This window comes from Argopecten irradians, chromosome 2 (genome assembly GCF_041381155.1).
Source record: "Argopecten irradians isolate NY chromosome 2, Ai_NY, whole genome shotgun sequence".
In the NCBI taxonomy this organism is placed as follows: Eukaryota; Metazoa; Mollusca; class Bivalvia; order Pectinida; family Pectinidae; genus Argopecten; species Argopecten irradians.
The window spans coordinates 72,323,147-72,395,235 of NC_091135.1; the positions used below are offsets into that span (position 1 = coordinate 72,323,147).

The 72,089-nt window shown below is 33.6% G+C and overlaps 1 protein-coding gene and 1 long non-coding RNA gene across 4 annotated transcripts; one reads left to right on the forward strand and one right to left on the reverse strand.

Moving 5' to 3' along the window:
* Positions 1 to 1,661: 1,661 nt before the first annotated feature.
* Positions 1,662 to 27,752, forward strand: LOC138316384 (transport and Golgi organization protein 6 homolog). 3 transcript variants are annotated; one of them, XM_069258084.1, is made up of 8 exons: positions 1,662 to 1,781; positions 2,496 to 2,711; positions 15,849 to 15,974; positions 17,170 to 17,364; positions 17,429 to 17,996; positions 21,533 to 21,684; positions 26,234 to 26,347; positions 27,382 to 27,752. In XM_069258084.1, exons 1-8 carry the CDS (start codon positions 1,668 to 1,670, stop codon positions 27,562 to 27,564), a joined length of 1,668 nt encoding a protein of 555 aa, XP_069114185.1. In that variant the 5' UTR covers positions 1,662 to 1,667; the 3' UTR covers positions 27,565 to 27,752. The 3 variants fall into 3 exon arrangements, with proteins under 3 accessions (XP_069114185.1, XP_069114186.1, XP_069114187.1); XM_069258085.1 differs by having other exon boundaries at positions 17,447 to 17,996; XM_069258086.1 differs by lacking the exons at positions 1,662 to 1,781; positions 2,496 to 2,711 and adding an exon at positions 11,846 to 12,412.
* An 8,824-nt stretch (positions 27,753 to 36,576) lies between these two features.
* LOC138316386 (uncharacterized) lies at positions 36,577 to 40,811 on the reverse strand. Its single transcript, XR_011207652.1, has 2 exons — positions 38,876 to 40,811; positions 36,577 to 38,628 (listed from the first exon to the last, which is right to left on the reverse strand). It is a non-coding gene; the product is annotated as an uncharacterized lncRNA (long non-coding RNA).
* Positions 40,812 to 72,089: the final 31,278 nt, after the last annotated feature.

Here is a 72,089-nt window from a genome sequence, read left to right on the forward strand (position 1 = left end):
ATCAATTGGTACCATAAACGTATATCAATTAGTACCATAAACGTATATCAATTGGTACCATAAACGTATATCAATTGGTACCATAAACGTATATCAATTAGTACCATAAACGTATATCAATTAGTACCATAAACGTATATCAATTAGTACCATAAACGTATATCAATTAGTACCATAAACGTATATCAATTAGTACCATAAACGTATATCAATTAGTACCATAAACGTATATCAATTAGTACCATAAACGTATATCAATTGGTACCATAAACGTATATCAATTAGTATCATAATTGGTACCAATTGGTACCATAAACGTATATCAATTAGTACCATAAACGTATATCAATTAGTACCATAAACGTATATCAATTAGTACCATAAACGTATATCAATTAGTACCCATAAACGTATATCAATTAGTACCATAAACGTATATCAATTAGTACCATAAACGTATATCAATTAGTACCATAAACGTATATCAATTAGTACCATAAACGTATATCAATTAGTACCATAAACGTATATCAATTAGTACCATAAACGTATATCAATTAGTACCATAAACGTATATCAATTAGTACCATAAACGTATATCAATTGGTACCATAAACGTATATCAATTAGTACCATAAACGTATATCAATTAGTACCATAAACGTATATCAATTAGTACCATAAACGTATATCAATTAGTACCATAAACGTATATCAATTGGTACCATAAACGTATATCAATTAGTACCATAAACGTATATCAATTAGTACCATAAACGTATATCAATTAGTACCATAAACGTATATCAATTGGTACCATAAACGTATATCAATTGGTACCATAAACGTATATCAATTGGTACCATAAACGTATATCAATTAGTACCATAAACATATATCAATTGGTACCATAAACGTATATCAATTAGTACCATAAACGTATATCAATTAGTACCATAAACGTATATCAATTAGTACCATAAACGTATATCAATTAGTACCATAAACGTATATCAATTAGTACCATAAACGTATATCAATTGGTACCATAAACGTATATCAATTAGTACCATAAACGTATATCAATTAGTACCATAAACGTATATCAATTGGTACCATAAACGTATATCAATTGGTACCATAAACGTATATCAATTGGTACCATAAACGTATATCAATTAGTACCATAAACGTATATCAATTAAGTACCATAAACGTATATCAATTAGTACCATAAATGTATATCAATTAGTACCATAAACGTATATCAATTAGTACCATAAACGTATATCAATTAGTACCATAAACGTATATCAATTAGTACCATAAACGTATATCAATTAGTACCATAAACGTATATCAATTAGTACCATAAACGTATATCAATTAGTACCATAAACGTAATATCAATTAGTACCATAAACGTATATCAATTAGTACCATAAACGTATATATTAATTAAAGTACCATAAACGTATATCAATTAGTACCATAAATGTATATCAATTGGTACCATAAACGTAATATCAATTAGTACCATAAACGTATATTAATTAGTACCATAAACGTATGTCAATTTGTACCATAAACGTATGTCAATTTGTACCATAAATGTATATCAAAGTACCGATACTATCAAACAAAGTTTTCACTATTTTAGTATAACCATGGTGACCAGGGGGCAGTATATCAATGAAATGACTATCTCTGCTGCTTTGTGTATCTTGAAGGAGTTAGAGAAAAGTGGTTTGACTGGAGAGTTCTTTTTGGTGCTTTTAATGGTAAGGCAAATGGAATGCACTTTTAATGGTAGGGCGAATGGAACACACTTTTAATGATAGGGCGAATGGAACACACTTTTAATGGTAGGGCAAATGGAATACAATTTTAATGATAAGGCGAATGGAACACACTTTTAATGGTAGGCCAAATGGAGTACACTTTTAATGGTAGGGCGAATGGAACACACTTTTAATGGTAGGGCGAATGGAACACACTTTTAATGGTAGGGCGAATGGAATGCACTTTTAATGGTAGGCCAAATTGAACACACTTTTAATGGTAGGGCGAATGGAACACACTTTTAATGGTAGGGCGACTGCAACATACTTTTAATGGTAGGCCAAATAGAACACACTTTTAATGGTAGGCCAAATGGAACACACTTTTAATGGTAGGGTTATTGGAACGCGCTTTTAATGGTAGGATGAATAGAATGCACCTTTAATGGTAGTATAAATGGAATGAAATTGAAACTGAAACTGAACACTTTTTGTAACAATTGTTGGGTCCATAACGGTACAGCCCCTGCTCGGCACTAAATCCCACTCATAATTGATCCAGTCTTTTGGAACAAAATCCACATTTCAACAACTTGGTATTTTCAAACTAACTTTGCCTCAAATCTTTTTCTATAAAGAAAATTTTCAGTATTAGGGGTCTAATGGGGAAAAAACTGAATCATTAATGATACTTGATTGTAATTTTGTATTCAGGAGTTGACAGAAATCATCAATAGAGAGATTCATGGTGATGTTGGTGAGATTACAACAAGGGGGGGACAAGAACTCATGGAGGCTGAAATAAGAGAAAAGCAGATGATAGATAACTTTCACCGGAAAGTGTCCGTCCTCAATCTGCTAGCTGCTATCTGTGATGAAATTGGACCGTCATGTCTGAAAAATACACAACAAACACTCAAATTTGTACAGGTCAGTACTTAATGGTTGTTTTAGAGTCTAATAGGTAGACATCTTCATCTTATCATGGTTACTTTTTTAAAGTCAATACCTCTATGTTAATGAGATATTTACGTTGTTAACGTTAATACCAATATGTTAATGAGATATTTACGTTGTTAACGTTAATACCAATATGTAAATGAGGTATTTACATTGTTAACGTTAATGCCAATATGTAAATGAGGTATTTACATTGTTAACGTTAATACCAATATGTTAATGAGATATTTACGTTGTTAACGTTAATACCAATATGTTAATGAGATATTTACGTTGTTAACGTTAATACCAATATGTTAATGAGATATTTACATTGTTAACGTTAATACCAATATGTAAATGAGGTATTTACATTGTTAACGTTAATGCCAATATGTAAATGAGGTATTTACGTTGTTAACGTTAATACCAATATGTTAATGAGGTATTTACATTGTTAACGTTAATACCAATATGTTAATGAGGTATTTACGTCGTTAACGTTAATACCAATATGTAAATGAGGTATTTACGTCGTTAACGTTAATGCCAATATGTTAATGAGATATTTACGTCGTTAACGTTAATACCAATATGTTAATGAGATATTTACATTGTTAACGTTAATACCAATATGTAAATGAGGAATTTACATTGTTAACGTTAATGCCAATATGTTAATGAGGTATTTACGTCGTTAACGTTAATACCAATATGTAAATGAGGTATTTACGTCGTTAACGTTAATACCAATATGTTAATGAGGTATTTACATTGTTATAGTTAATACCAATATGTAAATGAGGTATTTACATTGTTAACGTTAATACCAATATGTAAATGAGGTATTTACATTGTTAACGTTAATACCAATATGTCAATGAGATATTTACGTTGTTAACGTTAATACCAATATGTCAATGAGATATTTACGTCATTAACGTTAATACCAATATGTTAATGAGGTATTTACGTCATTAACGTTAATGCCAATATGTTAATGAGGTATTTACGTCGTTAACGTTAATGCCAATATGTGAATGAGGTATTTACGTCGTTAACGTTAATACCAATATGTTAATGAGGTATTTATGTTGTTAACGTTAATACCAATATGTAAATGAGGTATTTACGTTGTTAAGGTTAATACCAATATGTAAATGAGGTATTTACATTGTTAACGTTAATACCAATATGTTAATGAGGTATTTACATTGTTAACGTTAATACCAATATGTAAATGAGATATTTACCTTGTTAAGGTTAATACCAATATGTAAATGAGGTATTTACATTGTTAACGTTAATACCAATATGTTAATGAGGTATTTACATTGTTAACGTTAATACCAATATGTTAATGAGGTATTTATGTCGTTAACGTTAATACCAATATGTAATGAGATATTTACATTGTTAAGGTTAATACCAATATGTTGATAAGGTATTTTACGTTGTTAAAGTTAATACCAATATGTTACTAAGGTATTTACGTTGTTAAAGTTAATGCCAATATGTTAATGAGGTATTTACGGTTAACGTTAATACCAATATGTTAATAAGGTATTTACGTTGTTAAGTTAATACCAATATGTTAATAAGGTATTTACGTTGTTAAAGTTAATACCAATATGTTAATGAGGTATTTACGTCGTTAACGTTAATGCCAATATGTTAATGAGGTATTTACGTCGTTAACGTTAATACCAATATGTTAATGAGGTATTTACATTGTTAACGTTAATACCAATATGTTAATGAGATATTTACGTCGTTAACGTTAATACCAATATGTTAATGAGGTATTTACATTGTTAACGTTAATGCCAATATGTTAATGAGATATTTACGTCGTTAACGTTAATACCAATATGTTAATGAGATATTTACGTCGTTAACGTTAATACCAATATGTAAATGAGATATTTACGTCGTTAACGTTAATACCAATATGTGAGGTAATAACGTTAATACCAAATGTTATTGATATTTTACGTCGTTAACGTTAATACCAATATGTGAATGAGATATTTACGTCGTTAACGTTAATACCAATATGTAAATGAGATATTTACGTCGTTAACGTTAATGCCAATATGTTATTGAGGTATTTACGTCGTTAACGTTAATACCAATATGTTAATGAGGTATTTACGTCGTTAACGTTAATACCAATATGTGAATGAGATATTTACGTCGTTAACGTTAATACCAATATGTTGAATGAGATATTTACATTGTTAACGTTAATACCAATATGTTAAATTGACGGTATTTACATTGTTAACGTTAATACCAATATGTAATGAGATATTTACGTCGTTAACGTTAATACCAATATGTAAATGAGGTATTTACGTCGTTAACGTTAATACCAATATGTTAATGAGGTATTTACGTCGTTAACGTTAATACCAATATGTGAATGAGGTATTTACATCGTTAACGTTTAATACCAATATGTAAATGAGATATTTACATTGTTAACGTTAATACCAATATGTCAATGAGGTATTTACGTCGTTAACGTTAATACCAATATGTTAAATGAGGTCGTTAACGTGAATACCAATATTATGACTATTGTTTAACGTTAATGTTAATACCAATATGTTAATGAGGTATTTACATGTCGTTAACGTTAATACCAATATGTAAATGAGGTATTTACATTGTTAACGTTAATACCAATATGTTAATGAGGTATTTACATTGTTAACGTTAATACCAATATGTAAATGAGGTATTTACATTGTTAACGTTAATACCAATATGTTAAATGAGGTATTTACGTTGTTAACGTTAATACCAATATGTAAATGAGGTATTTACATGTGTTAACGTTAATACCAATATGTTAAATGAGGTATTTACATTGTTAACGTTAATACCAATATGTTATGAGGTATTTACGTTGTTAACGTTAATACCAATATGTTAATGAGGTATTTACGTTGTTATAGTTAATACCAATATGTTAATGAGGTATTTACGTTGTTAACGTTAATACCAATATGTTAATGAGGTATTTACGTCGTTAACGTTAATACCAATATGTTAATGAGGTATTTACATTGTTAACGTTAATACCAATATGTTAATGAGATATTTACGTCGTTAACGTTAATACCAATATGTTAATGAGGTATTTACGTCGTTAACGTTAATACCAATATGTTAATGAGATATTTACGTCGTTAACGTTAATACCAATATGTTAATGAGATATTTACGTCGTTAACGTTAATACCAATATGTAAATGAGATATTTACATTGTTAACGTTAATACCAATATGTAAATGAGATATTTACGTCGTTAACGTTAATACCAATATGTTAATGAGGTATTTACGTCGTTAACGTTAATACCAATATGTAAATGAGATATTTACGTCGTTAACGTTAATGCCAATATGTCAATGAGATATTTACGTCGTTAACGTTAATACCAATATGTTATTGAGGTATTTACGTTGTTAACGTTAATACCAATATGTGAATGAGATATTTACGTTGTTATAGTTAATACCAATATGTTATTGAGGTATTTACGTTGTTAACGTTAATACCAATATGTTATATTGAGGTATTTACGTTGTTAACGTTAATACCAATATGTGAATGAGGTATTTACGTCGTTAACGTTAATACCAATATGTGAATGAGATATTTACGTTGTTATTAGTTAATACCAATATGTTAATGAGGTATTTACGTTTTTAACGTTAATACCAATATGTAAATGAGATATTTACGTTGTTAACGTTAATGCCAATATGTAAATGAGATATTTACGTCATTAACATTAATGCAATATGTGAATGAGATATTTACGTTGTTAACGTTAATACCAATATGTTAATGAGGTATTTACGTCGTTAACGTTAATACCAATATGTTAATGAGATATTTACGTCGTTAACGTTAATACCAATATGTAAATGAGATATTTACGTCGTTAACGTTAATACCAATATGTTAATGAGATATTTACATTGTTAACGTTAATACCAATATGTTAATGAGATATTTACGTCGTTAACGTTAATGCCAATATGTGAATGAGATATTTACGTTGTTAACGTTAATACCAATATGTTAATGAGATATTTACGTCGTTAACGTTAATACCAATATGTTAATGAGATATTTACGTTGTTAACGTTAATGCCAATATGTTAATGAGGTATTTACGTTGTTAAGGTTAATACCAATATGTTAATGAGATATTTACGTCGTTAACGTTAATACCAATATGTTAATGAGATATTTACGTCGTTAACGTTAATACCAATATGTTAATGAGATATTTACGTTGTTAACGTTAATGCCAATATGTGAATGAGATATTTACGTCGTTAACGTTAATACCAATATGTTAATGAGATATTTACGTCGTTAACGTTAATGCCAATATGTCAATGAGATATTTACATTGTTAACGTTAATGCCAATATGTTAATGAGATATTTACGTCGTTAACGTTAATACCAATATGTTAATGAGATATTTACGTCGTTAACGTTAATGCCAATATGTTAATGAGATATTTACGTCGTTAACGTTAATACCAATATGTTAATGAGATATTTACGTCGTTAACGTTAATACCAATATGTTAATGAGATATTTACGTCGTTAACGTTAATGCCAATATGTTAATGAGATATTTACGTCGTTAACGTTAATGCCAATATGTTAATGAGATATTTACGTCGTTAACGTTAATACCAATATGTTAATGAGATATTTACGTCGTTAACGTTAATACCAATATGTTAATGAGATATTTACGTCGTTAACGTTAATACCAATATGTGAATGAGATATTTACGTCGTTAACGTTAATGCCAATATGTGAATGAGATATTTACGTCGTTAACGTTAATACCAATATGTTAATGAGATATTTACGTCGTTAACGTTAATACCAATATGTAAATGAGATATTTACGTTGTTAACGTTAATACCAATATGTTAATGAGATATTTACGTCGTTAACGTTAATGCCAATATGTTAATGAGATATTTACGTCGTTAACGTTAATACCAATATGTTAATGAGATATTTACGTCGTTAACGTTAATACCAATATGTGAATGAGATATTTACGTCGTTAACGTTAATGCCAATATGTGAATGAGATATTTACATTGTTAACGTTAATGCCAATATGTTAATGAGATATTTACGTCGTTAACGTTAATACCAATATGTTAATGAGATATTTACGTCGTTAACGTTAATACCAATATGTTAATGAGATATTTTACGTTCGTTAACGTTAATACCAATATGTTAATGAGATATTTACGTCGTTAACGTTAATACCATAATTTAATGAGATATTTACGTCGTTTACGTTAATGCCATGTGAGATGAGATATTACGTCGTTAACGTTATATACCAATATGTTAATGAGATATTTACGTCGTTAACGTTAATACCAATATGTAAATGAGATATTTACGTCGTTAACGTTAATACCAATATGTAATGAGATATTTACGTCGTTAACGTTAATGCCAATATGTGAATGAGATATTTACGTTCGTTAACGTTAATACCAATATGTTAATGAGATATTTACGTCGTTAACGTTAATACCAATATGTTAATGAGATATTTACGTCGTTAAGCGTTAATGCCAATATGTTAATGAGATATTTACGTCATTTAACGTTAATGCCAATATGTTAAATGAGATATTTACGTTGTTAACGTTAATACCAATATGTTAATGAGATATATTTACGTCGTTAACGTTAATACCAATATGTGAATGAGATATTTACGTCGTTAACGTTAATACCAATATGTAATGAGTGTTAACGTTAATGCCAATATGAATGAGAATATTTACGTCGTTCGTTAATGCCAATATGTAATGAGATATTTACGTCTTAAATAATGCCAAATTAATGAGATATTTACGTCCAATATTAAGAGATATTTACATTGTTAAGTAATGCCAATATGTTAATGAGATATTTACGTCTTTAACGTTAATGCCAATATGTTAATGAGATATTTACGTCATTAACGTTAATGCCAATATGTCAATGAGATATTTACGTTGTTAACGTTAATACCAATATGTTATTGAGGTATTTACGATGTTATAGTTAATACCAATATGTGAATGAGATATTTACGTCGTTAACGTTAATACCAATATGTAAATGAGATATTTACGTCGTTAACGTTAATGCCAATATGTATAATGAGATATTTACGTATGTTATATGTTATGTTAATACCAATATGTTATTTGAGATATTTACGATGTTAAGTTAATACCAATATGTGAATGAGATATTTACGTCGTTAACGTTAATACCAATATGTAAATGAGATATTTACGTCGTTAACGTTAATGCCAATATGTCAATGAGATATTTACGTTGTTATAGTTAATACCAATATTGAATGAGATATTTACATGTGTTAACGTTAATACCAATATGTAAATGAGATATTTACATTGTTAACGTTAATGCCAATATGTTAATGAGGTATTTTCATTGTTAACGTTAATGCCAATATGTCAATGAGATATTTACGTCGTTAACGTTAATGCCAATATGTTAATGAGATATTTACATTGTTAACGTTAATGCCAATATGTCAATGAGATATTTACGTCGTTAACGTTAATGCCAATATGTCAATGAGATATTTACATTGTTAACGTTAATGCCAATATGTCAATGAGATATTTACGTTGTTAACGTTAATACCAATATGTTAAATGAGATATTTACGTTGTTAACGTTAATACCAATATGTTAATGAGGATATTTACATTGTTAACGTTAATGCCAATATGTAAATGAGATAATTAATACAATTGTTAGATTTTACTTACTAATACCAATATGTTAATGAGGTATTTACATTGTTAACGTTAATACCAATATGTAAATGAGGTATTTACATTGTTAACGTTAATACCAATATGTAAATGAGGTATTTACGTCGTTACGTTGATACCAATATGTAAATGAGGTATTTTACATTGTTAACGTTAATACCAATATGTAAATGAGGTATTTACGTTGTTAATGTTAATACCAATATGTAAATGAGGTATTTACGTCGTTAACGTTAATACCAATATGTAAATGAGGTATTTACATTGTTAACGTTCATACCAATATGTTAATGAGGTTTTTACGTCTTTAAGGTTAATACCAATATGTAAATGAGGTATTTACGTCGTTAACGTTAATACCAATATGTAAATGAGGTATTTACATTGTTAACGTTCATAACCAATATGTTAATGAGGTTTTTACATCTTTAACGTTAATACCAATATGTAAATGAAATGCCTGGACCCAAAAGTCCCATATTAAGGGGAGGTAAACCTTAAATAGCCATAGCTGTCAACAGGACATAAAATCAGTAACTAGATAGGTGGGACACTAGATAGATAAGGATCAAATGAAATGCCTGGACCCAAAAGTCCCATATTCAGGGGAGGTAAACCTTAAATAGCCATAGCTGTCAACAGGACATAAAATCAGTAACTAGATAGGTGGGACACTAGATAGATAAGGATCAAATGAAATGCCTGGACCCAAAAGTCCCATATTCAGGGGAGGTAAACCTTAAATAGCCATAGCTGTCAAAAGGAACATAAAATCAGTAACTAGATAGGTGGGACACTAGATAGATAAGGATCAAAGGAAATGCCTGGACCCAAAAGTCCCATATTCAGGGGAGGTAAACCTTAAATAACCATAGCTGTCAACATAATATAAAATCAGTTACTAGATAGGTGGGACACTAGATAGATAAGGATCAAACGAAATGCCTGGACCCAAAAGTCCCATATTAAGGGGAGGTAAACCTTAAATAGCCATAGCTGTCAACAGGACATAAAATCAGTAACTAGATAGGTGGGACACTAGATAGATAAGGATCAAATGAAATGCCTGGACCCAAAAGTCCCATATTCAGGGGAGGTAAACCTTAAATAGCCATAGCTGTCAACATAATATAAAATCAGTAACTAGATAGGTGGGACACTAGATAGATAAGGATCAAACGAAATGCCTGGACCCAAAAGTCCCATATTAAGGGGAGGTAAACCTTAAATAGCCATAGCTGTCAACAGGACATAAAATCAGTAACTAGATAGGTGGGACACTAGATAGATAAGGATCAAATGAAATGCCTGGACCCAAAAGTCCCATATTAAGGGGAGGTAAACCTTAAATAGCCATAGCTGTCAACATAATATAAAATCAGTAACTAGATAGGTGGGACACTAGATAGATAAGGATCAAACGAAATGCCTGGACCCAAAAGTCCCATATTCAGGGGAGGTAAACCTTAAATAGCCATAGCTGTCAACATAACATAAAATCAGTAACTAGATAGGTGGGACACTAGATAGATAAGGATCAAATGAAATGCCTGGACCCAAAAGTCCCATATTAAGGGGAGGTAAACCTTAAATAGCCATAGCTGTCAACATAATATAAAATCAGTAACTAGATAGGTGGGACACTAGATAGATAAGGATCAAACGTAATGCCTGGACCCAAAAGTCCCATATTCAGGGGAGGTAAACTTTAAATAGCCATAGCTGTCAACATAATATAAAATCAGTAACTAGATAGGTGGGACACTAGATAGATAAGGATCAAATGAAATGCCTGGACCCAAAAGTCCCAATATATTAAGGGGTAAGGGGGTAAACCTTAAATAGCCATAGCTGTCAACAGGACAACAGGACATAAAATCAGTAACTAGATAGGTGGGACACTAGATAGATAAGGATCAAATGAAATGTCTGGACCCAAAAGTCCTATATTAAAGGGAGGTAAACCTTAAATAGCCATAGCTGTCAACAGGACATAAAATCAGTAACTAGATAGGTGGGACACTAGATAGATAAGGATCAAATGAAATGCCTGGACCCAAAAGTCCCATATTCAGGGGAGGTAAACCTTAAATAGCCATAGCTGTCAACATAATATAAAATCAGTAACTAGATAGGTGGGACACTAGATAGATAAGGATCAAATGAAATGTCTGGACCCAAAAGTCCCATATTAAGGGGAGGTAAACCTTAAAGCTGACAATGCAAGTTAAAAAGTTTTAAATTGAGATTAAAAAAAAATTAAGTAACTTGTATTTCAAGAATCGTTTATGAAACAACCCCCATTCGAGGTCAGCCATTTTATTTTTCGCTCTGTGTGTAACCGGTGCTCTCACCGACCCCTATATAAAGCGCGTGAATCGACACACGTGCGCTCAGTCTATACACGTACATACACACCTGGCAGTTGTCCAGTGTGTATCACCTACCATTACGTAAACAAAACACTTACCTATACAGGTATGTGGGGCTTGTTTGGCAACAAAATACATCACAACCTCTAAGCTCTCATTTACATGTTTGTCAAAATAAAATTTCCACACCAATGAATAGAAATCCAAATGATTAACCGTCCACATATCTCCACGTATATTATCGTAACCGATGTACTCGACTGGCCATGTGCACGTGACTACCTGTCCCGAACAAGCGACAACTACTGTACCAAGGACACACACGTGTCGGTGTACGTGTAAAACCTAGTGCATATTGAAGTGTTTCATTAGCTCGTTTTGGATATTATTTGGGATTTAGCTGACAATACATTCATGTATTATTTCAATGAAACCTTGTCAGGTGAGTGCAGTGTTTATTTTCAGTTTGACATTGTTATTTGAAATATCGGGGCATGTCTATACGAGACAAGTTATGCTTGAAATGACGCACGTGTGTCTAGTTCCGTGCTTTATATAGGGGGTTGGCCAGTGAAGGTAACTAAGCAGAGCAAAAATAAAAATGGCTGCCACTTCCTTGGATACGACACTGCCTTAACTGGGGAATGTCTCAGAAACAATTTTCCAAAAAAAAAAAAAAAAAATTAATTTTTTTTTTTTAAATTTCCAATGCATGCTTTTTAAAGATGCTCCACCGCTGACAAATGGTATTTTTTCACTATCAAAAACACGAGCAGACGATTTAGTATTTTTCTTCAGTTACAAAAGTTACTTACTTTACACCATTACCACCACTGGAAAGTTTGAGCTTCTAATTTTACTTCAAGTTAAAGTTACAAAAAATGATTAATTGCATCCCGAAAAAATTCCGTGGCACTATATCCTATATGGAATTAAGTACTGATTGCGCATGTACTAAGGGCAAAATAAATTATTTTATATTATTTTTTGTGTTAATTAACCATATATTTACACGATTAAACACGAATTATTGTTCAAGTGATTAATATCATTTATGCTCTATCGGCGGTGGAGCATCTTTAACTTGCATTGTCAGCTTTAAATAGCCATAGCTGTCAACAGGACATAAAATCAGTAACTAGATAGGTGGGACACTAGATAGATAAGGATCAAATGAAATGCATGGACCCAAAAGTCCCATATTCAGGGGAGGTAAACCTTAAATAGCCATAGCTGTCAACAGGACATAAAATCAGTAACTAGATAGGTGGGACACTAGATAGATAAGGATCAAATGAAATGCCTGGACCCAAAAGTCCTATATTAAGGGGAGGTAAACCTTAAATAGCCATAGCTGTCAACAGGACATAAAATCAGTAACTAGATAGGTGGGACACTAGAAGGATAAGGATCAAATGAAATGCCTGGACCCAAAAGTCCCATATTAAGGGGAGGTAAACCTTAAATAGCCATAGCTGTCAACAGGACATAAAATCAGTAACTAGATAGGTGGGACACTAGAAGGATAAGGATCAAACGAAATGCCTGGACCCAAAAGTCCCATATTCAGGGGAGGTAAACCTTAAATAGCCATAGCTGTCAACAGGACATAAAATCAGTAACTAGATAGGTGGGACACTAGATAGATAAGGATCAAATGAAATGCCTGGACCCAAAAGTCCCATATTCAGGGGAGGTAAACCTTAAATAGCCATAGCTGTCAACAGGACATAAAATCAGTAACTAGATAGGTGGGACACTAGATAGATAAGGATCAAACGAAATGCCTGGACCCAAAAGTCCCATATTAAGGGGAGGTAAACCTTAAATAGCCATAGCTGTCAACAGGACATAAAATCAGTAACTAGATAGGTGGGACACTAGATAGATAAGGATCAAATGAAATGCCTGGACCCAAAAGTCCCATATTAAGGGGAGGTAAACCTTAAATAGCCATAGCTGTCAACATAATATAAAATCAGTAACTAGATAGGTGGGACACTAGATAGATAAGGATCAAATGAAATGCCTGGACCCAAAAGTCCCATATTAAGGGGAGGTAAACCTTAAATAGCCATAGCTGTCAACAGGACATAAAATCAGTAACTAGATAGGTGGGACACTAGATAGATAAGGATCAAACGAAATGCCTGGACCCAAAAGTCCCATATTAAGGGGAGGTAAACCTTAAATAGCCATAGCTGTCAACAGGACATAAAATCAGTAACTAGATAGGTGGGACACTAGATAGATAAGGATCAAATGAAATGCCTGGACCCAAAAGTCCCATATTAAGGGGAGGTAAACCTTAAATAGCCATAGCTGTCAACAGGACATAAAATCAGTAACTAGATAGGTGGGACACTAGATAGATAAGGATCAAATGAAATGCCTGGACCCAAAAGTCCCATATTCAGGGGAGGTAAACCTTAAATAGCCATAGCTGTCAACAGGACATAAAATCAGTAACTAGATAGGTGGGACACTAGATAGATAAGGATCAAATGAAATGCCTGGACCCAAAAGTCCCATATTAAGGGGAGGTAAACCTTAAATAGCCATAGCTGTCAACATAACATAAAATCAGTAACTAGATAGGTGGGACACTAGATAGATAAGGATCAAATGAAATGCCTGGACCCAAAAGTCCCATATTAAGGGGAGGTAAACCTTAAATAGCCATAGCTGTCAACATAATATAAAATCAGTAACTAGATAGGTGGGACACTAGATAGATAAGGATCAAATGAAATGCCTGGACCCAAAAGTCCCATATTAAGGGGAGGTAAACCTTAAATAACCATAGCTGTCAACAGGACATAAAATCAGTAACTAGATAGGTGGGACACTAGATAGATAAGGATCAAATGAAATGTCTGGACCCAAAAGTCCTATATTCAGGGGAGGTAAACCTTAAATAGCCATAGCTGTCAACAGGACATAAAATCAGTAACTAGATAGGTGGGACACTAGAAGGATAAGGATCAAATGAAATGCCTGGACCCAAAAGTCCCATATTAAGGGGAGGTAAACCTTAAATAGCCATAGCTGTCAACATAATATAAAATCAGTAACTAGATAGGTGGGACACTAGATAGATAAGGATCAAACGTAATGCCTGGACCCAAAAGTCCCATATTAAGGGGAGGTAAACCTTAAATAACCATAGCTGTCAACAGGACATAAAATCAGTAACTAGATAGGTGGGACACTAGATAGATAAGGATCAAATGAAATGCCTGGACCCAAAAGTCCCATATTAAGGGGAGGTAAACCTTAAATAGCCATAGCTGTCAAAAGAACATAAAATCAGTAACTAGATAGGTGGGACACTAGATAGATAAGGATCAAATGAAATGCCTGGACCCAAAAGTCCCATATTCAGGGGAGGTAAACTTTAAATAGCCATAGCTGTCAACAGGACATAAAATCAGTAACTAGATAGGTGGGACACTAGATAGATAAGGATCAAATGAAATGCCTGGACCCAAAAGTCCCATATTCAGGGGAGGTAAACCTTAAATAGCCATAGCTGTCAACAGGACATAAAATCAGTAACTAGATAGGTGGGACACTAGATAGATAAGGATCAAATGAAATGCCTGGACCCAAAAGTCCCATATTAAGGGGAGGTAAACCTTAAATAGCCATAGCTGTCAAAAGAACATAAAATCAGTAACTAGATAGGTGGGACACTAGATAGATAAGGATCAAAGGAAATGCCTGGACCCAAAAGTCCCATATTCAGGGGAGGTAAACCTTAAATAGCCATAGCTGTCAACAGGACATAAAATCAGTAACTAGATAGGTGGGACACTAGATAGAACAAGTCTTAAGGTAATGGCAGGTGGATTTGGAGATTGAACATTGTGTTTTAGGCGACACTGGAGAGAGGAGTACAGGTGTGTAAGAATACTGACGATGAGGTTCTGGGAGTGTTTGAGGGCGAGACACTCACCATGGCGATGGGCATGCTCACTGCTGTACTTACTGGTACCATAAAGGTATGTACTACAGAATTATATAAGAATTATATTGTTGTAATCAATATTGATAAGTCTACATTGGCCATTGAATTACAAAAGCCATCAATTATCATATTGCATACCCCTGCAACTTTAGTCTTTTGAAATAACACCTGATTTTAGTCAATGAGATTTGTATACCTTATGTCTTCCAATAAGCTCTGGCATGTGATACACATGTATTAAGTGTCATCAAAGAGGCCTTACAAATAAGGCTTACTGCACTGGAGACAAGACAGTGGCTCTAGAGATGTTGATCACTGAAGACTTTATGGAAGTTTTATGGTCCAAGAGGCCTAACAAATAAGGCTTACAAATAAGGCTTACTGCACTGGAGATAAGACAGTATCACTGAAGACTTTATGGAAGTTTTATGGTCCAAGAGGCCTTACAAATAAGCTTCCATTTCGTTTGAAGTCTTCCTTTTTGTATAACATGAAGTTACACACTTGGTCAGTACGTGTATATATGATTCTTAAATTATTTAGTGATCACCTTATTAATTCTCGGTTGAGTGATTTTTGACTTTAGTTCAATTTAACCCAAATATGTATGACAAGCTTTAATGATGAAGAGAAAACTTCTTACATTTCCACAGCATCTTACATATTTTAGTCATCATCAGATGGTGGACTATTCAAATCGCCTTTCATCTGTGGTCCATCATCCATCCTTCCATCCGACCATCTGTCCGTCTGTTAACAATTGTTGTTATCGCTATTTCTCAGAAAGTATTAAAGGGATCTTTCTCAAATTTCATATGTAGTTTCCCCTAGGGCCCTAGTTATGCATATTGCATTTTTAGACAAATCGGTCAACAAGATGGACACCACGCTGCCATCTTAGATTTTGATAGTCGAAGTTTGTTATTGCTATTTCTCAGAAAAATAGTGATGGGAAACAAGTTACACAACTTATGCAAATCACTTTTCGATGGCCCAGATGAAAGCGAGGGGTCTTAGAGTGGGAGGAAACCAGAGTGTCCGGATTAAACCCACATGATCGAGCAGGTGAACCCTGACTTTTTCACGTCGGTGCTGGGGATTGAACCTTGGGGAAGTGAAAGGTGAGTTGCTTAACCACTACACCACCCAATCACCCTCCTTTGGGGGTGGAGGCATTTCTACAGTGTACGTTATTAGTTTTATGTTTTGAACTTGTTTCCTGACTTCAGATTACAGAAGATGACAGAGAATTTATGAAGAAACTGATGCCACTGTTAGAAGATATCAGCTCAAACCATTCTGATGACTCTGTACAGGAGATGGCCACTGACCTCAGAGTTGCTATAGCAACACATGGTGTGATCTGGTCAGAGCTGCTAAAGAGTTCCTCCAAGGCAGAGAAGCTGCCAAAAGTACCAAGCGAAGTATGTATAATGTAATATTTGAATATTAATGTAGATTAAGTTGTTTTACTTCATCAGCTTATAGATTGTTTTGTCTCTACAGGAATCCAAAGTTATTGTAGAATCAAAAGAAGACAATAAACCACTTGTGGAAATAATCAGTGAGACATCTGTAGAATCTCTTCAGAAACTGCAGACTTCTGGTGAGGAAGGACAGCCATGTTCTACCGACGGGGAACCACAACTCCAATCTACTATAAAAACTGGACAGAAGAAAGAAATAGCCACGGAGATGTCGGCACTAGGTCAGGCATTTGAGGAGCTCCATGATCCACTAATTCCTGTCAGAGGTCATGCTCTGATTACAATGAACAAACTCATACAGACCAAAGATCCAGAAGCAATAGAGAAGAGAGAGATTCTCTTGAATGTTTTTAAGGAGAATCTCCATCACCCAGACTCTTACTTGTACTTATCGTCAGTAAATGGATTAGTTTCATTGGTGGACAAGTTTCCAGATGTAGTGATTCCAGTTCTGACAGACGAGTTCCTGTCAGGAAAGACAACTCCCACAGTGCAAGGGGATAGTACCAGAAAAGCTGATGACAGAATTAAAGTCGGAGAATGTTTGGTTCAGACCTCGAGGAAATTAGGTAATGATGGTCCAAAATGGTGACATAAGGATATCGTTATTCATTCACAATTACCCAATCTATATTCTAGGTATTTTAACAGATTAACCATCACAACTTAGTATTGGTATTGCCCCTTGACTTTCGTCCTGGGAAGTATGTTTTTAGCCCACCATCATTAGATGGTGGGCTATTCAAATCGCCTTTCGTCCGTGGTCCGTCGTCCGTCCGTCCTTCCATCCGTCTGTCCGTCCGTCCATCCTTCCATCCGTCTGTCCGTCCGTCCGTCCTTTAACAATTCTTGTTACCGCTATTTCTCAGGAAGTGCTGAACGGATCTTTCTCAAATTTCATATGTAGGTTCCCCTAGGATCCTAGTTGTGCATATTGCATTTTGGGACCGATCGGTCAACAAGATGGCTGACAGGCGGCCATCTTGGATTTTGATAGTTAAAGTTTGTTACCGCTATTTCTCAAAAAGTGCTGAAGGGATTTTTCTCAAATTTCATATACAGGTTCCCCTAGGACCCTTGTTGTGCATATTGCATTTTGGGACCGATCGGTCAACAAGATGGCCGACAGGTGGCCATCTTGGATTTTGATAGTTAAAGTTTTTTACCTCTATTTCTCAAAAAGTACTGAAGGGATCTTTCTCAGATTTCGTATATAGGTTTCCCTAGGGCCCTAGTTGTGCATATTGCATTTTGGGACCGATCGATGAACAAGATGGCCGACATCTTGGATTTTGATAGTTAAAGTTTGGTTACCGCTATTTCTCAGAAAGTGCTGAAGGGATTTTTCTCAAATTTCATATACAGGTTCCCCTAGGACCCTTGTTGTGCATATTGCATTTTGGGACCGATCGGTCAACAAGATGGCCGACAGGTGGCCATCTTGGATTTTAATAGTTAAAGTTTTTTACCTCTATTTCTCAAAAAGTACTGAAGGGATCTTTCTCAGATTTCGTATATAGGTTTCCCTAGGGCCCTAGTTGTGCATATTGCATTTTGGGACCGATCGATGAACAAGATGGCCGACATCTTGGATTTTGATAGTTAAAGTTTGGTTCCGCTATTTCTCAGAAAGTACTGAAGGGATCTTTCTCAGATTTCATATGTGGGTTCCTCTAGGACCCTAGTTGTGCATATCACATTTTGGGACCGATCGGTGCACGAGATGGCCGACAGGCGGCCATCTTGGATTTTGAAAGTTAAAGTTTGTTACCGCAATTTCTCAAAAAGTGCTGAAGGGATCTTTTTCAAATTTCATATACAGGTTCCCCTAGCATCCTAGTTGTGCATATTGTATTTTGGGACCGATCGGTAGACAAGATGGCCGACCAACGGCCATCTTGGATTTTGATAGTTTGTTATCGCTATTTCTCAGAAAGTACTGAAGGGATCTTTCTCAAATTCCATGCATAGGTTCCCCTTGTACCCTAGTTGTGCATAGAACCTTTTAGGACTGATGCATAATGCCTTTCGGGACTGATCGGTAAACAAGATGGCCAACCGGCCGCCATCTTAGATTTCATTGTTGAAGTTTGTTACCACAATTTCTTAGAAAGTACTATAGCGATCTGTCTCAAATTTTATATGTAGTGTGTTTGAAAAAGTTTGAAAAGCAGGGAAAAGATCCCTCTTTCCATTGCCAGACATAGATCATTTTTGGTGGGCACCAAGATCCCTCTGGGATCTCTTGTTATAGTTACTGACAACCTGTATGATCTTATCTAGAAATCTCTTCAACCAGTTGGTTACTAACATGCTAGGCAGCTGTGTTAGCAGTTTCATAAACATCCCTTAACTTTCTATTATAGAAAAGCATTATAAAGTTTAGTAGACAATTTTTAATGCTTTTTAGCCCACCATCATCAGATGGTGGGCTATTCAAATCGCCTTTCGTCCGTGGTCCGTGGTCCGTCCGTCCTTCCGTCCGTCCGTCCGTTAACAAATCTTGTTACCGCTATTTCTCAGAAAGTACTGAAGGGATCATTCTCAAATTTTATATGTAGGTTCCCCTAGGACCCTAGTTGTGCATATTGCATTTTGGGACCGATGGCTAAACAAGATGGCCGACCAGTGGCCATCTTGGATTTTGATAGTTAAAGTTTGTTACCGCTATTTCTCAGAAAGTACTGAAGGGATCTTTCTCAAATTTCATATGTAGGTTTCCCTAGGAGCCTAGTTGTGCATATTGGATTTTGGGACCAATCACTCAACAAGATGGCCGACCGGCGGCCATCTTGGATTTTGATAGTTAAAGTTTGTTACCGCTATTTCTCAGAAAGTACTGAAGGGATCTTTCTCAAATTTTATATGTAGGTTACCCTAGGATCCTAGTTGTGCATATTGCATTTTGGGACCGATCGCTTAACAAGATGGCTGACCAGCGGCCATCTTGGATTTTGATAGTTAAAGTTTGTTACCGCTATTTCTCAGAAATTACTGAAGGGATCTTTCTCAAATTTCATCTGTAGGTTCCCCTAGGACCCTAGTTGTGCATATTGCATTTTGGGACCGATCACTCAACAAGATGGCCGACCGGCGGCCATCTTGGATTTTGATAGTTAAAGTTTGTTACGCTATTTCTCAGAAAGTACTGAAGCAATCTTTCTCAAATTTCGTATGTAGGTTCCCCTAGGACCCTTGTTGTGCATATTGCATTTTTGGACTGATCGCTCAACAAGATGGGCGACTGGCGACCATCTTGGATTTTGATAGTTAAAGTTTGTTGTTTCTCAAATGGCATATGTAGATTCCCCTAGGACCCTAGTTGTGCATATTGCATTTTGGGACCGATCAGTGAATAAGATGGCCGACTGGCGTCCATCTTGGATTTTGATAGTTAAAGTTTGTTACCGCTATATCTCAGAAAGTACTGAAGGGTTGTTTCTCAAATGTCATATGTATGTTCCCCTATGACCCTAGTTGTGCATATTGCATTTTTAGACTGATCGGTCAACAAAATGGACGCCAGACAGCCATCTTGTATTTGGATAGTTATCGCTATTTGTCTGCAATTACTGAAAGGATATCTCTCATATTTCATGCATAGTTTCCCCTTGGGCTTTAGTTGTGCATAGTACCTTTGGGACTGATTGGTAAACAAGATGGCCAACCTGTCGCCATCGTGGATTTCACCGCTGATTCTCAGAGAACAATAAAGCGATTTGTCTTAAATATCATATGTTGTGTATTTGAAAAAGTTTGAAAAGCAGGGAAAAGATCCTTCTTTCCATTGTCAGACATAGATCATTCTATGGTGGGCGCCAAGATCCCTCTGGGATTTCTTGTTATGGTGAATTTTAAGTTAAAGGATGGCCGTAAAACTGGGGCCATGGTCGATTATGTGTTACTATGTATAATGGTGTAAGAAAAAGGAAATACTTTTTTCTCAGTATTTAATGTTCCTCAAATATTTTTAGTATTAGGATATCCATGGATTCATAATACCACATATTAGTGAAGAAATAAATGAATCATTGAATGAGGTTCAGACTTGGCTCTCCTGTTTTGAAGGTAATTTCTCCTATTAATATGTTTTCTGTTGCCACAGGTGACATGTCACCCCGATACCGAGATAAACTATTGATGACATTCCTACAGGGATGTAAACATTCAGATCATCTCATTCGAGCAAGCAGTCTTTCTAATCTGGGCGAGCTTTGTAAAGTTTTAAGATTTTCTCTTGGAAACTTTATTCATTTGGTAAGTTTTTGTTATAGTGTTTCTCTAACACAAAAGCCTATATCTACATTTATGTATATATGTAACCCTGGTGAATACTAGCCACAATATATCTCTCACTGAACCCTGATTGATTGAGCATCTGACTAGAAGGCCAGAGATCCCCAAGTTTGGTTCCTACCATCTGACTAGTAAGCAAGAGATCCTCAAGTTTGGTTCCTACTATCCGACTAGTTAGCCAGAGATCCCCAAGTTTGGTTCCTACCATCTGACTAGTAAGCCAGAGATCCCCAAGTTTGGTTCCTACCATCCGACTAGTAAGCCAGAGATTCACAAGTTTGGTTCCTACCATCCGACTAGTAAGCCAGAGATTCACAAGTTTGGTTCCTACCATCCGACTAGTAAGCCAGAGATTCACAAGTTTGATTCCTACCATCTGACTAGTAAACCAGAGATCCACAAGTTTGGTTCCTACCATCTGACTAGTAAGCCAGAGATCCCCAAGTTTGGTTCCTACTATCCGACTAGTAAGCCAGAGATCCCCAAGTTTGGTTCCTACCATATCTGACTAGTAAGCCAGAGATCCCCAAGTTTAGTTCCTACCATCTGACTAGTAAGCCAGAGATCCTCAAGGTTGGTTCCTACTATCTGACTAGTAAGCCAGAGATCCCCAAATTTGGTTCCTACCATCTGACTAGTAAGCCAGAGATCCCCAAGTTTGGTTCCTACCATCTGACTAGTAAGCCAGAGATCCCCAAGTTTGATTCCTACCATCCGACTAGTAAGCCAGAGATTCACAAGTTTGATTCCTACCATCTGACTAGTAAGCCAGAGATCCCCAAGTTTGGTTCCTACTATCCGACTAGTTAGCCAGAGATTCACAAGTTTGGTTCCTACCATCTGACTAGTAAACCAGAGATCCCAAAGTTTGGTTCCTACCATCTGACTAGTAAGCCAGAGATCCCCAAGTTTGGTTCCTACTATCCGACTAGTAAGCCAGAGATCCCCAAGTTTGGTTCCTACTATCCGACTAGTAAACCAGAGATCCCCAAGTTTGGTTCCTACCATATCTGACTAGTAAGCCAGAGATCCCCAAGTTTGGTTCCTACCATCCGACTAGTAAGCCAGAGATCCCCAAGTTTGGTTCCTACCATCCGACTTGTAAGCCAGAGATCCCCAAGTTTAGTTCCTACCATCTGACTAGTAAGCCAGAGATCCTCAAGGTTGGTTCCTACTATCTGACTAGTAAGCCAGAGATCCTCAAATTTGGTTCCTACCATCTGACTTGTAAGCCAGAGATCCCCAAGTTTGGTTCCTACCATCTGACTAGTAAGCCAGAGATCCCCAAGTTTGGTTCCTACCATCCGACTAGTAAGCCAGAGATCCCCAAGTTTGGTTCCTACCATCCGACTAGTAAGCCAGAGATTCACAAGTTTGATTCCTACCATCTGACTAGTAAACCAGAGATCCACAAGTTTGGTTCCTACCATCTGACTAGTAAGCCAGAGATCCCCAAGTTTGGTTCCTACTATCCGACTAGTAAGCCAGAGATCCCCAAGTTTGGTTCCTACCATCCGACTAGTAAGCCAGAGATCCCCAAGTTTGGTTCCTACCATCTGACTAGTAAGCCAGAGATCCCCAAGTTTGGTTCCTACCATCTGACTAGTAAGCCAGAGATTCCTAAGTTTGGTTCCTACTGTCCGACTAGTAAGCCAGAGATCCCCAAGTTTGGTTCCTACCATCTGACTAGTAAGCCAGAGATCCCCAAGTTTGGTTCCTACCATCCGACTAGTAAGCCAGAGATCCCCAAGTTTGGTTCCTACCATCCGACTAGTAAGCCAGAGATTCACAAGTTTGATTCCTACCATCTGACTAGTAAACCAGAGATCCACAAGTTTGGTTCCTACCATCTGACTACTAAGCCAGAGATCCCCAAGTTTGGTTCCTACCATCCGACTTGTAAGCCAGAGAACCCCAAGTTTGGTTCCTACCATCCGACTAGTAAGCCAGAGATTCACAAGTTTGATTCCTACCATCTGACTAGTAAACCAGAGATCCACAAGTTTGGTTCCTACCATCTGACTGGTAAGCCAGAGATCCTCACGTTTGGTTCCTACTATCTGACTAGTAAGCTAGAGATCCCCAAATTTGGTTCCTACCATCTGACTAGTAAGCCAGAGATTCCTAAGTTTGGTTCCTACTATCCGACTAGTAAGCCAGAGATCCCCAAGTTTGGTTCCTACTATCCGACTAGTAAGCCAGAGATCCCCAAGTTTGGTTCCTACCATCTGACTAGTAAGCCAGAGATCCCCAAGTTTGGTTCCTACCATCCGACTAGTAAGCCAGAGATCCCCACGTTTTGTTCCTACCATCCGACTAGTAAGCCAGAGATCCCCACGTTTGGTTCCTACCATCTGACTACTAAGCCAGAGATCCCCAAGTTTGGTTCCTACCATCCGACTTGTAAGCCAGAGAACCCCAAGTTTGGTTCCTACCATCCGACTAGTAAGCCAGAGATTCACAAGTTTGATTCCTACCATCTGACTAGTAAACCAGAGATCCACAAGTTTGGTTCCTACCATCTGACTGGTAAGCCAGAGATCCTCACGTTTGGTTCCTACTATCTGACTAGTAAGCTAGAGATCCCCAAATTTGGTTCCTACCATCTGACTAGTAAGCCAGAGATCCCCAAGTTTGGTTCCTACCATCTGACTAGTAAGCCAGAGATCCCCAAGTTTGGTTCCTACCATCTGACTAGTAAGCCAGAGATCCCCAAGTTTGGTTCCTACTATCCGACTAGTAAGCCAGAGATCCCCAAGTTTGGTTCCTACTATCCGACTAGTAAGCCAGAGATCCCCAAGTTTGGTTCCTACCATATCTGACTAGTAAGCCAGAGATCCCCAAGTTTGGTTCCTACCATCCGACTAGTAAGCCAGAGATCCCCACGTTTTGTTCCTACCATGCGACTAGTAAGCCAGAGATCCCCACGTTTGGTTCCTACCATCCGACTAGTAAGCCAGAGATCCCCAAGTTTGGTTCCTACCATCCGACTAGTAAGCCAGAGATTCACAAGTTTGATTCCTACCATCCGACTAGTAAACCAGAGATCCACAAGTTTGGTTCCTACCATCTGACTAGTAAGCCAGAGATCCCCAAGTTTGGTTCCTACTATCCAACTAGTAAGCCAGAGATCCCCAAGTTTGGTTCCTACCATCTGACTGGTAAGCCAGAGATCCTCACGTTTGGTTCCTACTATCTGACTAGTAAGCTAGAGATCCCCAAGTTTGGTTCCTACCATCTGACTAGTAAGCCAGAGATCCCCAAGTTTGGTTCCTACCATCTGACTAGTAAGCCAGAGATCCCCAAGTTTGGTTCCTACTATCCGACTAGTAAGCCAGAGATCCCCAAGTTTGGTTCCTACCATATCTGACTAGTAAGCCAGAGATCCCCAAGTTTGGTTCCTACCATCTGACTAGTAAGCCAGAGATCCCCAAGTTTGGTTCCTACCATCCGACTAGTAAGCCAGAGATCCCCAAGTTTGGTTCCTACCATCTGACTAGTAAGCCAGAGATCCCCAAGTTTGGTTCCTACTATCCGACTAGTAAGCCAGAGATCCCCAAGTTTGGTTCCTACTATCCGACTAGTAAGCCAGAGATCCCCAAGTTTGGTTTCTACCATATCTGACTAGTAAGCCAGAGATCCCCAAGTTTTGTTCCTACTATCCGACTAGTAAGCCAGAGATCCCCACGTTTGGTTCCTACCATCCGACTAGTAAGCCAGAGATCCCCAAGTTTGGTTCCTACCATCCGACTTGTAAGCCAGAGATCCCCAAGTTTAGTTCCTACCATCTGACTAGTAAGCCAGAGATCCTCAAGGTTGGTTCCTACTATCTGACTAGTAAGCCAGAGATCCCCAAATTTGGTTCTTATCATCTGACTAGTAAGCCAGAGATCCCCAAGTTTGGTTCCTTCCATCTGACTAGTAAGCCAGAGATCCCCAAGTTTGGTTCCTACCATCTGACTAATAAGCCAGAGATCCCCAAGTTTGGTTCCTACCATCTGACTAGTAAGCCAGAGATCCCCAAGTTTGGTTCCTACCATCTGACTAGTAAGCCAGAGATCCCCAAGTTTGGTTCCTACCACCTGACTAGTAAGCCAGAGATCCCCAAGATTGGTTCCTATCGGAGGCAATGATTACCTGTTACATCGGCACCCATGTATGGACCCTGGAAACCTACTAGATCATGCCCTACAACATTGCTGTTAACCCAGAGAAACTCAAAAACAAGTTATTTCCTTTGAGGGGGAATGCGTAACCCTGGTTAAGACTAGCCGCAATATACCTCTCAAATATAGGGAGTACTTCTCCACAGCTTGATCAGTTAGAAGTCAGACTAGTAAACAAGAGGTTGGAGTTCAATCGCTCGCAGAAGCAGTGACTATGTTATGTGAAAATCATGCACTCACTACACATACAGTATTTGCTTTCTGCAAACCATCGTCAAATGGTGGGATTTGTCAATTTCCCCATGTGTCACCACTATATTCAATATTGAATGATTTGTTTTCAGATCTTTAACTGTGTATGTGCCTTACTGAAGTCTGACCCCAGTGTGGAGGTACGACAGGCCTCTGCCATGATGGTTTGTCTGCAGCTGGAGGGACTGGGAAAGGACACACTCAAGGTATAGTTACAACATATACTTACACAAGTCACTGGGCTCAAGGTATAACTACTGTACTGTGTTACAACATATACTTACACAAGTCACTGGGCTCAAGGTATAACTACTGTACTGTGTTACAACATATACTTACACAAGTCACTGGGCTCAAGGTATAACTACTGTACTGTGTTACAACATATACTTACACAAGTCACTGGGCTCAAGGTATAACTACTGTACTGTGTTACAACATATACTTACACAAGTCACTGGGCTCAAGGTATAACTACTGTACTGTGTTACAACATATACTTACACAAGTCACTGGGCTCAAGGTATAACTACTGTACTGTATTACAACATAAACTTACACAAGTCACTGGGCTCAAGGTATAACTACTGTACTGTGTTACAACATATACCTACACAAGTCACTGGGCTCAAGGTATAACTACTGTACTGTATTACAACATAAACTTACACAAGTCACTGGGTCTACATATACTTACACAAGTCACTGGGCTCAAGGTATAACTACTGTACTGTATTACAACATAAACTTACACAAGTCACTGGGCTCAAGGTATAACTACTGTACTGTGTTACAACATATACCTACACAAGTCACTGGGCTCAAGGTATAACTACTGCACTGTGTTACTAGAGAAGACACAAATTATCTGGCAGGTGAACCCAGACCTATTTACATCCCTGCCAGCAAGGGGTCAAACTCCTGCCAGCTAGGTGCTAATCATGGTGAAAAATATAAAGACAATTATTCAATCAATTTATAATTCTTTATGAAACTTCAAAGTGACATGGTACTCCTTGTTGAGATTTTACAATTATAGCAAAACCTTTGAAACAGTCTAATGCATTATCCATCAATCTAGGAAATCAATCTGGAATTTTTTTTCATCTTCTCCAACGTGACATGATATTCATTATTACAAATATAGCAAAACCCTTGAAAGTCTATGGAAGTTTCCTGTCAAGGCAGTAGAGATAGATGTGTCCCCACTGTATGATCTAAGTGTTCACATGTTTTGTAGGTGCTGGAGTCGGTTATTAGAGATGTATATCGGACACTCCGACGGTGTATGATGACAGAGAAAGATGATGAAGTTAAAATGCAGATCACACTTGCTTTGAATACACTCGACTCCATTACAAGGGAAATCATGTTCCCGAAACAGACAATGGAGAAGAAGATAAGAATTCTCGACACCAGTTAAACTTGGAAATTCCAGAGAACCAGACAAACAAAGTCTTTTCTGCATACATTTGAAGGGTTTTCATGTGCTTTGTTTTAAAATTCCCAATCTACAGTGTAACTGTACTGGTATTTGTTTTTCTTTAAAAAGTGAATTTAAATATGAAGAAACATCTTGGTGCTAAAGAATAAAATAAATGAAAGCAATAACAGTATTTAATGTTTTTTGTTCTTACAGTAAGTTGAACTTTTTCTTCAGATCAACAACAATAAATTTGTCTTTGGAGGAAAACAGTGAACAAAGCTAGTGTTTGTTTGAGTGTGTGAACAAAGCTAGTGTTTGTTTGAGTGTGTGAACAAAGCTAGTGTTTGTTTGAGTGTGTGAACAAAGCTAGTGTTTGTTTGAGTGTGTGAACAAAGCTAGTGTTTGTTTGAGTGTGTGAACAAAGCTAGTGTTTGTTTGAGTGTGTGAACAAAGCTAGTGTTTGTTTGAGTGTGTGAACAAAGCTAGTGTTTGTTTGAGTTTGTGTGTGTGTGTGAACAAAGCTAGTGTTTGTTTGAGTGTGTGAACAAAGCTAGTGTTTGTTTGAGTGTGTGAACAAAGCTAGTGTTTGTTTGAGTGTGTGAACAAAGCTAGTGTTTGTTTGAGTGTGTGTGTGTGAACAAAGCTAGTGTTTGTTTGAGTGTGTGAACAAAGCTAGTGTTTGTTTGAGTGTGTGTGTGTGAACAAAGCTAGTGTTTGTTTGAGTGTGTGAACAAAGCTAGTGTTTGTTTGAGTGTGTGAACAAAGCTAGTGTTTGTTTGAGTGTGTGAACAAAGCTAGTGTTTGTTTGAGTGTGTGTGTGAACAAAGCTAGTGTTTGTTTGAGTGTGTGAACAAAGCTAGTGTTTGTTTGAGTGTGTGAACAAAGCTAGTGTTTGTTTGAGTGTGTGTGTGTGAACAAAGCTAGTGTTTGTTTGAGTGTGTGAACAAAGCTAGTGTTTGTTTGAGTGTGTGTGTGTGAACAAAGCTAGTGTTTGTTTGAGTGTGTGAACAAAGCTAGTGTTTGTTTGAGTGTGTGTGTGAACAAAGCTAGTGTTTGTTTGAGTGTGTGTGAACAAAGCTAGTGTTTGTTTGTTTGAGTGTGTGTGTGAACAAAGCTAGTGTTTGTTTGAGTGTGTGAACAAAGCTAGTGTTTGTTTGAGTGTGTGAACAAAGCTAGTGTTTGTTTGAGTGTGTGAACAAAGCTAGTGTTTGTTTGAGTGTGTGAACAAAGCTAGTGTTTGTTTGAGTGTGTGAACAAAGCTAGTGTTTGTTTGTGTAACAAAGCTAGTGTTTGTTTGAGTGTGGTGAACAAAGCTACAGTGTTGTTTGTTTGAGTGTGTGAACAAAGCTACAGTGTTGTTTGTTTGAGTGTGTGAACAAAGCTAGTGTTTGTTTGAGTGTGTGAACAAAGCTAGTGTTTGTTTGAGTGTGTGTGTGAACAAAGCTAGTGTTTGTTTGAGTGTGTGTGTGAACAAAGCTAGTGTTTGTTTGAGTGTGTGTGTGAACAAAGCTAGTGTTTGTTTGAGTGTGTGTGTGAACAAAGCTAGTGTTTGTTTGAGTGTGTGTGTGAACAAAGCTAGTGTTTGTTTGAGTGTGTGTGTGAACAAAGCTAGTGTTTGTTTGAGTGTGTGAACAAAGCTACAGTGTTGTTTGTTTGAGTGTGTGAACAAAACTACAGTGTTGTTTGTTTGAGTGTGTGAACAAAGCTACAGTGTTGTTTGTTTGAGTGTGTGAACAAAGCTAGTGTTTGTTTGAGTGTGTGAACAAAGCTACAGTGTTGTTTGTTTGAGTGTGTGAACAAAGCTAGTGTTTGTTTGAGTGTGTGAACAAAGCTAGTGTTTGTTTGAGTGTTGTGTGTGTGAACAAAGCTAGTGTTTGTTTGGAGTGTGTGAACAAAGCTAGTGTTTGTTTGAGTGTGTGTGTGAACAAAGCTAGTGTTTGTTTGAGTGTGTGTGTGAACAAAGCTAGTGTTTGTTTGAGTGTGTGTGTGAACAAAGCTAGTGTTTGTTTGAGTGTGTGTGTGAACAAAGCTAGTGTTTGTTTGAGTGTGTGTGTGAACAAAGCTAGTGTTTGTTTGAGTGTGTGAACAAAGCTACAGTGTTGTTTGTTTGAGTGTGTGAACAAAACTACAGTGTTGTTTGTTTGAGTGTGTGAACAAAGCTACAGTGTTGTTTGTTTGAGTGTGTGAACAAAGCTAGTGTTTGTTTGGTGTGTGTGAACAAAGCTAAGTGTTTTTGTTTGAGTGTGTGTGTGAACAAAGCTAGTGTTTGTTTGTGGTGTGAACAAAGCTACAGTGTTGTTTGAGTGTGTGTGAACAAAGCTAGGTGTTTGTTTGAGTGTGTGAACAAAGCTAGTGTTGTTTGTTTGAGTGTGTGAACAAAGCTATGTTTTTGAGGTGTAACAAGCTAGTGTTTGTTTGAGTGTGTGTGCAAAACTAAAATGTTTTGTTTGTTTGAGTGTGTGAACAAAGCTAGTGTTTGTTTGAGTGTGTGAACAAAGCTACAGTGTTGTTTGTTTGAGTGTGTGAACAAAGCTAGTGTTTGTTTGAGTGTGTGAACAAAGCTACAGTGTTGTTTGTTTGAGTGTGTGAACAAAGCTAAAGTGTTTTGTGTTTGAGTGTGTGAACAAAGCTACAGTGTTGTTTGTTTGAGTGTGTGAACAAAGCTAGTGTTTGTTTGAGTGTGTGTGTGCAAAACTAAAATGTTGTTTGTTTGAGTGTGTGAACAAAGCTACAGTGTTGTTTGTTTGAGTGTGTGTGTGCAAAACTAAAATGTTTTGTGTTTGAGTGTGTGAACAAAGCTACAGTGTTGTTTATTTGATTGTGTGAACAAAGCTACAGTGTTGTTTGTTTGAGTGTGTGAACAAAGCTACAGTGTTGTTTGTTTGAGTGTGTGAACAAAGCTACAGTGTTGTTTGTTTGAGTGTGTGAACAAAACTAAAGTGTTTTGTGTTTGAGTGTGTGAACAAAGCTACAGTGTTGTTTGTTTGAGTGTGTGAACAAAACTAAAGTGTTTTGTGTTTGAGTGTCTGAACAAAGCTACAGTGATGTTTGTTTGAGTGTGTGTGCAAAACTAAAATGTTTTGTGTTTGAGTGTGTGAACAAAGCTACAGTGTTGTTAATTTGAGTGTGTGAACAAAGCTACAGTGTTGTTTGTTTGAGTGTGTGAACAAAGCTACAGTGTTGTTTGTTTGAGTGTGTGAACAAAGCTACAGTGTTTTTGTTTGAGTGTGTGAACAAAGCTACAGTGTTGTTTGTTTGAGTGTGTGTGCAAACAAAGCTAAGTGTTGTTTGTTTGAGTGTGTGAACAAAGCTACAGTGTTGTTTGTTTGAGTGTGTGAACAAAGCTACAGTGTTGTTTATTTGAGTGTGTGAACAAAGCTACAGTGTTGTTTATTTGAGTGTGTGAACAAAGCTACAGTGTTGTTAATTTGAGTGTGTGAACAAAGCTACAGTGTTGTTTGTTTGAGTGTGTGAACAAAGCTACAGTGTTGTTAATTTGAGTGTGTGAACAAAGCCACAGTGTTGTTTGATTAAGTGTGTGAACAAAGCTACAGTGTTGTTTGTTTGAGTGTGTGAACTAAGCTACAGTGTTGTTAATTTGAGTGTGTGAACAAAGCTACAGTGTTGTTTATTTGAGTGTGTGTGCACAAACTACAGTGTTGTTTATTTGAGTGTGTGAACAAAGCTACAGTGTTGTTTATTTGAGTGTGTGAACAAAGCTACAGTGTTGTTTATTTGAGTGTGTGAACAAAGCTACAGTGTTGTTTGTTTGAGTGTGTGAACAAAGCTACAGTGTTGTTTGTTTGAGTGTGTGAACAAAGCTACAGTGTTGTTTGTTTGAGTGTGTGAACAAAGCTACAGTGTTGTGTGTTTGAGTGTGTGAACAAAGCTACAGTGTTGTTTATTTGAGTGTGTGAACAAAGCTACAGTGTTGTTTATTTGAGTGTGTGAACAAAGCTACAGTGTTGTTTGTTTGAGTGTGTGAACAAAGCTACAGTGTTGTTTGTTTGAGTGTGTGAACAAAGCTACAGTGTTGTTTGTTTGAGTGTGTGAACAAAGCTACAGTGTTGTTTGTTTGAGTGTGTGAACAAAGCTACAGTGTTGTTTGTTTGAGTGTGTGAACAAAGCTACAGTGTTTTTTGTTTGAGTGTGTGAACAAAGCTACAGTGTTTTTGTTTGAGTGTGTGAACAAAGCTACAGTGTTGTTTGTTTGAGTGTGTGAACAAAGCTACAGTGTTGTTTATTTGAGTGTGTGAACAAAGCTACAGTGTTGTTTGTTTGAGTGTGTGAACAAAGCTACAGTGTTGTTTGTTTGAGTGTGTGAACAAAGCTACAGTGTTGTGTGTTTTGAGTGTGTGAACAAAGCTACAGTGTTGTTTGTTTGAGTGTGTGAACAAAGCTACAGTGTTGTTTGTTTGAGTGTGTGAACAAAGCTACAGTGTTGTTTGTTTGAGTGTGTGAACAAAGCTACAGTGTTGTTTGTTTGAGTGTGTGAACAAAGCTACAGTGTTGTTTGTTTGAGTGTGTGAACAAAGCTACAGTGTTGTTTGTTTGAGTGTGTGAACAAAGCTACAGTGTTGTTTGTTTGAGTGTGTGAACAAAGCTACAGTGTTGTTTGTTTGAGTGTATGAACAAAGCTACAGTGTTATTTGTTTGAGTGTGTGTGCAAAACTAAAGTGTTTTGTGTTTGAGTGTGTGAACAAAGCTACAGTGTTGTTTGTTTGAGTGTGTGAACAAAGCTACAGTGTTGTTTGTTTGAGTGTGTGAACAAAGCTACAGTGTTGTTTGTTTGAGTATGTGAACAAAGCTACAGTGTTGTTTTTTTGAGTGTATGAACAAAGCTACAGTGTTATTTGTTTGAGTGTGTGTGCAAAACTAATGTTTGTGTTTGTGTGTGAACAAAGTTACAGTGTTGTTTGTTTGTGTGTGAACAAAGCTACAGTGTTGTTTATTTGAGTGTGTGAACAAAGCTACAGTGTTGTTTGTTTGAGTGTGTGAACAAAGCTACAGTGTTGTTTGTTTGAGTGTGTGAACAAAGCTACAGTGTTGTTTGTTTGAGTGTGTGAACAAAGCTACAGTGTTGTTTGTTTGAGTGTGTGAACAAAGCTACAGTGTTGTTTGTTTGAGTGTGTGAACAAAGCTACAGTGTTGTTTGTTTGAGTGTGTGAACAAAGCTACAGTGTGTTTGTGTTTGAGTGTGTGAACAAAGCTACAGTGTTGTTGTTTGAGTGTGTGAACAAAGCTACAGTGTTGTTTGTTTGAGTGTCTGAACAAAGCTACAGTGTTGTTTGTTTGAGTGTCTGAACAAAGCTACAGTGTTGTTTGTTTGAGTGTGTGAACAAAGCTACAGTGTTGTTTGTTTGAGTGTGTGAACAAAGCTACAGTGTTGTTTGTTTGAGTGTGTGAACAAAGCTACAGTGTTGTTTGTTTGAGTGTCTGAACAAAGCTACAGTGTTGTTTGTTTGAGTGTCTGAACAAAGCTACAGTGTTGTTTGTTTGAGTGTGTGAACAAAGCTACAGTGTTGTTTGTTTGAGTGTGTGAACAAAGCTACAGTGTTGTTTGTTTGAGTGTGTGAACAAAGCTACAGTGTTGTTTGTTTGAGTGTGTGAACAAAGCTACAGTGTTGTTTGTTTGAGTGTGTGAACAAAGCTACAGTGTTGTTTGTTTGAGTGTGTGAACAAAGCTACAGTGTTATTTGTTTGAGTGTGTGTGCAAAACTAAAGTGTTTTGTGTTTGAGTGTGTGAACAAAGCTACAGTGTTGTTTGTTTGAGTGTGTGAACAAAGCTACAGTGTTGTTTGTTTGAGTGTGTGAACAAAGCTACAGTGTTGTTTGTTTGAGTGTGTGAACAAAGCTACAGTGTTATTTGTTTGAGTGTGTGTGCAAAACTAAAGTGTTTTGTGTTTGAGTGTGTGAACAAAGCTACAGTGTTGTTTATTTGAGTGTGTGAACAAAGCTACAGTGTTGTTTGTTTGAGTGTGTGAACAAAGCTACAGTGTTGTTTGTTTGAGTGTGTGAACAAAGCTACAGTGTTGTTTGTTTGAGTGTCTGAACAAAGCTACAGTGTTGTTTGTTTGTGTGAACAAAGCTACAGTGTTGTTTGTTTGAGTGTGTGAACAAAGCTACAGTGTTGTTTGTTTGAGTGTCTGAACAAAGCTCGAGTGTTGTGTGTTTGAGTGTCTGAACAAAGCTACAGTGTTGTCTGTTCAAGTGTGTGAACAAAGCTACAGTGTTGTTTGTTTGAGTGTCTGAACAAAGCTACAGTGTTGTTTGTTTAAGTGTGTGAACAAAGCTACAGTGTTGTTTGTTTAAGTGTCTGAACAAAGTTACAGTGTTGTTTGTTTAAGTGTGTGAACAAAGCTGAGGTGTTGTTTGTTTAAGTGTGTGAACAAAGCTACAGTGTTGTTTGTTTGAGTGTATGAACAAAGCTACAGTGTTGCTTGTTTGAGTGTCTGAACAAAGCTCTAGTTTTGTGTGTTTGAGTGTGTGAACAAAGCTACAGTGTTATTTGTTTGAGTGTGTGAACAAAGCTACAGTGTTGTTTGTTTGAGTGTGTGAACAAAGCCACAGTGTTGTTTGATTAAGTGTGTGAACAAAGCTACAGTGTTGTCTGTTTAAGTGTGTGAACAAAACTCTATTCTCATATCTTTGATATCCTGCTAAAGGTTTTGATTAAAAAGAGAAATAGTTGCCGTGACTATTTTAAGTAAAGAAGTTTTAGCAAGGAATGTGAATAGATGATCCGGCCTGTTTTGGGTAGAATGGATGGACACTGATGATTGAACTCAATAACTCATGCAGGACAAATAAAGCAAAGATAAGAATCTTGTGTTTCCTGTCAAAAAGCCTTGATGCATCACTACACACATTACCTATTTTGTACTATTGTTTAATTCAAAAATGTTGTTGAGGAAGGAATAACAATCATCTACAAAGCAAGAAAGCAAATGAAAGAAAGAAATGTTGAACTAGTCATATAGTGGAGCAGCAGGGCCCATAGACAATCAATTGGTTAAGAACAGCATTGAATGAACAAAGAAGCGTGCATTGAGTCTTGTAAGACAGAAGAATTATTATGGTCAAATTTTAGCATATATATATTTCATCCACAAGTATTCCGTGGTACAAAGCAAGGTATTTTTATTATGTAAAATTGGCCAACATAAGAAGCCAGGGAATTCTAACAGCCCCCAACCGTGTATAACCATCGTCCTATTGAAATTATTCTTCAAAGACCCAACGTACAAAATAGACCATCCTGGAATTTGAGAATAATCACAAGTGGAAACGGGGTGTTGGTTCGGAAAAACAGAAACGTAATAATGTAATAAAAACACCAATCTAATCCCTTCTGGCTTTTGGAGGACGCGTAACATTGATTAAACACCAGAGTTGTAGATATTTGGAACATTTTACCAGAAAACTCTTTTAAATCGTGCCTTAACCTTCTCGATCACAATTTTAAACTTGAGTAGCATAGAGTTCCAAATATATGATTCATATTCCATATTAGGCCTAATAAGGGACTTGTACAAGTTAAGGAACATTGTTTTGTCGATGTAAGTAAAGGTTTTGAAGATCAGACCGGTTAATATGTTAGCTTTTGAAACACAGTTTGAGGGATGTTCACTAAATTTCATTTAACCATCAAAAGTTACGCCAAGATCTTTTGGGGGGTCTAGTTTTGGTGATTGCACTCTTTAGTCCTTCATTTTCGATGTTATATTTGTTTTATGTTATCCTTGGAGTTACCGATACACAGGTGTTTATACTTTTTGGCGTTTATTCGTATGTTACAGGTCTCAGTCCATTTGCAAATGTTATCAAATTTTGCGTCGTCAGCGTTTTTTTACGGTTTGCACTACTTCCGGTATGTCAACGTACATGAGAATAAAAAAATACAATAAAATAAAATAATAAAATATAAAGAGAGAAGAGTGCACAACAGAAATTCTGTTGGGTCTAAAACAATACTGGAAGACAACGCACATGTCTTGTATTCTTCTGTAAAGAGATGGCAGATCCCAGTATTTATCAAGAAAGGAATAATATGACAATGATTCAAATTGAAATATCTGAACGACAGTTCTCGACACCATCAACGATGATAATAGGAAGCCTTCATGACTCTTTGTGTAGACGACACTGCTGTTGTCGGTTGTGTGGACAACAAGGACCCCGTGATGATATAGGTATCCATATCAGTTACAATGTGGACAACAAGGACCCCGTGATGATATAGGTATCCATATCAGTTACAATGTGGACAACAAGGACCCCGTGATATATAGGTATCCATATCAGTTACAATGTGGACAAACAAGGACCACCCCGTGATGATATGGTCATGTTGGACAGGACCCCCCGTGATGATATAAAATCAGTTACAATTTTGTGCTGCTTGCCGTTTAATATTGAAGAAAGAAATCTGAATTAATGTGGATCTCGGTGAACACGATTAGATGCCATGTGAGCTAATACAATGCATGGGACAATTTGGCTACTGATACATGTGAAGGAGCTGGACAGTAGGATTGGCTTCTAGAATGTCCGATATAGGCCTTATAAACTCACCAACATTAGAAGACAGAAAACTCCCTATGGACGGGATGTAAGTATAAACTATTTCAATAAGACAATTTGCCAAACCAGTGACATAATTGTAGACTCCATTGTAGTTGGTTATCGTGTTCAGACGTCTGTGTAGAATTTTCGACATTATTTCGGCTTTGGCAGCATTTACTCGTGGTAACACCAATTACCATCTACCTCCATATATCAGTTGTATAAAAAAAATTAACTTAATTCTGCACTGTTGTTTCGAGAGCTGTGTGGAGTAACAATACAGGCGCTGCCTTATTTGTTTTGATACGAGGAGGATCTAGTAGGTCTTGTTAGAGGTATTGATGTAGACAAGATAAGGTCAATCAGGTTACACAATGTATACGGAATTAACGTTAGAACAACGTGCTACAGGCATTGAATAGTAACAAATATAAATACGTGGAACTAGAGATAACAGTATTTTATTATCACTACATAATCTAATACAGTAATTTATTTTACACCAGTACCACGAGTTAATCCATACCGTGTACAAATCTCGATATAAAAACCATACCTACACAATAATGTAATAATTAACTGTAGATATACAGCTTGTTTTTCACTTGTAATTTTGTAGTCAGTCTTGATAGACATATTAAAGTTATACATTGTTACTTACCCTGTGATACCATTGTACTACTGACAACATGCACACAATTAATGGGAGAAACATAGAAAGTAAGTGCTTTTCAATTAATTTCTTAAATTAAAAAAAATAATCAGCTATTAATTCAGTATTATCTTTATCACAAAAAATGTAATAACGCAGACAGAAAAGTAAAGTCATTGTGGAACTTTTATTTATGCTTGATTCTGGAGAGGAGACAGAGCTATTGACGATGAGTACATGATGTACATTAATTCTATCCTTTACCCTAAAACAGAGGGGGTCGTTATCATTTATGTGAAATAATTACAGATTCTGAATATGTACTATAGTTGTGTCAGTGTCTGCCTGCCATGGACATAGCGTAAATAGACAATGATACAAAATCGTTTTCCTGGTAACTGACCAATTGACGTAGATTTTGTTATATAAAACATTAAAAAGGAACAAATACATTTCACATTACAAACAAGTGTTTATAACAATAACAAAGGCTTATACAATGGTCGTTCTGAATGTCACTAACCTGCAGTACTGTCGTATGAAATCCTTTTATTAGACATTTTATATTTGGTCAGTTAACAAGGTTTTACAGTGAAGATACAATGTATATACATAACGATTACTTTAATACATTTATAGAAAGAAACTATCTTGAGGACCTAAATTTGTTGATTGTGGTCTAAAAACTCGGAAAGCCACGAAAATTAAACCTTCACAAACGTATATAAACTATACAATGTATATAAATAGGAATCGCTATGACGCAGAAGTCATATGATCTTCCAGAGATTTGGTTCAGAACTTTGTTATGATCTGTTTTGTTTGATCTGTTACCTTGGCAATGTTCATAGGGATATTTCTATTCCAAATAATGAGAGTGTGTTGTGAACAAATAATCATGGATATCTTTAAAAATTGTAGCACTAGTTTTGTGAAAATAATCATTTAGAATTGCTACCTACCATAGGCAAACGTTCTGGAGCAAATATTTACAGTTAATAATTTATAAAAAAAAAATATTAACAACATATATACCATAAATAATCTGCTCTGAAGGATTAAATGTTCATACACAAATAAATTGATTATAATATCTATAACAATATCTACATGTTTTATGTACATATCACATTAGCTGAATTATTGGACGGATTCAGTATAGCATTTGTTCAATACGTGTACCAGTGCGACCATAGCGTGTGAAGACTTCTACCTTGTTATATTATGATAAATGTATTCCAAAATAGGCATTTCTATTTAGATACTGAAATAATTGTATGGATAAAAATCGCTTCACTTTTTAAATGACATATAGTTAGGGTTATAATTTCAGTACAATGATAATACTAACATACAATAGATTGGAATGATACAATGAGGCCATGATTTTGCTGTCGAAATATCTATTGCATGATAATAAAGATTATTATTTGAAAATATTGCAAATTTGTATTATATTCCAAGTGGTAAATAGAAGATGAAATAATTTTTTTGCTCGAACTTATTAAGTATAGAAATTAACACGTCTGCTTACAAGCGAGTAAATCACGAAAAGATAAATATTGCCAATGTTGATCAAATATGTAACGCGGAGGTATGTGTTTGCCGTAGTGCTAGAATTCCGAGCAAAGGAAGACGAAGTAAGTTTCTTTATAAATTAATTCATTTTTATAAAAATACACTTTTTCCATTGTATTGTCGAAATGCCATATTTTCCTTTTGCTGTTTAATCATTGTCTTTGGCGCCACTTCCGGATGACCTTGACCTCTTTATGATATTTCAAATATTACAGACGTTGTACGGCTATGCTCTTGTCGATACCGCTTTAGGTCGGAATATTGAGCTGAAACGGAAAATATCACATTAATATGTATTGTTTTAAAATGGATAGTTCAGTTAATGATTTAATGCATTATATAGAAAAAATCTGCTAGATGTTGAAGATTTAACGCTGAAATTATCATTCCAGACAGATGGATAGTTTAGGGTTTCCTCTGGGTAGTCAGTGTCATCGTTGTTTTATAGGACGGACCATTTGTACTCATATTACTTTGATATTATATAACTTAATAAATAGCAGTATGACTTACGAGAGTCGTAGAAATGTTTGAAGTGGTCCATGCTCTCGTAGGCGTTTATCAGGACAAACGCAGTTCTGTCTAACCAAGTCCGTCGGAGGTCGTGGAAGTTCGCCGTAGCCACCAACCCGTGGCGAATCCGGAACTTATCCATAACCGGGGCCACTTTCTCCACATAATTGAATTGGAAGTTATCGTCACAAACCTGAGTCAGTTCGGTCAGTTGGAAAATTTTGTATCCATTTTCTGAAATATCGCACAAAAAATAAGAAAACTTGCACATAGATATGTACTGTAACTAATATCATATATTACTAGAAACCCCGGTGTATGGACTCTAATTTGACGACATTGATAATTTCCTTCTTTCCAACTGATATGATTTCGTTAATAGTTCTTAAAAACTAAATCGTTTGTAGAAAAGCATGATGGAACTTTGTTGTCAATATTTGTAGGGATTCGTTTTATTGGCAGGATAATATTCAGTAAATTATACACCAGCTGTAAGGTTTGTTCTGGCCTCCAAACAAATGATACACCTCATGTTGATTTTGTTCTGGCCTCCAAACAAATTATATACCGGATGCTGATTTTGTTCTGGCCTCCAAACAAATGATACGCCGGATGTTGATTTTGTTCTGGCCTCCAAACAAATGATACACCGGATGTTGATTTTGTTCTGGCCTCCAAACAAATACTACACCGGATGTTGATTTTGTTCTGGCCTCCAAACAAATTATACACCGGATATAAATTTGGTTCTGGCCTCCAAACAAATTATATACCGGCTGAAAGCTTTGTTCTGGCCTCCAAACAAAGTACATACCGGCTAAAAGCTTTTTTCTGGTCTCCACACTTATGCCGGCTGAAAACTTTGTTAAGAACTCCAAACAAAGTACATCACGGTTAAAAGCTTTGTTCTGGTCTCCAAACAAAGTTCATACCGAGTGAAAGCTTTGTTCTAGCCTCCAAACAAAGTTCATACCGGCTGAAAGCTTTGTTCTGGTCTCCAAACAAAGCATATACCGACTGAAAGCTGTGTTCTGCCCACAAAACAATTTATATACCGACTGAAAGCTTTATTCTGGCCTCCACACAAATTATATACTGACTGAAAGCTTTATTCTGGCCTCCACACAAATTATTTACTGACTGAAAGCTTTATTCTGGCCTCCACACAAATTATATACTGACTGAAAGCTTTATTCTGCCCTCCACACAAATTATATACTGACTGAAAGCTTTATTCTGGCCTCCACACAGATTATATACTGACTGAAAGCTTTATTTTGGCCTCCAAACAAAGTATATACTGACTGAAAGCCTTATTCTGGCCTCCACAAACATTATATACAGAATGAAATCTTTATTCTGGCCTCCACACAGATTATATACTGACTGAAAGCTTTATTCTGGCCTCCACACAAATTATATACTGACTGAAAGCTTTATTCTGGCCTCCACACAAATTATGTAATGACTGACAGCCTTATTCTGGCCTCCACACAGATTATATACCGACTGAAAGCTTTATTCTGGCCTCCACACACATTATATACAGACTGAAAGCTTTATTCTGGCCTCCACACAGATTATATACTGACTGAAAGCTTTATTCTGGCCTCCACACAAATTATATAATGACTGACAGCCTTATTCTGGCCTCCACACAGATTATATACTGACTGAAAGCTTTATTCTGGCCTCCACACAAATTATATACTGACTGAAAGCTTTATTCTGGCCTCCACACAAATTATATACTGACTGAAAGCTTTATTCTGGCCTCCACACAAAGTATATACTGACTGAAAGCTTTATTCTGTCCTCCACACAAATTATATACTGACTGAAAGCTTTATTCTGGCCTCCACACAAATTATATACTGACTGAAAGCTTTATTCTGGCCTCCACACAAATTATATACTGACTGAAAGCTTTATTCTGGCCTCCACACAAATTATATACTGACTGAAAGCTTTATTCTGGCCTCCACACAAATTATATACTGACTGAAAGCTTTATTCTGGCCTCCACACAAATTATATACTGACTGAAAGCTTTATTCTGGCCTCCACACAAATTATATACTGACTGAAAGCTTTATTCTGGCCTCCACACAAATTATATACTGACTGAAAGCTTTATTCTGGCCTCCACACACAAATTATATACTGACTGAAAGCTTTATTCTGGCCTCCACACAAATTATATACTGACTGAAAGCTTTATTCTGGCCTCCACACAAATTATATACTGACTGAAAGCTTTATTCTGGCCTCCACACAAATTATATACTGACTGAAAGCTTTATTCTGGCCTCCACACAAATTATATACTGACTGAAAGCTTTATTCTGGCCTCCACACAAATTATATACTGACTGAAAGCTTTATTCTGGCCTCCACACAAATTATATACTGACTGAAAGCTTTATTCTGGCCTCCACCACAAATATATACTGACTGAAAGCTTTATTCTGGCCTCCACACAATATATACTGACTGAAAGCTTTATTCTGGCCTCCACACAATTATATACTGACTGAAAGCTTTATTCTGGCCTCCACACAAATTATATACTGACTGAAAGCTTTATTCTGGCCTCCACACAAATTATATCTGACTGACTGAAAGCTTTATTCTGGCCTCCACACAAATTATATACTGACTGAAAGCTTTATTCTGGCCTCCACACAAATTATATACTGACTGAAAGCTTTATTCTGGCCTCCACACAAATTATATACTGACTGAAAGCTTTATTCTGGCCTCCACACAAATTATATACTGACTGAAAGCTTTATTCTGGCCTCCACACAAATTATATACTGACTGAAAGCTTTATTCTGGCCTCCACACAAATTATATACTGACTGAAAGCTTTATTCTGGCCTCCACACAAATTATATACTGACTGAAAGCTTTATTCTGGCCTCCACACAAATTATATACTGACTGAAAGCTTTTATTCTGGCCTCCACACAAATTATATACTGACTGAAAGCTTTATTCTGGCCTCCACACAAATTATATACTGACTGAAAGCTTTATTCTGGCCTCCACACAAATTATATACTGACTGAAAGCTTTATTCTGGCCTCCACACAAATTATATACTGACTGAAAGCTTTATTCTGGCCTCCACACAAATTATATACTGACTGAAAGCTTTATTCTGGCCTCCACACAAATTATATACTGACTGAAAGCTTTATTCTGGCCTCCACACAAATTATATACTGACTGAAAGCTTTATTCTGGCCTCCACACAAATTATATACTGACTGAAAGCTTTATTCTGGCCTCCACACAAATTATATACTGACTGAAAGCTTTATTCTGGCCTCCACACAAATTATATACTGACTGAAAGCTTTATTCTGGCCTCCACACAAATTTATATACTGACTGAAAGCTTTATTCTGGCCTCCACACAAATTATATACTGACTGAAAGCTTTATTCTGGCCTCCACACAAATTATATACTGACTGAAAGCTTTATTCTGGCCTCCACACAAATTATATACTGACTGAAAGCTTTATTCTGGCCTCCACACAAATTATATACTGACTGAAAGCTTTATTCTGGCCCTCCACACAAATTATATACTGACTGAAAGCTTTATTCTGGCCTCCACACAAATTATATACTGACTGAAAGCTTTATTCTGGCCTCCACACAAATTATATACTGACTGAAAGCTTTATTCTGGCCTCCACACAAATTATATACTGACTGAAAGCTTTATTCTGGCCTCCACACAAATTATATACTGACTGAAAGCTTTATTCTGGCCTCCACACAAATTATATACTGACTGAAAGCTTTATTCTGGCCTCCACACAAATTATATACTGACTGAAAGCTTTATTCTGGCCTCCACACAAATTATATACTGACTGAAAGCTTTATTCTGGCCTTCACACAAATTATATACTGACTGAAAGCTTTATTCTGGCCTCCACACAAATTATATACTGACTGAAAGCTTTATTCTGGCCTCCACACAAATTATATACTGACTGAAAGCTTTATTCTGGCCTCCACACAAATTATATACTGACTGAAAGCTTTATTCTGGCCTCCACACAAATTAACATTACTGTTACTGTAAAGCTTTTATTCTGGCCTCCACACAAATTATATACTGACTGAAAGCTTTATTCTGGCCTCCACACAAATTATATACTGACTGAAAGCTTTATTCTGGCCTTCACACAAATTATATACTGACTGAAAGCTTTATTCTGGCCTCCACACAAATTATATACTGACTGAAAGCTTTATTCTGGCCTCCACACACAAATTATATACTGACTGAAAGCTTTATTCTGGCCTCCACACAAAAAATTATATACTGACTGAAAGCTTTATTCTGGCCTCCACACAAATTATATACTGACTGAAAGCTTTATTCTGGCCTCCACACAAATTATATACTGACTGAAAGCTTTATTCTGGCCTCCACACAAATTATATACTGACTGAAAGCTTTATTCTGGCCTCCACACAAATTATATACTGACTGAAAGCTTTATTCTGGCCTCCACACAAATTATATACTGACTGAAAGCTTTATTCTGGCCTCCACACAAATTATATACTGACTGAAAGCTTTATTCTGGCCTCCACACAAATTATATACTGACTGAAAGCTTTATTCTGGCCTCCACACAAATTATATACTGACTGAAAGCTTTATTCTGGCCTCCACACAAATTATATACTGACTGAAAGCTTTATTCTGGCCTTCCACACAAATTATATACTGACTGAAAGCTTTATTCTGGCCTCCACACAAATTATATACTGACTGAAAGCTTTATTCTGGCCTCCACACAAATTATATACTGACTGAAAGCTTTATTCTGGCCTCCACACAAATTATATACTGACTGAAAGCTTTATTCTGGCCTCCACACAAAGTATATACTGACTGAAAGCTTTATTCTGGCCTCCACACAAATTATATACTGACTGAAAGCTTTATTCTGGCCTCCACACAAATTATATACTGACTGAAAGCTTTATTCTGGCCTCCACACAAATTATATACTGACTGAAAGCTTTATTCTGGCCTCCACACAAATTATATACTGACTGAAAGCTTTATTCTTGGCCTCCACACAAAGTTTATATTATATACTGACTGAAAGCTTTATTCTGGCCTCCACACAAATTATATACTGACTGAAAGCTTTATTCTGGCCTCCACACAAATTATATACTGACTGAAAGCTTTATTCTGGCCTCCACACAAATTATATACTGACTGAAAGCTTTATTCTGGCCTCCACACAAATTATATACTGACTGAAAGCTTTATTCTGGCCTCCACACAAATTATATACTGACTGAAAGCTTTATTCTGGCCTCCACACAAATTATATACTGACTGAAAGCTTTATTCTGGCCTCACACACAAATTATATACTGACTGAAAGCTTTATTCTGGCCTTCACACAAATTATATACTGACTGAAAGCTTTATTCTGGCCTCCACACAATATTCTGAAAGCTTTATTCTGGCCTCCACACAAATTATATACTGACTGAAAGCTTTATTCTGGCCTCCACACAAATTATATACTGACTGAAAGCTTTATTCTGGCCTCCACACAAATTATATACTGACTGAAAGCTTTATTCTGGCCTCCACACAAATTATATACTGACTGAAAGCTTTATTCTGGCCTCCACACAAATTATATACTGACTGAAAGCTTTATTCTGGCCTCCACACAAATTATATACTGACTGAAAGCTTTATTCTGGCCTCCACACAAATTATATACTGACTGAAAGCTTTATTCTGCCTTCACACACAAATTATATACTGACTGAAAGCTTTATTCTGGCCTCCACACAAATTATATACTGACTGAAAGCTTTATTCTGGCCTCCACACAAATTATATACTGACTGAAAGCTTTATTCTGGCCTCCACACAAATTATATACTGACTGAAAGCTTTATTCTGGCCTCCACACAAATTATATACTGACTGAAAGCTTTATTCTGGCCTTCACACAAATTATATACTGACTGAAAGCTTTATTCTGGCCTCCACACAAATTATATACTGACTGAAAGCTTTATTCTGGCCTTCACACAAATTATATACTGACTGAAAGCTTTATTCTGGCCTTCACACAAAGTATATACTGACTGAAAGCTTTATTCTGGCCTCCACACAAATTATATACTGACTGAAAGCTTTATTCTGGCCTTCACACAAATTATTTACTGACTGAAAGCTTTATTCTGGCCTCCACACAAATTATATACTGACTGAAAGCTTTATTCTGGCCTCCACACAAATTATATACTGACTGAAAGCTTTATTCTGGCCTCCACACAAATTACATACTGACTGAAAGCTTTATTCTGGCCTCCACACAAATTATATACTGACTGAAAGCTTTATTCTGGCCTCCACACAAAATTATATACTGACTGAAAGCTTTATTCTGGCCTCCACACAAATTATATACTGACTGAAAGCTTTATTCTGGCCTCCACACAAATTATATACTGACTGAAAGCTTTATTCTGGCCTCCACACAAATTATATACTGACTGAAAGCTTTATTCTGGCCTCCACACAAATTATATACTGACTGAAAGCTTTATTCTGGCCTCCACACAAATTATATACTGACTGAAAGCTTTATTCTGGCCTCCACACAAATTATATACTGACTGAAAGCTTTATTCTGGCCTTCACACACAAATTTATATACTGACTGAAAGCTTTATTCTGGCCTCCACACAAATTATATACTGACTGAAAGCTTTATTCTGGCCTCCACACAAATTATATACTGACTGAAAGCTTTATTCTGGCCTCCACACAAATTATATACTGACTGAAAGCTTTATTCTGGCCTCCACACAAATTATATACTGACTGAAAGCTTTATTCTGGCCTCCACACAAATTATATACTGACTGAAAGCTTTATTCTGGCCTCCACACACAAATTATATACTGACTGAAAGCTTTATTCTGGCCTCCACACAAATTATATACTGACTGAAAGCTTTATTCTGGCCTCCACACAAATTATATACTGACTGAAAGCTTTATTCTGGCCTCCACACAAATTATATACTGACTGAAAGCTTTATTCTGGCCTCCACACAAATTATATACTGACTGAAAGCTTTATTCTGGCCTCCACACAAATTATATACTGACTGAAAGCTTTATTCTGGCCTCCACACAAATTATATACTGACTGAAAGCTTTATTCTGGCCTCCACACAAATTATATACTGACTGAAAGCTTTATTCTGGCCTCCACACAAATTATATACTGACTGAAAGCTTTATTCTGGCCTCACACAAATTATATACTGACTGAAAGCTTTATTCTGGCCTCCACACAAATTATATACTGACTGAAAGCTTTATTCTGGCCTCCACACAAATTATATACTGACTGAAAGCTTTATTCTGGCCTCCACACAAATTATATACTGACTGAAAGCTTTATTCTGGCCTCACACACAAATTATATACTGACTGAAAGCTTTATTCTGGCCTCCACACAAATTATATACTGACTGAAAGCTTTATTCTGGCCTCCACACAAATTATATACTGACTGAAAGCTTTATTCTGGCCTCCACACAAATTATATACTGACTGAAAGCTTTATTCTGGCCTCCACACAAAATTATATACTGACTGAAAGCTTTATTCTGGCCTCCACACAAATTATATACTGACTGAAAGCTTTATTCTGGCCTCCACACAAATTATATACTGACTGAAAGCTTTATTCTGGCCTCCACACAAATTATATACTGACTGAAAGCTTTATTCTGGCCTCCACACAAATTATATACTGACTGAAAGCTTTATTCTGGCCTCCACACAAATTATATACTGACTGAAAGCTTTATTCTGGCCTCCACACAGATTATATACTGACTGAAAGCTTTATTCTGGCCTCCACACAAATTATATACTGACTGAAAGCTTTATTCTGGCCTCCACACAAATTATATACTGACTGAAAGCTTTATTCTGGCCTCCACACAAATTATATACTGACTGAAAGCTTTATTCTGGCCTCCACACAAATTATATACTGACTGAAAGCTTTATTCTGGCCTCCACACAAATTATATACTGACTGAAAGCTTTATTCTGGCCTCCACACAAATTATATACTGACTGAAAGCTTTATTCTGGCCTCCACACAAATTATATACTGACTGAAAGCTTTATTCTGGCCTCCACACAAATTATATACTGACTGAAAGACTTTATTCTGGCCTCCACACAAATTATATACTGACTGAAAGCTTTATTCTGGCCTCCACACAAATTATATACTGACTGAAAGCTTTATTCTGGCCTCCACACAAATTATATACTGACTGAAAGCTTTATTCTGGCCTTCACACAAATTATATACTGACTGAAAGCTTTATTCTGGCCTCCACACAAATTATATACTGACTGAAAGCTTTATTCTGGCCTTCACACAAATTATATACTGACTGAAAGCTTTATTCTGGCCTTCACACAAATTATATACTGACTGAAAGCTTTATTCTGGCCTCCACACAAATTATATACTGACTGAAAGCTTTATTCTGGCCTCCACACAAATTATATACTGACTGAAAGCTTTATTCTGGCCTCCACACAAATTATATACTGACTGAAAGCTTTATTCTGGCCTCCACACAAATTATATACTGACTGAAAGCTTTATTCTGGCCTCCACACAAATTATATACTGACTGAAAGCTTTATTCTGGCCTTCCACACAATTTATATACTGACTGAAAGCTTTATTCTGGCCTCCACACAAATTTTATACTGACTGAAAGCTTTATTCTGGCCTCACACAAATTATATACTGACTGAAAGCTTTATTCTGGCCTTCACACAAATTATATACTGACTGAAAGCTTTATTCTGGCCTCCACACAAATTATATACTGACTGAAAGCTTTATTCTGGCCTCCACACAAATTATATACTGACTGAAAGCTTTATTCTGGCCTCCACACAAATTTATATACTGACTGAAAGCTTTATTCTGGCCTCCACACAAATTATATACTGACTGAAAGCTTTATTCTGGCCTCCACACAAATTATATACTGACTGAAAGCTTTATTCTGGCCTCCACACAAATTATATACTGACTGAAAGCTTTATTCTGGCCTCCACACAAATTATATACTGACTGAAAGCTTTATTCTGGCCTCCACACAAATTATATACTGACTGAAAGCTTTATTCTGGCCTCCACACAAATTATATACTGACTGAAAGCTTTATTCTGGCCTCCACACAAATTATATACTGACTGAAAGCTTTATTCTGGCCTCCCACACAAATTATATACTGACTGAAAGCTTTATTCTGGCCTCCACACAAATTATATATACACTGACTGAAAGCTTTATTCTGGCCTCCACACAAATTATATACTGACTGAAAGCTTTATTCTGGCCTCCACACAAATTATATACTGACTGAAAGCTTTATTCTGGCCTCCACACAAATTATATACTGACTGAAAGCTTTATTCTGGCCTCCACACAAATTATATACTGACTGAAAGCTTTATTCTGGCCTCCACACAAATTATATACTGACTGAAAGCTTTATTCTGGCCTCCACACAAATTATATACTGACTGAAAGCTTTATTCTGGCCTCCACACAAATTTATTACTGACTGAAAGCTTTATTCTGGCCTCCACAAATTATATACTGACTGAAAGCTTTATTCTGGCCTCCACACAAATTATATACTGACTGAAAGCTTTATTCTGGCCTCCACACAAATATATTATACTACTGACTGAAAGCTTTATTCTGGCCTCCACACAAATTATATACTGACTGAAAGCTTTATTCTGGCCTCCACACAAATTATATACTGACTGAAAGCTTTATTCTGGCCTTCACACAAATTATATACTGACTGAAAGCTTTATTCTGGCCTCCACACAAATTATATACTGACTGAAAGCTTTATTCTGGCCTCCACACAAATTACATACTGACTGAAAGCTTTATTCTGGCCTCCACACAAATTATATACTGACTGAAAGCTTTATTCTGGCCTCCACACAAATTATATACTGACTGAAAGCTTTATTCTGGCCTCCACACAAATTATATACTGACTGAAAGCTTTATTCTGGCCTCCACACAAATTATATACTGACTGAAAGCTTTATTCTGGCCTCCACACAAATTATATACTGACTGAAAGCTTTATTCTGGCCTCCACACAAATTATATACTGACTGAAAGCTTTATTCTGGCCTCCACACAAATTATATACTGACTGAAAGCTTTATTCTGGCCCTCACACAAATTATTTATGACTGAAAGCTTTATTCTGGCCTTCACACAAATTATATACTGACTGAAAGCTTTATTCTGGCCTCCACACAAATTATATACTGACTGAAAGCTTTATTCTGGCCTCACACAAATTATATACTGACTGAAAGCTTTATTCTGGCCTCCACACAAATTATATACTGACTGAAAGCTTTATTCTGGCCTCCACACAAATTATATACTGACTGAAAGCTTTATTCTTGGCCTCCACACAAATTATATACTACTGACTGAAAGCTTTATTCTGGCCTCCACACAAATTATATACTGACTGAAAGCTTTATTCTGGCCTCCACACAAATTATATACTGACTGAAAGCTTTATTCTGGCCTCCACACAAATTATATACTGACTGAAAGCTTTATTCTGGCCTCCACACAAATTATATACTGACTGAAAGCTTTATTCTGGCCTCCACACAAATTATATACTGACTGAAAGCTTTATTCTGGCCTCCACACAAATTATATACTGACTGAAAGCTTTATTCTGGCCTCCACACAAATTATATACTGACTGAAAGCTTTATTCTGGCCTCCACACAAATTATATACTGACTGAAAGCTTTATTCTGGCCTCCACACAAATTATATACTGACTGAAAGCTTTATTCTGGCCTCCACACAAATTATATACTGACTGAAAGCTTTATTCTGGCCTCCACACAAATTATATACTGACTGAAAGCTTTATTCTGGCCTCCACACAAATTATATACTGACTGAAAGCTTTATTCTGGCCTCCACACAAATTATATACTGACTGAAAGCTTTATTCTGGCCTCCACACAAATTATATACTGACTGAAAGCTTTATTCTGGCCTCCACACAAATTATATACTGACTGAAAGCTTTATTCTGGCCTCCACACAAATTATTATACTGACTGAAAGCTTTATTCTGGCCTCCACACAAATTATATACTGACTGAAAGCTTTATTCTGGCCTCCACACAAATTATATACTGACTGAAAGCTTTATTCTGGCCTCCACACAAATTATATACTGACTGAAAGCTTTATTCTGGCCTCCACACAAATTATATACTGACTGAAAGCTTTATTCTGGCCTTCACACAAATTATATATACTGACTGAAAGCTTTATTCTGGCCTCCACACAAATTATATACTGACTGAAAGCTTTATTCTGGCCTCCACACAAATTATATACTGACTGAAAGCTTTATTCTGGCCTCCACACAAATTATATACTGACTGAAAGCTTTATTCTGGCCTCCACACAAATTATATTACTGACTGAAAGCTTTATTCTGGCCTCCACACAAATTATATACTGACTGAAAGCTTTATTCTGGCCTCCACACAAATTATATACTGACTGAAAGCTTTATTCTGGCCTCCACACAAATTATATACTGACTGAAAGCTTTATTCTGGCCTCCACACAAATTATATACTGACTGAAAGCTTTATTCTGGCCTCCACACAAATTATATACTGACTGAAAGCTTTATTCTGGCTCTCCACACAAATTACATACTGACTGAAAGCTTTATTCTGGCCTCCACACAAATTATATACTGACTGAAAGCTTTATTCTGGCCTCCACACAAATTATATACACTGACTGAAAGCTTTATTCTGGCCTCCACACAAATTACATACTGACTGAAAGCTTTATTCTGGCCTCCACACAAATTATATACTGACTGAAAGCTTTATTCTGGCCTCCACACAAATTATATACTGACTGAAAGCTTTATTCTGGCCTCCACACAAATTATATACTGACTGAAAGCTTTATTCTGGCCTCCACACAAATTATATACTGACTGAAAGCTTTATTCTGGCCTCCACACAAATTATATACTGACTGAAAGCTTTATTCTGGCCTCCACACAAATTATATACTGACTGAAAGCTTTATTCTGGCCTCCACACAAATTATATACTGACTGAAAGCTTTATTCTGGCCTCCACACAAATTATATACTGACTGAAAGCTTTATTCTGGCCTCCACACAAATTATATACTGACTGAAAGCTTTATTCTGGCCTCCACACAAATTATATACTGACTGAAAGCTTTATTCTGGCCTCCACACAAATTATATACTGACTGAAAGCTTTATTCTGGCCTCCACACAAATTATATACTGACTGAAAGCTTTATTCTGGCCTCCACACAAATTATATACTGACTGAAAGCTTTATTCTGGCCTCCACACAAATTATATACTGACTGAAAGCTTTATTCTGGCCTTCACACAAATTATATACTGACTGAAAGCTTTATTCTGGCCTCCACACAAATTATATACTGACTGAAAGCTTTATTCTGGCCTCCACACAAATTATATACTGACTGAAAGCTTTATTCTGGCCTTCACACAAATTATATACTGACTGAAAGCTTTATTCTGGCCTCCACACAAATTATATACTGACTGAAAGCTTTATTCTGGCCTCCACACAAATTATTATACTGACTGAAAGCTTTATTCTGGCCTCCACACAAATTATATACTGACTGAAAGCTTTATTCTGGCCTCCACACAAATTATATACTGACTGAAAGCTTTATTCTGGCCTCCACACAAATTATATACTGACTGAAAGCTTTATTCTGGCCTTCACACAAATTATATACTGACTGAAAGCTTTATTCTGGCCTTCACACAAATTATATACTGACTGAAAGCTTTATTCTGGCCTCCACACAAATTATATACTGACTGAAAGCTTTATTCTGGCCTCCACACAAATTATATACTGACTGAAAGCTTTATTCTGGCCTCACACAAATTATATACTGACTGAAAGCTTTATTCTGGCCTCCACACAAATTTATATACTGACTGAAAGCTTTATTCTGGCCTCCACACAAATTATTATACTGACTGAAAGCTTTATTCTGGCCTCCACACAAATTACATACTGACTGAAAGCTTTATTCTGGCCTCCACACAAATTATATACTGACTGAAAGCTTTATTCTGGCCTCCAGACACAAATATTATACACTGAAAGCTTTATTCTTATAAACTACTGACTGAAAGCTTTATTCTGGCCTCCACACAAATTCATACTGACTGAAAGCTTTATTCTGGCCTCCACACAAATTATATACTGACTGAAAGCTTTATTCTGGCCTCCACACAAATTATATACTGACTGAAAGCTTTATTCTGGCCTCACACACAAATAGGACCCTGTGCTTTATATGACATTATTGAAACTTCGTTTATGTTAAAGACATTATAGACACTCGTTTATATTAAGATTTTATAGACACTTCGTTTATATGAATGACATTAAGACACTTCGTTTATATAGATTGTCATTATAGACACTTCGTGTATTTGAATGACATTATAGACACTTCGTTTAGATGAATGACATTATAGAACTTCGTTGATAATAATGACATTTATAGACAATTCGTTTATAATATAAGCTATTATAGACACTTCGTTAATAATAAAGTACATTATAGACACATTCGTTTTTTAATAAAAGACATTATAGAACCACCTTCGTTTATATAAAGACATTAGACACTTCGTTTAAAAAAAAGACATTATAGACACTTCGTTTATAATAAAGACATTATTGAACTTCGTTTTATAATAAAGACATTATAGACACTTCGTTTATAAAAAGGCAATGATAGACACTCGTTATTATAAAGACTTATAGATAACTTCGTTTATGTTAAATACATAATAGACACTTTCCGTTTATTAAAAATGACATTATAGACACTTCGTTTATTATTAAAGACATTATAGACACTTCGTTTTATAAAGACATTATAGACACTTCGTCACTACGTTATATAAAGACATTATAGACACTTCGTTTATACATTATCTGAAGCCTAATCAGACAATCGCTTCATATTATATCGAATGACAATTATAGACACATCGTTTATAATAAAGACATTATATACTTCTGTTTATAATCACATTAAGATAGCTTCGTTTATAAAGACATTATAGACACTTCGTGATTATATAATGACATTATAGACACTTCGTTTATAATAAAGACATTATAGATACTTCGTTTATAATAAAGACATTATAGACATACTTCGTTTATAATATACTGACATTATAGACACTTCGTTTTTTATAAAGACATTTATAGGACACTTCGTTTTATAATAAAGACATTATAGACAACTTCGTTTATTATAAAGACATTATAGACACTTCGTTTATAATAAAGACATTATAGACACTTCGTTTAAATAAAGACATTATAGACACTTCGTTTTTATAAATACATTATAGACACTTCGTATTAAAATAATAGACATTATAGATACTTCGTTTATGATGAATGACATTATAGACACTTCGTTTATATTAATGGACATTTATAGACACTTCGTTTATATTAAAGACATATAGACACTTCGTTTATTATATAGACATTATAGACACTTCGTTTATGTTATAAAGACATTATAGACACTTCGTTATAATAAAAGACATTATAGACACTTCGTTTATAATAAAAACATTATAGACACTTCGTTTATTATAAAGACATTATAGACACTTCGTTTATATATAAGCACATTATAGACACTTCGTTTTATAATAAAGACATTATAGACACTTCGTTTATAATAAAGAATACATTATAGACACTTCGTTTTTATAATAAAGGACATTATAGACACTTCGTTTATAATAATAAAGACATTATAGACACTTCGTTATATATAATAAAGACATTATAGACACTTCGTTTATAATAAGACATTATAGACACTTCGTTTTAATAAATGACAATGAATAGACACTTCGTTTTATAATAAAGACATTATAGACACTTCGTTTATAATAAAGACATTATAGACACTTCGTTTATATAAAGACATTATAGACACTTCGTTTTATAATTAAAGACATTATAGACCACTTCGTTTATGTATAATGACATATAGACACTTCGTTTATATTAAAGACATTATAGACACTTCGTTTATAATAAATGACATTATAGACACTTCGTTTATAATAAAGACATTATAGACACTTCGTTTATAATAAAAGACATTATAGACACTTCGTTTTAATAAATGACATTATAGACACTTCGTTTATATTAAAGACATTATAGACCACTTCGTTTATAATAAAAGACATTATAGACACTTCGTTTTTATTAATGACATTATAGACACTTCGTTTATAAATTAAAGGACATTATAGAACACTTCGTTTATAATAATGACATTATAGACACTTCGTTTATATTAAAGACATTATAGACACTTCGTTTATATTAATGACATTATAGACACCTCGTTTTTATTAAAGGCATGATAGACACTTCGTTTATAATAAAGACACTATAGACACTTCGTTTATATCAAAGACATTATAGACACTTCGTAAAGACATTAAAGACACTTCGTTTTATAAGACATTTTAGACACTTCGTTTATAATAATGACATTATAGACACTTCGTTTATAATAAAGACATTATAGACACTTCGTTTATATTAAAGACATTATAGACACTTCGTTTATAATAAAGACATTATAGACACTTCGTTTATAATAAAGACATTATAGACACTTCGTTTATGACACATTATACGTTTAAATAATGATATTATAGACACTTCGTTTTATAAAGACATTATAGACACTTCGTTTATATAAATGACATTATAGACACTTCGTTTATATGAATGACATTATAGACACTTCGTTTATAATGAATGACATTATAGACACTTCGTTTATATAAATGACATTATAGACACTTCGTTTATAATAAAGACATTATAGACACTTCGTTTATAATAAAGACATTATAGACACTTCGTTTATAATACTTAAGACACTTCTTTTTAATTAGACACTTCGTTTATATAAAGACATTATAGACACTTCGTTTATAATAATGACATTATAGACACTTCGTTTATAATAAAGACATTATAGACACTTCGTTTATATTAAAGACATTATAGCACTTCGTTTATATTAAAGACATTATAGACACTTCGTTTATATATAGAATGACATTATATAGACACTTCGTTTATATTAAAGACATTATAGACACTTCGTTTATATAAAGACATTATAGACACTTCGTTTATATAAGACATTATAGACACTTCGTTTATATTAAAGACATTATAGACACTTCGTTTATAATAAAGACATTATAGACACTTCGTTTATGATAAAGACATTATAGACACTTCGTTTATAATAAAGACATTATAGACACTTCGTTTATAATAAAGACATTATAGACACTTCGTTTATATTAAAGACATTATAGACACTTCGTTTATAATAAAGACATTATAGACACTTCGTTTATATTAAAGACATTATAGACACTTCGTTTATAATAAAGACATTATAGACACTTCGTTTATGATAAAGACATTATAGACACTTCGTTTATAATAAAGACATTATAGACACTTCGTTTATAATAAAGACATTATAGACACTTCGTTTATTATAAAGACATTATAGACACTTCGTTTATAATAAAGACATTATAGACACTTCGTTTATAATAAAGACATTATAGACACTTCGTTTATTATAAAGACATTATAGACACTTCGTTTATAATAAAGACATTATAGATACTTCGTTTATGATAATGACATTATAGACACTTCGTTTATAATAAAGACATTATAGACACTTCGTTTATAATAAAGACATTATAGACACTTCGTTTATTATAAAGACATTATAGACACTTCGTTTATAATAAAGACATTATAGACACTTCGTTTATAATAAAGACATTATAGACACTTCGTTTATTATAAAGACATTATAGACACTTCGTTTATAAAAAAAGACATTATAGACACTTCGTTTATATTAATGACATTATAGACACTTCGTTTATAATAAAGACATTATAGACACTTCGTTTATAATAAAGACATTATAGACACTTCGTTTATATTAAAGACATTATAGACACTTCGTTTATAATTAAAGACATTATAGACACTTCGTTTATAATAAGACATTATAGACACTTCGTTTATTATAAAGACATTATAGACACTTCGTTTTAATAAAGACATTATAGACACTTCGTTTTATAATAAAGACATTATAGACACTTCGTTTATATAAAGACATTATAGACACTTCGTTTATATGAATGACATTATAGACACTTCGTTTATAATAAAGACATTATAGACACTTCGTTTATAATAAAGACATTATAGACACTTCGTTTATATTAAAGACATTATAGACACTTCGTTTATAATAATGACATTATAGACACTTCGTTTATAATAAAGACATTATAGACACTTCGTTTATAATAATGACATTATAGACACTTCGTTTATGATAAAGACATTATAGACACTTCGTTTTAATAAAGACATTATAGACACTTCGTTTATAATAAAGACATTATAGACACTTCGTTTATGATAAAGACATTATAGACACTTCGTTTATAATAAAGACATTATAGACACTTCGTTTATAATAAAGACATTATAGACACTTCGTTTATAATAAAGACATTATAGACACTTCGTTTATGTTAAAGACATTATAGACACTTCGTTTATATAATGACATTATAGACACTTCGTTTATAATAAAGACATTTATAGACACTTCGTTTATAATAAAGACATTATAGACACTTCGTTTATGATAATAATGACATTTTAGACACTTCGTTTTAATAAAGACATTATAGACACTTCGTTTATAATAAAGACATTATAGACACTTCGTTTATTATAAAGACATTATAGACACTTCGTTTATAAAAAAAGACATTATAGACACTTCGTTTATAATAAAGACATTATAGACACTTCGTTTATAATAAAGACATTATAGACACTTCGTTTATAATAAAGACATTATAGACACTTCGTTTATAATAATGACATTATAGACACTTCGTTTATATAAAGACATTATAGACACTTCGTTTATAATAAAGACATTATAGACACTTCGTTTATTATAAAGACATTATAGACACTTCGTTTATAATAAAGACATTATAGACACTTCGTTTTAATAAAGACATTATAGACACTTCGTTTATTATAAAGACATTATAGACACTTCGTTTATAATAAAGACATTATAGACACTTCGTTTATATAATGACATTATAGACACTTCGTTTATAATAAAGACATTATAGACACTTCGTTTATAATAAAGACATTATAGACACTTCGTTTATGATAAAGACATTATAGACACTTCGTTTATTATAAAGACATTATAGATACTTCGTTTATAATAAAGACATTATAGACACTTCGTTTATAATAAAGACATTATAGACACTTCGTTTATAATAAAGACATTATAGACACTTCGTTTATAATAAAGACATTATAGACACTTCGTTTATAATAAAGACATTATAGACACTTCGTTTATATAAAGGCATTATAGACACTTCGTTTATAATAAAGACATTATAGACACTTCGTTTATAATAAAGACATTATAGACACTTCGTTTATATAAAGACATTATAGACACTTCGTTTATAATAAAGACATTATAGACACTTCGTTTATAATAATGACATTTTAGACACTTCGTTTATATGACATTATAGACACTTCGTTTTATATTAAAGACATTATAGACACTTCGTTTATATAAAGACATTATAGACACTTCGTTTATAATAAAGACATTATAGACACTTCGTTTATGATAAAATTCATTATAGACACTTCGTTTATATAATAAAGACACTTCGTTTATAAAAGACATTATAGACACTTCGTTTATAATAATGACATTATAGACACTTCGTTTATATTATAAAGGACATTATAGACACTTCGTTTTATATTTAATGACATTATAGGACACTTCGTTTATAATAAAGACATTATAGACACTTCGTTTATAATAATGACATTATAGACACTTCGTTTATAATAAAGACATTATAGACACTTCGTTTATACTTAATAAAGACATTATAGACACTTCGTTTTATAAAATTAAGACATTATAGACACCTTCGTTTATGATAAAGACATTATAGACACTTCGTTTATAATAAAGAACATTATAGACACTTCGTTTATAATAAAGACATTATAGACACCTCGTTTATGATAAAGACATTATAGACACTTCGTTTATATTAAAGACATTATAGACACTTTCGTTTTATAATAAAGACATTATAGACACTTCGTTTATATTAAAGACATTATAGACACTTCGTTTATGATAAAGACATTATAGACACCTCGTTTATGATAAAGACATTATAGACACTTCGTTTATAATAAAGACATTATAGACACCTCGTTTATAATAAAGACATTATAGACACTTCGTTTATGATAAAGACATTATAGACACTTCGTTTATATAATGACATTATAGACACTTCGTTTATAATAAAGACATTATAGACACTTCGTTTATAATAAAGACATTATAGACACTTCGTTTATGATAAAGACATTATAGACACTTCGTTTATAATAAAGACATTATAGACACTTCGTTTATAATAAAGACATTATAGACACTTCGTTTATAATAAAGACATTATAGACACTTCGTTTATGATAAAGACATTATAGACACTTCGTTTATAATAAAGACATTATAGACACTTCGTTTATAATAAAGACATTATAGACACTTCGTTTATAATAAAGACATTATAGACACTTCGTTTATATAAAGACATTATAGACACTTCGTTTTTATTATAAAGACATTATAGACACCTCGTTTATAATAAAGACATTATAGACACTTCGTTTATATAAAGACATTATAGACACTTCGTTTATTATTAAAGACATTATAGACACTTCGTTTATAATAAAGACATTATAGACACTTCGTTTATAATAAAGACATTATAGACACTTCGTTTATGATAAAGACATTATAGACACTTCGTTTATGATAAAGACATTATAGACACTTCGTTTATAATAAAGACATTATAGACACTTCGTTTTAATAAAGACATTATAGACACTTCGTTTATATATAAAGACATTATAGACACTTCGTTTATAATAAAGACATTATAGACACTTCGTTTATAATAAAGACATTATAGACACTTCGTTTAATAAAGTTTATAATAAAGACATTATAGACACCTCGTTTATAAAAAAGACATTATAGACACTTCGTTTATAATAAAGAATTATAGACACTTCGTTTATTATAAAGACATTATAGCACTTCGTTTTAATAAAGACATTATAGACACTTCGTTTATATTAAAGGCATTATAGACACTTCGTTTATAATAAAGACATTATAGACACTTCGTTTTTATTTAAATACATTATAGACACTTCGTTTATAATAATGACATTATAGGGGACACTTCGTTTTAGGTAAGACATTATAGGACACTTCGTTTTTAATAAATGACATTATAGACACTTCGTTTATAATAAAGACATTATAGACACTTCGTTTATAATAAAGACATTATAGACACTTCGTTTATAATTAATGACATTATAGACACTTCGTTTTATTAAAAGCATTATAGACACTTCGTTTATAATAAAAGACATTATAGACACTTCGTTTATGATAAAGACATTATAGACACTTCGTTTATATGAATGACATTATAGACACTTCGTTTAATAATAAAGACATTTTAGACACTTCGTTTATTATAATGACATTATAGACACTTCGTTTATATTAAAGACATTATAGACACTTCGTTTATAATAATGACATTTTAGACACTTCGTTTTATAATAAAGACATTATAGACACTTCGTTTATATTAATGACATTATTAGACACTTCGTTTTTATAATGAATTATAGAAACTTCGTTTATAATTAATGAAATTATAGACACACTTCGTTTATAATAAAGACATTATAGACACTTCGTTTATAGTTTAAATGGACATTATTAGACACTTCGTTTATTTATAATAATGACATTATAGACACTTCGTTTATAATAAAGACATTATAGCACTTCGTTTATATAATGACATTATAGGACACTTCGTTTATAATAAAGATCATTATAGACACTTCGTTTATATTAAAGAACATTATAGACACTTCGTTTATATGAATGACATTATAGACACTTCGTTTATATAAAGACATTATAGACACTTCGTTTATAATAAAGACATTATAGACACTTCGTTTATAATAAAGGACATTATAGACACTTCGTTTATAATAAAGACATTATAGACATTCGTTTATAATAAAGACATTATAGACACTTCGTTTATAATAAAGACATTATAGACACTTCGTTTATAATAAAGACAGTATAAGAACATAATTCGTTTATGATAAAGACATTATAGACACTTCGTTTATAGTTAAAGACATTATAGACACTTCGTTTATTAATAAAGACATTATAGACACTTCGTTTATAATAAAGACATTATAGACACTTCGTTTATAATAAAGACATTATAGACACTTCGTTTATATAAATGACATTATAGACACTTCGTTTATAAATAAAGACATTATAGACACTTCGTTTATAATAAAGACATTATAGACATCTCGTTTATGATTAAAGACATTATAGACACCTCGTTTATGATAAAGACATTATAGACACTTCGTTTATAATTAAAGACATTATAGACACTTCGTTTATAATAAAGACATTATAGACACTTCGTTTATTAATAAAGACATTATAGACACTTCGTTTATAATAAAGACATTATAGACACTTCGTTTATAATAAAGACATTATTAGACACTTCGTTTATAATAAAGACATTATAGACATCTCGTTTATGATAAAGACATTATAGACACTTCGTTTATATCAAAGACATTATAGACACTTCGTTTATAATAAAGACATTATAGACACTTCGTTTATAATAAAGACATTATAGACACTTCGTTTATAATAAAGACATTATAGACACTTCGTTTATAATAAAGACATTATAGACACTTCGTTTATTATAAAGACATTATAGACACTTTCGTTTATAATAAAGACATTATAGACACACTTCGTTTATTAATAAAGACATTATAGACACTTCGTTTATAATAAATACATTATAGACACCTCGTTTATAATAAAGACATTATAGACACTTCGTTTATGATAAAGACATTATAGACACTCGTTTATGATAAAGACATTATACACACTTCGTTTATGATAATGACATTTTAGACACTTCGTTTTATATAAAGACATTATAGACACTTCGTTTATAATAAAGACATTATAGACACTTCGTTTATTATAAAGACATTATAGACACTTCGTTTGTAATAAAGAACATTATAGACACTTCGTTTTAATAAAGACATTATAGACACTTTGTTTATTATAAAGACATTATAGACACTTCGTTTATAAAAAAAGACATTATAGACACTTCGTTTATATTAATGACATTATAGACACTTCGTTTATAATAAAGACATTATAGACACTTCGTTTATAATAAAGACATTATAGACACTTCGTTTATATTAAAGGCATTATAGACACTTCGTTTATTATAAAGACATTATAGATACTTCGTTTATGTTAAATACATTATAGACACTTCGTTTATAATAATGACATTATAGACACTTCGTTTATAGTAAAGACATTATAGACACTTCGTTTTAATAAAGACATTATAGACACTTCGTTTATAATAAAGACATTATAGACACTTCGTTTATGATAAAAGACATTATAGACACTTCGTTTATATGAATGACATTATAGACACTTCGTTTATAATAAAGACATTATAGACACTTCTTTTATTATAAAGACATTATAGATACTTCGTTTATGTTAAATACATTATAGACACTTCGTTTATAATAATGACATTTTAGACACTTCGTTTATAATAAAGACATTATAGACACTTCGTTTATAATAATGACATTATAGACACTTCGTTTATATTAAAGGCATTATAGACACTTCGTTTATATTAATGACATTATAGACACTTCGTTTATAATAAAGACATTATAGATACTTCGTTTATGTTAAATAAATTATAGACACTTCGTTTATAATAATGACATTATAGACACTTCGTTTATAATAAAGACATTATAGACACTTCGTTTATAATAATGACATTATAGACACTTCGTTTATATTAAAGGCATTATAGACACTTCGTTTATATTAATGACATTATAGACACTTCGTTTATAATAAAGACATTATAGACACTTCGTTTATTATAATGACATTATAGACACTTCGTTTATAATAAAGACATTATAGACACCTTGTTTATATCAAAGACATTATAGACACTTCGTTTATAATAAAGACATTATAGACATCTCGTTTATGATAAAGACATTATAGACACTTCGTTTATATGAATGACATTATAGACACTTCGTTTATAATAAAGACATTATAGACATCTCGTTTATGATAAAGACATTATAGACACTTCGTTTATATCAAAGACATTATAGACACTTCGTTTATATTAATGACATTATAGACACTTCGTTTATAATAAAGACATTATAGACACTTCGTTTATAATAAAGACATTATAGACACTTCGTTTATATGAATGACATTATAGACACTTCGTTTATAATAAAGACATTATAGACACTTCGTTTATAATAAAGACATTATAGACACCTTGTTTTTATTAATGACATTATAGACACTTCGTTTATTATAAAGACATTATAGATACTTCGTTTTATAATACAGACATTATAGACACTTCGTTTATAATAAAGACATTATAGACACTTCGTTAATATTAATGACATTATAGACACTTCGTTTATAATAAAGACATTATAGACACTTCGTTTATAATAATGACATTATAGACACTTCGTTTATATTAATGACATTATAGACACTTCGTTTATAATAAAGACATTATAGACACCTTGTTTATATCAAAGACATTATAGACACTTCGTTTATAATAAAGACATTATAGACACTTCGTTTATAATAAAGACATTATAGACACTTCGTTTATATTAAAGACATTATAGACACTTCGTTTATATAATGACATTATAGACACTTCGTTTATTATAAAGACATTATAGACACTTCGTTTATAATAAAGACATTATAGACACTTCGTTTATTATAAAGACATTATAGACACTTCGTTTATAATAAAGACATTATAGACACTTCGTTTATATTAAAGACATTATAGACACTTCGTTTATGATAAAGACATTATAGACACCTCGTTTATGATAAAGACATTATAGACACTTCGTTTATAATAAAGACATTATAGACACTTCGTTTATAATAAAGACATTATAGACACTTCGTTTATGATAAAGACATTATAGACACTTCGTTTATAATAAAGACATTATAGACACTTCGTTTATTATAAAGACATTATAGACACTTCGTTTATAATAAAGACATTATAGACACTTCGTTTATAATAAAGACATTATAGACACTTCGTTTATGATAAAGACATTATAGACACTTCGTTTATGATAAAGACATTATAGACACTTCGTTTATGATAAAGACATTATAGACACTTCGTTTATAATAAAGACATTATAGACACTTCGTTTATATTAAAGACATTATAGACACTTCGTTTATAATAAAGACATTATAGACACTTCGTTTATTATAAAGACATTATAGACACTTCGTTTATAATAAAGACATTATAGACACTTCGTTTATAATAAAGACATTATAGACACTTCGTTTATAATAAAGACATTATAGACACTTCGTTTATAATAAAGACATTATAGACACTTCGTTTATAATAAAGACATTATAGACACTTCGTTTATGATAAAGACATTATAGACACTTCGTTTATGATAAAGACATTATAGACACTTCGTTTATAATAATGACATTATAGACACTTCGTTTATAATAAAGACATTATAGACACTTCGTTTATAATAAAGACATTATAGACACTTCGTTTATTATAAAGACATTATAGACACTTCGTTTATAATAATGACATTATAGACACTTCGTTTATAATAAAGACATTATAGACACTTCGTTTATAATAAAGACATTATAGACACTTCGTTTATAATAAAGACATTATAGACACTTCGTTTATTATAAAGACATTATAGACACTTCGTTTATATTAAAGACATTATAGACACTTCGTTTATAATAAAGACATTATAGACACTTCGTTTATGATAAAGACATTATAGACACTTCGTTTATAATAAAGACATTATAGACACTTCGTTTATATTAAAGACATTATAGACACTTCGTTTATGATAAAGACATTATAGACACCTCGTTTATAAAAAAAGACATTATAGACACTTCGTTTATAATAAAGACATTATAGACACTTCGTTTATTATAAAGACATTATAGACACCTCGTTTATAATAAAGACATTATAGACACTTCGTTTATGTTAAATACATTATAGACACCTCGTTTATTATAAAGACATTATAGACACTTCGTTTATGTTAAAGACATTATAGACACTTCGTTTATATTAAATACATTATAGACACTTCGTTTATAATAAAGACATTATAGACACTTCGTTTATAATAAATACATTATAGACACCTCGTTTATAATAAAGACATTATAGATACTTCGTTTATGATAATGACATTTTAGACACTTCGTTTATAATAAAGACATTATAGACACTTCGTTTATAATAAAGACATTATAGACACTTCGTTTATAATAAAGACATTATAGACACTTCGTTTATAATAAAGACATTATAGACACTTCGTTTATAATAAAGACATTATAGACACTTCGTTTATAATAAAGACATTATAGACACTTCGTTTATATTAAAGGACATTATAGACACTTCGTTTATAATAAAGACATTATAGACACTCTCGTTTATATAAAGACATTATAGACACTTCGTTTATATTAAAGACATTATAGACACTTCGTTTATAATAAAGACATTATAGACACTTCGTTTATAATAAAGACATTATAGACACTTCGTTTATATAAAGACATTATAGACACTTCGTTTATATGAATGACATTATAGACACTTCGTTTATAATAAAGACATTATAGACACTTCGTTTATAATAAAGACATTATAGACACTTCGTTTATAATAAAGACATTATAGACACTTCGTTTATAATAAAGACATTATAGACACTTCGTTTATAATAAAGACATTATAGACACTTCGTTTATAATAAAGACATTATAGACACTTCGTTTATAATAAAGACATTATAGACACTTCGTTTATAATAAAGACATTATAGACACTTCGTTTATTATAAAGACATTATAGACACTTCGTTTATAATAAAGACATTATAGACACTTCGTTTATGATAAAGACATTATAGACACTTCGTTTATAATAAAGACATTATAGACACTTCGTTTATAATAAAGACATTATAGACACTTCGTTTATATAAAGACATTATAGACACTTCGTTTTATATAAAGACATTATAGACACTTCGTTTATAATAAAGACATTATAGACACTTCGTTTATATAAAGACATTATAGACACTTCGTTTATATAAAGACATTATAGACACTTCGTTTATGATAAGACATTATAGACACTTCGTTTATATATAAAGACATTATAGACACTTCGTTTATAATAAAAGACATTATAGACACTTCGTTTATAATAAAGACATTATAGACACTTCGTTTATAATAAAGACATTATAGACACTTCGTTTATAATAAAGACATTATAGACACCTCGTTTATATTAAAGACATTATAGACACTTCGTTTATGATAAAGACATTATAGACACTTCGTTTATAATAAAGACATTATAGACACTTCGTTTATATAAAGACATTATAGACACTTCGTTTATAATAAAGACATTATAGACACTTCGTTTATATAAAGACATTATAGACACCTCGTTTATAATAAAGACATTATAGACACTTCGTTTATAATAAAGACATTATAGACACTTCGTTTATTATAAAGACATTATAGACACTTCGTTTATAATAAAGACATTATAGACACTTCGTTTATAATAAAGACATTATAGACACTTCGTTTATATAAAGACATTATAGACACTTCGTTTATAATAAAGACATTATAGACACTTCGTTTATAATAAAGACATTATAGACACTTCGTTTATATAAAGACATTATAGACACTTCGTTTATAATAAAGACATTATAGACACTTCGTTTATAATAAAGACATTATAGACACTTCGTTTATAATAAAGACATTATAGACACTTCGTTTATATAAAGACATTATAGACACTTCGTTTATATTAAAGACATTATAGACACTTCGTTTATAATAAAGACATTATAGACACTTCGTTTATGATAAAGACATTATAGACACTTCGTTTATAATAAAGACATTATAGACACTTCGTTTATAATAAAGACATTATAGACACTTCGTTTATATAAAGACATTATAGACACTTCGTTTATATAAAGACATTATAGACACTTCGTTTATAATAAAGACATTATAGACACTTCGTTTATAATAAAGACATTATAGACACTTCGTTTATAATAAAGACATTATAGACACTTCGTTTTATATTAAAGACATTATAGACACTTCGTTTATAATAAAGACATTATAGACACTTCGTTTATAATAAAGACATTATAGACACTTCGTTTATGATAAAGACATTATAGACACTTCGTTTATAATAAAGACATTATAGACACTTCGTTTATATAAAGACATTATAGACACTTCGTTTTTATAAAGACATTATAGACACCTCGTTTATAAATAAAGACATTATAGACACTTCGTTTATAATAAAGACATTATAGACACTTCGTTTATAATAAAGACATTATAGACACTTCGTTTATAATAAAGACATTATAGACACTTCGTTTATAATAAAGACATTATAGACACTTCGTTTATGTTAAATACATTATAGACACTGTTTTTATAAAGACATTATAGACACTTCGTTTTATAATAAAGAACATTATAGACACTTCGTTTATATAAAGACATTATAGACACTTCGTTTATTATAAAGACATTATAGACACTTCGTTTATAATAAAGACATTATAGACACTTCGTTTATAATAAAGACATTATAGACACTTCGTTTATATAAAGACATTATAGACACTTCGTTTTATAAAGACATTATAGACACTTCGTTTATATAATGACATTATAGACACTTCGTTTATATTAAAGACATTATAGACACTTCGTTTATAATAAAGACATTATAGACACTTCGTTTATAATAAAGACATTATAGACACTTCGTTTATATAAAGACATTATAGACACTTCGTTTATGATAAAGACATTATAGACACTTCGTTTATGATAAAGACATTATAGACACTTCGTTTATGATAAAGACATTATAGACACTTCGTTTATGATAAAGACATTATAGACACTTCGTTTATAATAAAGACATTATAGACACTTCGTTTATTATAAAGACATTATAGACACTTCGTTTATAATAAAGACATTATAGACACTTCGTTTTTATTAAAGGCATGATAGACACTTCGTTTATATGAAAGACATTATAGACACTTCGTTTATGATAAAGACATTATAGACACCTCGTTTATAAAAAAAGACATTATAGACACTTCGTTTATAATAAAGACACTTTTAGTTCTGGTTTATTAAGTTAATTACCACAACGTAATATTTACTTCATAACAAACCGACACTTTTTTCTACATATACATTTACGTTTTGCTTTTAAATGACTGATATGCCATACATGAATACATAATAATTCTGAGATTTCAATCTACCTTCGCTTAGAATTGTGCATCGTCATATATACAGACGATGACACTGCCCGCTGTACACACTGTACTTACAAATAAGTTGGGTGTTTACCTCTCACTGGTCGTGTTGGCATAACAAACCCAACTCCTCCCAAGTAACATGTAAATAGGTTCTCGTGCCTATTGATAGTTCTACTTCATATTTTATTTCTGTCGGACTGAACGGAAAATATCCCACGATTTCTTTATTTCGGGTGTTCACATCCAGTATCTATGTCGTATACTTGTTTGATCTTTAATACTTTGAGATATGTTTCGGTTTTCAATACTTTTTAGTAACATTACCCAGTCCTAAGGGAAAATGTATGTATAAATTACTTAACACTATGTATTTTGCATTCATTCATCAGCATTTTTTATTCATTCGCCAGTATTGTTTCTTCATTTAATCTTGTTATCATAGATATCTTTACCTTTTAACATTTATTATTTCTTCATTCATTGGTTTACATTCATTACTTTCGTTAATTGTGTTTGATTTACTAAACCTTGTTGATTACTTTGTATTACTGTCACGGGATAAGTAGTAACTGTTTGATTATATTGCATGTTTATTTAATATGGTCACAGATAACGAGTATGTACCTAACCATTGGAAAAAGGGTTTCATTATTACCTTATATAGGGGCCAAGGAAAGCCAAAAGAAAATCCGGACAGTTATAGGGGCATTACATTATTACCAGTGATTGTTAAGTTGTTTGAGATAATAGTTTGGGACAGAATAAACTCTGTTTTATGTTCGAAGAGCTTTCCAAACAGACAACAGTCCGCGTACCAAAACCATTTATGTAGTCTATGTACATCCTTTAATTTGCATGAATGTACAATGTGTTAATTGCAATTTAAAACACGATTCAAATGTTTATATACCATTTTAGACAGCAATAAGGCGTTTGACATTGTGTGGCACGCCGGCCTGCTCTACAAAATTCATGAAATATTGACAAACTATGGTTATCCTCAAGGAAATGTATAGTAATGTTAAAATTGTGTAGTGTATACAATTTTGATGTCCAAAAGTGTCTTAATGGAGAGAGGAATTTTACAAGGGGGGTCGATCTCTTCCAAAATGTATCTGATTTTCATCAATGAATTATTAAACGAAATAGAAAAATGTGGCTAGGGCACATGGATTGTTGATTTGAAAGTTAATATACCCACTCAAGCAGACGATTTGTGTCTTTTAAGTACAAATTATCAAAGTTTGCAAGACATGGTTAACATATGTGAAAATTATAGTCGGAAGTGGCGGTTTACGTTCTCTTCAACTAAAAGTAATGTTATGGTGTTTTCCAATAAACGCACAAAGTACAATGTATCTAATATTTTTTCTTTCCTTTAATAAGTATAGAAATAGTGTCGAAAGAACTAAAAGGGCATGTTGTAAGTTAAAAACTGGTATTATGTCACTTCTAAAGTCAGGTGCTCATCATAATGCTCTTAACCCTGCAACTATTGCCAAATTGGTCAAAATTAAGATCTATCCATCTGCTCTATTCGGATGTGAGTTGTGGCGTCTTAATAACTCAGAAATAAATATGCTAGAACGAGCGCAGAATTTTATTACCAAATGTATTCAAGGCTTTAGGATGAGGACCAAGACTGACATGTGTGTATCATTGCTCGGTTGGGTTACCATCGAATCATATATTAACATCAGAAAATTATTGTTTGTAAGACGAATTATTGCCATGGATAGTGGATTTTTGATGCAAAATTTTGTTGTCACCAGATTTTTTACGTATTTTTTAATGCAGAAAAACAAGGTTTCATACCAGACATCCGAAGAATATTACGAAAATACTCATTGTACGATACTTTTACTAATTTTATTAAATCTAGTACTTCTCCTGGTAAAAAACATTGGCGAAAACTTGTTTATAAAAATGCTTACAAATTTGATGAAAGATCACGACTAGAACGTATGTCAAAGGATATAGATTTTATTAGATTCAACTGTATTCACCCTAGAAATAGGTTGTACTTTCTTTGGAAACTCGTTGTAAAGTTACTACAGTATAATAGTCATGTAAATGTACATTGTATTTTGAATGTTTGTGTAAACTTATGAATATAAAATTGTATTGAATTATGTCAATATTGTGGAATGCTTTTTAATGATCATGTTACCCATATTATTTTGCATTGTGATAAAAATAGCGAAATTCGTGACGAGTACTAGTGTTTTTTGATGGATAATTTTGGATTAAAATTCATGTCATCGCTTCATAATTTACCAGACTTTGATTTATGTTACACCTTGTTGGATAAAGAATTTGCCTATGGTTTTTCAGACAGTGACTTAGAGGAGTTTAGATTAGGAAATGTATTTTTGTATAGACTCCTGAAAGCATGTGCTCTTTATTGCTACGATTAAATCTTAACTGATTACTAATTATTAGACTTGAACTTGTACATATTTTGTAAATATCTATTTGCTGTTGTGTTGATGGTCTTCATGTTAAATCTCATTCTTTATGTAATTTTCAATTTTGGAGGAAATAACGATAATGATAATGACTCGCTGTATGTTAAGGATGTACTCCTCTGAGAAGTCAAAATTTTCTTGTATTAAACTTTTTTTCTCATATGAATTTTCGGAAAGAGGAGTTCATACCATGAAAGAAAATGGAAGAAAAAACATATGTCCGTGTGCTCGTTTTTGAGTTATTGTCACTCAAAGATACCAAAATGACAAAATAGTGGATTTTATTGGAATTTCGCCGTTTTGACCACATACACTAGAATTTAAAGCCATAATTTCCTAATGAGGTGTTTGATATGTATGGATGTTTGTAGAATTTATTTTCCAGTAGTCTTCATTAAAAATATATCAGTTATGATTAGTAAGAGTCGTATTTTTTTCTCAAAATAACAACATATGCTACCCCTACCCCTTAATTTTGAGCTCCAAAATGAACCATTTTCAGCCATTTTTGTCAAATTTAATTCTTTGTAGAAAAAGTTCTGGTATTAAACTTTTGTCAATAGTTTGCATATCAATAGGGAAAGGGTTGTTCTTTCTAAATCAGGCAGAAAAATGGGGGGTCCGTGTGCTTACTTTTTTGCCCCATTTAAATATATGTTATTTTTCAATATTTTTGACTAAAAAATAAAAGTGCTCAAATTACCATTAAATGTAAAAATAAAGTGACAAAAGTGTATCATTTCACACATTAATGTTCAATGTTTTAATTAACATGAACCCAGTGAAGATTAACAGAAAAAATTAACTCGATACAGCTGAAAATGCTGACGCGGTGATGATTTAAGTAAAAACAATCTAAGTAAAAAATGGGAAAACGATGGCTCTTCTCAAAGCCAAAAAAGACACAATTTCAAAATGGCCGCCAAATGGGCAATTCCTTAAAATCGCTGTGTAAAAAAAATCCACTAAAAATAGAAATGTAATTTTTTGACAAAATTTGCTACAGACCACATGCTACAGATATTGATAAATCGTATTTGAAAATCTCATAACGTTTTTGATCTATGTCGAAACGAGACTTTAACGGGACTGAAACCACAGAAGAATACATCCTTAATCCTGTGTTAGCTCTATGTACTCAGCCATGACCACTTGTAGTGACTCTCTATTATAAGTCCGTTTCATTATAGTAAATCTCCTTGACACGGCTGTTACTTTGATCTTTTAAATTCCATACTATGCCTTCCATAACCGGTAAAACCTATTTAAATCCAATATTTACATTCGGTTCTGATATAAACGAATGTTTCTTATACTACGAACGCTTATAAGAATCGGTTTAATATTGACTGGACAGCGTTCTGAACGTTTTAGGTTATTATATTTTTTTTCAAATATTAAAATTCAAAAATAAAAAATTAGTGACTTGAGTGTGATTATACCTAAATATGAACATTTTCACTTCAACCCGACTATGTAATCTTACCAAACGCAGTTGGCATTCACCATTGCGTGAACTGCCATTTGCTTACTTTGACGTCATTATCATTATGATA

Bases quoted from the DNA above. Each gene is read 5' to 3' on its own strand.
- LOC138316384 (XM_069258084.1), top strand. From the start codon at position 1,668: ATGGTGACCAGGGGGCAGTATATCAATGAAATGACTATCTCTGCTGCT. The intron at 1,782-2,495 runs GTAAGGCAAATG...TTTTGTATTCAG, and splicing joins TCTTTTTGGTGCTTTTAATG to GAGTTGACAGAAATCATCAA. The intron at 17,365-17,428 runs GTATGTATAATG...ATCAGCTTATAG, and splicing joins TGCCAAAAGTACCAAGCGAA to ATTGTTTTGTCTCTACAGGA.